This window comes from Somniosus microcephalus, chromosome 1 (assembly GCF_052327205.1).
Source record: "Somniosus microcephalus isolate GS21.2 chromosome 1, FLI_Smic_1.0, whole genome shotgun sequence".
Lineage (NCBI taxonomy): Eukaryota > Metazoa > Chordata > Chondrichthyes > Squaliformes > Somniosidae > Somniosus > Somniosus microcephalus.
Genome location: NC_140987.1, coordinates 114848424 through 114909371, shown reverse-complemented (window position 1 = coordinate 114909371; position 60948 = coordinate 114848424). Strand labels below are relative to the sequence as shown.

At 46.7% G+C, this 60948-nt stretch overlaps 1 protein-coding gene across 1 annotated transcript; it reads left to right on the top strand.

Annotated features, from left to right (window-relative positions):
* The first annotated feature begins 296 nt into the window (after window positions 1-296).
* nxnl2 (nucleoredoxin like 2) lies at window positions 297-28474 on the top strand. The gene is made up of 2 exons (XM_085984756.1): window positions 297-872; window positions 28021-28474. Exons 1-2 carry the CDS (start codon window positions 571-573, stop codon window positions 28190-28192), a joined length of 474 nt encoding a protein of 157 aa, XP_085840882.1. The 5' UTR covers window positions 297-570; the 3' UTR covers window positions 28193-28474.
* The last annotated feature ends 32474 nt before the right edge of the window (window positions 28475-60948 follow it).

Below are 60948 nucleotides of genomic sequence, written 5' to 3'. Positions count from 1 at the left end.
GTTCTAGAATGGGCTACACGCACGCTCAGTAGTTGAGCAGGACACACGCACTCAGTTCTAGAATGGGACACGTGCTCAGTTCTAGAATGGGACACACACACACGCTTAGTTCTAGAATGGGACATGTGCTCAGTTCTAGAATGGGATACACGCACGCTCAGTAGTTGAGCAGGACACACGCGCTCAGTTCTAGAATGGGACACACGTGCTCCGGTGTAGAATGGGGTGCGCGCGCTGACCAACTGACGATTCGGCCGGAAACTTTAACTGAAGAGAAACCGCACTGAAAGACTACGTCACCCGCTCCGCGCGCTGTGAACCTGCCGTCGGCCAATGGGCGAGGCCCGGCCGCTGGGGGTGGGAGCGGCGCCGCTGCTGTTGTCGGACCCGGGGAGCTGCAGACTAGATGCTTGGACTCGGCAGTCGGTGAACTTCAAACCGGCGTGCGGGAGGTGGCGGCGGCTTTCTGCAACGTGTGGTTGCTTCGCCTCCGAGCAGCCAGTGGCTGAAGGGGTGAAGCCAGCCTTGCACCGACTGGAGGGATAGCGGTCACTTCGGCAGTTACTGGAGATGGTGGACGTGTTTGCGGGTCACACGCTGGTGAATAAGGACGGGGAGGAGGTGGACCCGGAAGAGGCTCTCAAGAATAAAGTTGTGGGTATCTATTTTTCGGGGGGCTGGTGTCCTCCCTGTCGCGATTTCACCCCGCTCTTGTGCGAGTTCTACACCGAGCTGATGCATGAGACCGAGCCGGCGGCGCAGTTCGAGATCGTCTTCATATCTTCCGATAAGAGCGAGGATGATATGGCGAACTACATGGGAGCGATGCACGGAGACTGGCTGGCACTACCCTGGCACGATGCATACAAAGCGTAAGTACAGTAACTGTAGATGTTGACTGGTGTCCGAGACATTGACATGACCAGTGTAAAGCGCGGTGATTCTACCACACGTGTTGGGAGAAGGAATGTCAGGGATATTTGGAAGTATTGGGAATAACGTTTCGACACCTCAGCTTGTAGTCACGCATGCAGTTACTGTACCAGTGAAATGATTTTAACATTAGGTCAACAACAACGCCGATTCTGCGTGGAGATAATCTCAGAGAATTTGTTCTTCAGTAGTTTCTGGATGTGAGGTCACATTCTGACAGATTGGGGCAATGGACCTGACGAGAGGATGTAAACATAGAAACATAGATAGGAGCTGGAGTAGGCCATTCGGCCCCTCGAGCCTGCTCCGCCATTCAATGCGATCATGGCTGATCATCCAAATTCAGTACCCTGTCCCTGCCTTCTCCCCATATCCCTTGATCCCTTTAGCCTTCAGAAATATATCTAACTCCTTTTTGAATATATTTAATGAATTGGCCTCAACTGCCTTCTGTGGTAGAGAATTCCACAGGTTCACCACTCTCTGGGTGAAGAAATTCCTCCTCATCTCTGCCCTAAATGGCTCACCCCTTATCCTTAGACTGTGACCCCTGGTTCTGGACTCCCCAGCCATCGGGAACATCCTTCCTGCATTTAGTCTGTCTAGTCCTGTTAGAATTTTATAAGTTTCAATGAGATCCCCTCTCATTCTTCTAAACTCCAGTGAGTATAAGCCCAATCGACCCAATCTCTCCTCATACGTCATTCCTGCCATCCCAGGTATCAGTCTGGTGAATCTTTGCTGCACTCCCTCCATGGCAAGAACATCCTTCCTCAGATAAGGCGACCAAAACTGTACACAATACTCAAGATGTGGTCTCACCAAGGCCCTGTACAACTGCAGCAAGACATCCTTGTTCCTGTACTCGAACCCCCTCGCTACGAAGGGCAGCATACTATTTGCCGCCTTAACCGCCTGTTGCACCTGCATGCTTACCTTCAGCGACTGGTGCACAAGGACACCCAGGTCTCGTTGCACTTCCCCTTCTCCCAATCTATTGCCGTTCAGATAATAATCTGCCTTCCTGTTTTTGCCACCAAAGTGGATAACCTCGCATTTATCCACATTATACTGCATCTGCCATGTTTCTGCCCAATCACCCAACCTGAACAAATCATACTGGAGTTTCTCGGCATCCTCCTCACAGCGCACACGCCCACCCAGCTTTGTGTCATCTGCAAACTTGGAGATATTACATCTAGTTCCCTTGTCTAGATCATTTATATATATTGTGAATAGCTGGGGTCCTAGGACCGATCCCTGCAGTACCCCACTAGTCACTGCCTGCCACTCGGAAAAAGACCCGTTTATTCCAACTCTTTGCTTCCTGTCTGCCAGCCAGTTCTCTATCCAAGTTAGTACCTTGCCCCCAATCCCAGGTGCTTTAACTTTACACGCTAATCTCTTATGCAGGACCTTATCGAAAGCCTTCTGATAGTCCAAATACACCACATCCACTGGTTCTCCCTTATCTATTCTACCAGTTACATCCTCAAAAAATTCCAGTAGATTAGTCAAGCACGATTTACCTTTTGTAAATCCATGTTGACTTTGTCCGATCCTGTCACTGTTTTCCAAGTGCTCTGCTATTACATCTTTTATAATGGACTCTAGCATTTTCCCCACTACCGATGTCAGACTTACCGGTCTATAATTCCCCGTTTTCTCTCTGCCACCTTTTTTGAATAGTGGGGTAACATTAGCTACCCTCAAATCCATGGGAACTGTTCCAGAGTCTATCGAATTTTGGAAGATGACCAGCAATGCATCTACTATTTCTAGGGCCACTTCCTTAAGTACCCTAGGATGTAGATTATCAGGCCCTGGGGATTTATTGGCCTTCAATCCCGTCAATTTCCCTAACACCATTTCCCTACAAATACTGATTTCTTTCAGTTCCTCCCTCTCATTAGACCCTATGTTTCCCGACATCTCTGGGAGGTTATTTGTGTCCTCCTTTGTGAAGACAGAATCAAAGTATGTATTTAATTGGTCTGCCATTTCTTTGTTCCCCATTATAAATTCCCCTGATTCTCACTGCAAGGGACCTACGCTTGACTTCACCAATCTTTTTCTCTTCCCATATCTATAAAAGCTTTTACAGTCAGTTTTTATGTTCCCTGCAAGCTTACTCTCATACTCTATTTTCCCCCTCTTAATTAATCCCTTTGTCCTCCTTTGCTGAATCCTAAACTGCTCCCAATCCTCAAGTTTGCTGCTTTTTCTGGCCAATTTATATGTCCTCTCCTTGGATCTTATGCTATCCCTAATTTCCCTTGTTAGCCACGGTTGAGTCACCTTTGTTTTATTTTTATGCCAAACAGGGATGAACAAATTCTGTAGTTCATCCATGCGATCTTTGAATGTTTGCCATTGCCTATCCACCGTCAACCCTTTGAGTGCCATTCCCCAATCAATCCTACCCAACTCGCGCCTCATTCCATCGTAGTTTCCTTTATTTAAATTCAGGACCCTAGTCTTAGAATTCTTCATTTAAGATGGAGAGTGAAGTAGTTGATTCAATCATATTATGATCGCTCCGACCCAAGGGGCCTCGCACAACAAAATTGCTAATTAATCCTTTCTCATTACATAATACCCAGTCTAAGATGGCCTGATCTCTAGTTGGTTCCTCGATATATTGGTCCAGGAAACCATCCCGTATACACTCCAGGAATTCCTCCTCCACAGTATTGTTACTAATTTGGTTAGCCCAATCTATATGTAGATTAAAGTCACCCATGATAACTGCTGTGCCCTTATTGCACGAGTCTCTAATTTCCCATTTAATGCCATCCCCAACCTCTGCATTACTGTTTGGAGGTCTGTATACCACTCCCACTAACGTTTTCTGCCCCTTGGTATTTCTCAGTTCTACCCATACAGATTCCACATCATCAGAGTTAATATCCTTCCTTTCAATTGTGTTAATCCCCTCTTTAACCAGCAGTGCTACCCCACCTCCTTTTCCTTTTTGCCAATCTTTCCTGAATATTGAATACCCCTGGATGTTGAGTTCCCAGCCTTGGTCACCCTGGAGCCATGTTTCCGTAATCCCAATCATATCATATATCCGTTTACCTCTATTTGCGCAGCTAATTCATCCACCTTTTTATGAATGCTCCTTGCATTAATACACAAGGAGGGAAAAATTCAGTTGTTTGCGCCTCCCGTTAGCGCCTTAAGAGGGCGCTAATGGTGCGCAATGCAACTAGCGCTTGAGCGCGGCGATGTTTGCGCCGCTAGCAAAATTAATTAGACATTTTGCAGCGGCGCTAAACAGTGCCGGCAGATTGTGACGTCAGTCGAGTGCGCAGCGCCCTGGACCGGATATTGAGTGGCGCCGCCTGCCGCTAGCAACGACAGGTTGAGGGGAGCGTTATGCTGTCAGAAAGGGACTGGGGGAACGCTATTTAAAGGCGACCGCTTCCTGCGTTTTTTTGTCGGTGACATTTTTACACCACGCATTCTGTGAGAGAGAGAGAGAGAGAGAGAGAGAGACTTCTGGAGAGATTCAACGCTGTGTGAAGAAGTTTTGAGTACTGAGCAGCACTTTGCAGGTTTATTTTGATTTGCCTTTCCTTGTTTCGCCAGCGCTCTGAGGTAGTGCCTCACTACTCGGCCTTTGCACCTTAAAACAGGTGTGAAGCGCCTGATTTAGTGCTCCAATCAACTCCAGGGGCGATAAAAGCCAAGTTTGCTGTCGGAGCCGATAATTAGCGCCAGGTGCTAAACTTTGCGCACGGCCAATAATGGCGCCCCAAATGGGGCGTTACTGAATTTTTTCCCCCAAGGCCTTCAGGCTTGGTTTTTTTAACACTCTTACGCCTTTTAGAATTATTATTTACTGTGGCCATGTTTGATTTAAACCCTTGATTTCTCTGATTGCCACCTTTTTGTTTTTCTCCTTCCTGTCTTTTGCTTCTATCCTTGTTTCCCTTTCCTCTGTCTCCCTCTCAGGTTCCCAATCCCCTGCCATTTTAGTTTAAACCCTCCCTTTGGGAGATCCCTTTGGACACACCACAGAGTAGCATACTCTCCCTTTAGTTTAAGTGTGACTACTTAATGCAATTGCATAACAAGAACATGACACAAGAAAAGACATTACAGTCCATCAAGGCTCTTACCCTAACTTGGGTTTTATCCAACCTGTGTTATCCCTTGAGGAGCGATTCTGCATACATTCTCCCTGTTGTTTCCACCAAATATCTTTCCAGTCTCTAGACTATGAGAGCTGTTTTATTTTGCTTATGTCTTCTCTCTCGAGTTTAATTTAAATGCCTTGCTTGCAGTTCAGAGACTCCTTGTCACAGTGGAATATCCTAGTCCCTTGTTTAGATACTAAAATGGCTTTTGAACGACCATGCCTGCAATTTTTTTGTTTCAAAGTAGCACCAACTAAGTTGCTCGCTATATTATGTTTTTCAGCTAAAATTGTATGTGAAAATAATGTTAACTTCCCACCATTGCTTCATACGCCAATGTTCTAGGTTTGTCTTTGGTAAGCCTTTTAGCAGTTGAATATTATGGGTTAATATAATATAAAGCTTGGAATGAGGTAAGGCCCCCTCCCTCCATAAACCATGTACAATCTGCTCTATTATGAACTCCACCCAACTCATTTAATCTATTGAGTAAGGTACTACAGAATTACTACTTGTCTCTGAAAGGTAAATAAATTAAAATTCTGGAGTACCCATCTAACTTCGAGTCCTTTTTATTTTCCATTACTGACTGGTTGCCTTCTTTGAAGTCTCTAAAAGATCAGACAGCATCAAGCCCTGCACGGAATTTGGCCATTTCCATTTGTTATCTTTATAATCCTCAGTTATATCCTGAACCAGATATTCATCCAGCTCTTTCATTTAAAGGTGAAATCGGCATTCCTGTCAAGGAAGTAGACTTTGTTGCTGTCTTTCAGAAGAACTGAAGTGGTATATTTACTATTGACCAGTTGGGTGCTTGTTGAATTTAGGTGTGCAGGCGCACTAGTAGTCCGCATAAATTCAGAGCCAGAAAATTATACTCTGCAGCTAGAGTTGATGTGCTGGAAAATCCTCTCTCTCTGCTTTCCTGTTGCATTTGTGGCAACACTTTACTACCCCACAGTCCTTGGCTATGTTACACATGTCATTGACATTTATTCCAGGTTTAAATAAGTAAAAGGCAGTTTTTAAAATCTTTGTCAAGTAACTTTTTTAATTGTTTTGCCAGCCCTGATTTACAATTGGATGTTGTGTTTTACTCTCTCTAATCATTGAGTCAATATTATTGCCAAAATAGTTGTAGGATAGTAATGAAGAATACATTCTAGAGCTGATGGGTTTTCAGTATTCATTCACAAAGTGATAAATTGCTGTACAGAATATTTATTTAACTAGCTTAATACAAAATAAAGTGATAGGACATTTTGGCCTAGAAATTCAGTCTGGACACTTTTGGGGCGCTAAAGTCGGGCGCTCGCTAAAGTTAGCGCCCGCCGGAAAGTGTAGGCCACATCGCCGAAATTCAGTAGAGTTGGCCCTAAGTTTGGCCGAGCGCTGAAACTGGCGTTGAAATGCTGTGTTCCGGCGCTAAGCCGGCGATGCGGCCTAATAACGCCGAAGCCGGGCGCAGCGCAGGTGCGGTCATGTTTTGATTGACAGCAGACACCCTGACGCCGGCCAGCTCTTAAAGGGGGAAGGGTCAACTTTGACTGCTGCCACGCCCTGCATACTGGAGCCCTGCAGCTAGGCCTCAGCACTACTGGTGTGCCAAAATAGCGCCTGGAGCAATGGAGAGGGCCCGTGAGCGAGTGCAGCGCTTCTCAGAGCATGCTCTGAGTGTGCTCATTCATGGTGTGGAGAAGAGAAGAGAGATCCTGTGCCCGGACAGTGGCAGGAAGGCTCCCAGGAGCCAGTACAGGAGAGCCTGGGGCAAAATCGCCCGCAGGGTGTCATCCACCTGTGATGTCCCCAGGAGTGCGGACCAATGCCGCAAGAAGTTCAACGACCTCACTCGGATGGTGAAGGTGAGTACCCTTTCCAGTGTCCCCCTCATCCTTGCATGTGCACCTCACATTATGGGCAAAGGGACCTCAAAGGCCTAATGGGCAGCCCTCCTCCCGCAGCAATGGCACTTGCATGTTCATCAATAGCACTTTCTGCACTTAACACACTGGCCAAGCTATTCGACCATGGGAGGCAGTGCACCCAGCAACAGGGCACCACACTGGCCAAGCTATTCCACCATGGGAGGCAGTGCACAAAGCAACAGGGCACCACACTGGCCAAGCTATTCCACCATGGGAGGCAGTGCACACAGCGACAGGGCACCACACTGTACTTAGAGGCCGTCCTTTCTCTTGCAGGCCAAGCTGGCGAGCAATGTAAGGAGCCAGGCTGTCACTGGTGGAGGCCGTCCCGAGTACCAGGCGCTCACTGATCTGGAGGAGAGCGTGGCACGACTCATGCGTGGCCGGGTGACTGGCCCTGTCGCGATCGGCGAGGCGGACCCTGTACTGGTACCCACTGGTAAGGACATGACTGGTTGCACCTCTCTCGTTGCCCTCGCGCTTCAGATCTACATCCTTTCCCACTGACCGACAAATGCGCATAATGCACCACTCAGGCCTCCCTCGCTGACGGCCTGTCCTCACTCTAAAGCTACTCTTGTGCCTTCCTGCTTTCAGCTGGTGAGGAGGAGGTGGTCCCTGAAGCGCAGAGAGCCAGGCCCTTGGAGGAGGAGGACGTCGAGGACCAGGAGGAAGGCGGCACATCGGGGGAACCCTCCTCCGCGCCAGGGGATGGCAATGGAGGGGAGACGTCTGGCCTGCAGGAGAGCCGGGGGAGGTGTTGGAGGGGAGGGCCGAAGCTGGTCCCAGTAGGGTGGACGCACGCGGGAAGGCTCCGGCAGCACGCCGGCCTTCTGCCCAGAGGGGGGAGGTGTTGGAGGGGAGGGCAGAACCTGGCCCAAGTGGGGTCGACGCACGCGGGAAGGGCCGGCCAGCACGGCGGCCTTCTCCCCGGAGGGAGAGTCCGGACACGGTCCTCGCCCAGGAGGTGCGCGTCCTCGATGAGATGTCGGCGGCGTCTGAGCGGTGCCACCAAGAGTTCATGGGGGTGGTCGAACAGATGCCTCACACCATTGAGTCCCTGGCTCAAGAGTGTGGTGGCTTTCGGGGAATCACAGGCCAGGGGGTTCGAACAACTCACGGCAGCGCACGACAGGGGTGTCCAGCAACTGGCCGCAGCGCACGACAGGGGTGTGCAGCAACTCGCGGCAGCGCAGGACAGGGGTGTGCAGCAACTCGCGGCAGCGCAGGACGCGGGTGTGCAGCAACTCGCGGCAGCGCAGGACGCGGGTGTGCAGCAACTGGCGGCAGCGCAGGACGCGACTCGCGAGATGAGTGGTGCCGTCCAGACACTGGCAGAGCTGATGCGGGCACATACCAGGGCAGTTCGGGCACTCACTTCTGCCACACTCGCTGTGGCACGGAGGCATCCCCATGGCACCCGCCGCCCTGCTGCAGCACAGCGGTCTGGCCTCCCCCAGATTGCTGCGCTTGCTACACTGCCAGCCCGGCCGAGTGCCAGTGTCTCTGGCGAGCAGCGCGCACCTGCCATCAGCCAGCTTGCCCCCAATGGTGCTGCCGACACTGCCACACCCCAGCCAAGGTGCGACGAGCTGCTGCTAAGACTGATGCTGCCCAGCCACAGCTGCAGCAGTCAGCAGGCGGCCCCTCCCGGGCCAGGCATCGTCTAGGCCGACCCCCAAGGGCATCTGCCGACACGCTTTGTGGCCCTCATGAGCCTTCCCCCAACCTCGCCACACCCGCAGGGCCCAGGTTGAGGCGGAGCAGCAGGTCGGCCAGGGGCCGGAGAAGCCTGTCTAAGGACTCGCCCTCTCGGCACACCCAGTAGAGTGTGGTGAGAGCGGTTTGTTTTATATTGGGGGGCTTGTGTTGTGGGGGGCATTATTTTGTTAAGGCCGAGGATCAAGGCATTTTTTGTTTTCATGGGGGTGTCTCTGTTGTGGGGGGGGGGGGGGTTTATTTTTGTAAGGCCGCTGTTGAAGGCCTTTTGGATGGGCAAGTTTTGTTAGTCCTCCCCAGGTTTTGGGAGTGACAGATGTTTTTGACTGTTTTTTGGGGGTCTTGTCTGGTTTTCTGTTTCACGTGGGAAGGGCCCTGAGTTTGTGAAATAAAGCTTTTGATTTATTCAGCATGTCCAGGTGTCATGTTTGAAGTGGTTGTTGCGTTAACCGGCTGAGGGCTTGCGGAGCGGCTGCCTCAGGTGCGTTCATTGCCACAGGCCATTCCCTGACAGGGGGCCTAGAAGTGTCGATCAATAAGCCCCCGGCGGACGGCCCTTGTCGCTCCCTCCTGGGCTGGTCCTCCTCCTCCTCCTCCTCCTCCTCCTCCTGCTCGTCCTCCTGAGGTGGTGGTGCAATGCCAGGTGGCAGTGCCTGAGTCCTGCGGATAGCCAGGTTGTGCAGCATGCAGCACACGACGACGAACTGGGAGACTCTATCCGGCGAATACTGAAGAGATCCTCCGGAACGATCCAGGCAGCGGAACCGTTGCTTGAGGACGCCTATCGTTTGCTCGATGATGTTCCTTGTGGCTTGATGGCTTTCGTTGTATGCCTCCTCCGCTGGGGTCCTGGGCGCGCGGAGTGGGGTCATGAGCCATGTACACAAAGGGTAGCCCTTGTCCCCGATAAGCCATCCCCTTGGTGGAGGCTGTGCCTCGAACATGTCAGCCACAGTAGTCTGGCGCAGGATAAATGCATCGTGGCTGCTTCCTGGGAAGCGGGCATTGACAGCAAGGATGCGCTGCCTGTGGTCACACACCAGCTGTACATTTAGGGAATGGTAGCCCTTCCGGTTGCGGTAATCCTCGGCATTGTGGATAGGTGCCCGCATAGCCACATGCGTGCAGTCAATGGCGCCCTGCACCATGGGGAAGCCCGCGATCCTGCCAAATCCGACTGCACGCTGCTCCTGCCTCTGTCGGGTCATGGGGAAGGAGATGAATTGGTGTCTCCTCGCGTAAAGGGCATCGGTGACCTGCCGGATGCAGCGATGCGCGGCGAACTGGGAGATGTTCGCTATGTCCGCAGCAGCGGCTTGGAAGGAGCCGCTTGCATAAAAGTTCAGAGCCACCGTTACCTTCACTTCCACCGAGAGAGACGTCCTGCACATCAGCTGTGGACGCAGATCTGTGTGAAGCAGCTGGCAGATCTCTGCAACCACCTCCCTTCTGAAGCGCAGCCTCTTCACACAATGCGCCGCAGTCATGGTGAGATAGGACACCTGCTGCCGGTATTGCCTGAGTGGGTAAGGCCTACGTTGCCGACGCCTGATGGCCCCTCTGCGTCTAGGCATGGCTGGCCCTCTCTCACAGCGTCTGCGAGCCCTTCGCACATAATGCTGCAACTGAGGGTTGGCCCCCCATACAGCCCCCATAATAAAGTTGAGAACAGATAAATCACAATGAATCAAATGTCAAAGCACTGGCCAGAAGCCAAAAATACCTCTCCTATGTTGTCCCAAATCAGTAAGCTCTGTCCCTTGGTCTCTGTCCAGAAATCCAAAGCAGTAAAGTCATTGCAGCAAAATGGCTGGGCTTTATAGGTCAGTGTAAGTGCCCTTTAATTTGCGCTCCCCGAGGCCCACAGGGCCTCTTTTGCGTTCCACCTCACAGTTCTTAGCAGCGCCACGCCCACATTGGGCGGGCGCCACTGAATTTCCGGTTTGGGGCGCACAAACAGCGTTGCGCGACGATATGACGTCATAAGCTGCGCGCGCACCTGAGCGGGCGCAAACACTTTGTGCCGGCGCTAAATGTCAACTGAATTTGGGCGTCGGCACAGATCGGACTGCGTTCAGGCGCTAAGTGTCTAGCGCCGGAAATATAGCCCTTTTATGGCGTTAGCGGCTGGCGCAACCCACTGAATTTCTAGGCCTTTGTATATGCTGAGTTTCTGATCTCAGCTATGCTGTTGAACAGCTTGGGTGCTTTTCTACAAGAAGAGAGAGAATCTAGTGCCAAAAGTTCAGTATAAAGACAGATGTGAACCTGGATACTGAAATTCAGTTTGTTCTCTGCCACACTTGCACACCCAGCAAAGTAATTCTAAGTTTATATTTTATACTCCTTATACAATTGAAGTTAAAGTTCAGGACAGTTCTGTATATGTTTGTGTGTGTCCATCCATCCATAAGGACATCATCATATTCTGTTTTTCACCTATCCTCTTGCTTTCTCTTGAATCACAGAGCTGTGTGGTGTCAGTTGAGTAGTTCTGATACGTGAGAGGGAATTGAACAGATCTGACTATTTTAGGGGAGGGGAAGGATATTATTACAAATTGGTGATGAGTTCAGACTTAATAAACTACAGGAGTAAAGATCTCTCAATTTATACCTGTCCTCTGAACCCTGAGATGACACAAGCTTGGAAGCAGTCCTTTGTTAATATTCTGTGTTGTGGGTTTCAGAGAGTAAGTAGTTTTATCTTCTTGCTGATCCCTTATTTGTTTGTTGCTGGTGGCAGGTATCAGGGTGAACTTTCTCCATAGATAAAGGATTGACAATGGTGGTGTGATTTAGTGTAATCCACAGTGGCTATTTTAAGCAAATAACTTAAAGAGAACGGTGAATAAGATCCTTTTCAATAATGATTTCAACTGATTGTGTATGCTTTTAACATCAAACTTGCTGAATAGAATGCACATAATTAGAACATGGGCATAATTTATTCCATTCCTTCTTGGAATCATAGATTTTACAGCACAGGCTCATTGTGCCTGTGTCAGCTCTTTGAAAGAACTATCCACTTAGTCCCATTTCCCTGTCTCTTTTACATTTTTCTTTATAGATTATGGACTCTACTTCCACTACTGTTTCTTGAAAGTGTCCTAACAACCCTGTGTGTAGAAACAAAACCTCCCAATCTCTCCCTTCATATTTTTGTTGATGTTAAATTGATAATAAAAGCCTTGCTGATGATCTCTAGTTACTGACTATCTTAGGCTTTTGTATCCTTGCAATGGCTTTGACCTGCTTTCTAAAGTAAAAGAAAGGCTTGCATTTATATAGCACCTTTCACGACCACAGGTCATCTCAAAGCACTTTACAGCCAATGAAGTACTTTTGAAGGGTAATGTAGGGAAACCCATCAGCCAATTTGCACACAGCAAGTTCCCACAAGCAGCAATGAAATAAATGACCAGATCATCTGTTTCAGGAGTTGGTTGAGAGATATGTATTGGCCAAAACACCGGGAGAACTCCCCTGCTCTTTGAAATAGTGCCATGGGATCTTTTATGTCCATCCAAGAGGGTAGATGGGGCCTCGATTTAACGTCTCATCCGAAAGGTGGTACCTCGGACAGTGCAGCAACCCCTCAACACTGCACTGAAGTGTCAGCCTGGATTATGTGCTCAAGCCTCTGGAATGGGACTTGAACCCACAACCTTCTAACTCAAAGGTGACAGTGCTACCACTGAGCCATGGCTGACACCAAGTAGGGCACCCAAAACTGGGCACAACATTCTAACTATGGTCTAACCAATGATTTGTATAGGTTTAGAATTACCTCTTTGTTTTTGGTCTCTATACTATTTATAAAACTGAGGATCCCATATGCTTTTATTTTAGCAACTTTATCAACTTGCCCCATTTTATGTATCTGGATCTTTAAGTGTCATTGCTCTTTTCCTCTTAAAGTTGTACCATTTAGTGGGAATCGATTACATAGATGGAACCTACTCCTGCGTATATCATTGGTTCCAACATGAACCACAACCTCTGGCTGCTCGCCTTTCCGTTTCCAGAACTTTTTGTATTTGTTCCGTGATGTCCCAAACCCTGGCACCTGGGAATAATGTACCATTTGAATCTCTGGATTGTGGCTACAGAAGAAACTACCTACACCCCCGCCCCCCGCCCCCAAACCCTTGACTATAGAATCTCCTTGCATCACCACAAGCTTATTCTTACTCCCTGTACTGATCCCCCACGGGTAGCTATTTGCTCCTCAGTTCCTGTCGTCATTCATGATTGCTCTCCTCTGTGTCGCCCCTTTTGTCTACATCACTGGTACCTAAACTGGTATATCGATTAGAAAAATCCAGCCCAACAGATGATCCGCTTTCTAACCTGACCTGTTGCTTCCTCCCTGTCTGCCGATAGTCACCCAGTCTCCTTTACCAGCGTCTCTACTCTTAGCAACCTGTGAGGTGACCTCCCTCTGGAACATCTGCTCCAGAAAACTTTCTCCCTCCCGAATGTTGCAGAGTTTGTCCTGTTAACTCTCAAACTGTGTAACTTTCTGCTCAAGGAGGGAAACCTTTGTACACTTCAGACATACATATTCACCCTGCATAGTACCTGAGTCCAGGCAGCTCTCAGCATACATGCTGCACACATCACTCTAGGCTCTGATCCTACCATTCCTATTTTTATATTTGACCCAATAGGTCATAGTCATAATGGCACAGAAGGAGGCCATTCGGCCCATCGAGTCTGTGCCGGCTCTCTGCAGAGCAATCGAGTCAGTCCCATTCCCACGCTCTATTCCCGTAGCCCTGCAAGTTTATTTCCCTCAAGTGCCTAGCCAGCCTTCCCTTGAAAACATTGAGTGTGTCCGCTTCCACCACTTCCGTCGGCAGCAAGTTCCAGCTCCTCACCACTCGCTGCATAAAAGAAGTTTTTCCTCACATCCCCACTGTATCTCTTGCCCAAAACCTTAAATCTGTGTCCCCCTAGTCCTTGTACCATCAACTAGTGGGAGCAGCCTTTCCCCATCCAGCCTATCCAAACCTGTCATAATCTAGTACACCTCTATCAAACCACCCCTCAACCTCCTTTGCTCTAATGAAAACAAATCCAGCTTCTCCAACCTGTCCTTGTAGCTAAGACCCCCCATCCCTGGAACTATTCTGGTAAATCTCCTCTGCAACCTCTCAAGGGCCTTCACATCCTTCCTAAAGTGTGGTGACCAGAACTGGATGCAATACTCCAGTTGTGGCCTAACCAGCGCTTTATAAAGATTCAGCATAACCTCTCTACTTTTGTACTCAATACCTCTATTTATGAAACCCAAGATCATATATGATAGCAAAATACTGCAGATGTTGGAAATCCGAAATAACAACAGAAAATGCTGGAAAAACTCATATATGCTTTGCTAACCACTCTCTCAATATGTCCTGCCACCTTCAGGGACCTATGCACATTAACTCCCAGGTCCCTCTGTCCCTGCACACTCTTGAAACTCTGCCATTAAGTGTATATCGCCTCTCCCTGTTCCTTCTGCCAAAATGCATCACCTCACACTTCTCTGTATTAAATTCCATCTGCCACTTGTCTGCCCATTCTGCTAACCTTTCTATGTCCTGTTGCAGTCGCTTGGTATCATCCTCACTGTTTGCCACACCCCCATTTTGTCATCGGCAAATTTAGAAATTCTACTTTTGTATTCCAATATCCAGGTCATTTATATATATCAAAAAATTCTTTTAAGTTATTGTCTATTGAATTATTTCTATTTACTCACTCCAATTTATTTTTACTTGATACGTTTTGAAAGTCTCTTTCAGTCCTACCCCTGAATCTGTTGTGTAGTAAGTGGTGGTGATGCTGCATGCAAATTCACAGTTTATGATTCGCTGAATCTTGCTATATCCTAATTAATAAATCTGAGTGTCAGGGAAAAATCCTAGCATTCATCCACATCCACTCACTATCATCAGAGGCAGAGTGACTGAGCACTTGGAAAAGTGTGAGCTGATCAAGGAATCAGTATGAATTTATGAAGGGTAAGTCATATCTGACGAATGTAGTTGAATTTTTTGAGGACGTTACCAGCATGGTGCATAAGGAAGTTGATGTTTATATGAACCTCCAGAAGGCATTTGTTACGGTTTCGTGCAAGAGATTATCAGCGTGATTAAAAGCTCAAGGAAATCCAGGCAACTTTGCGACATGGGTTGGTAATTAGATGGTAGGTAGGAGACCGAGAGTAGGGATAAAGTTCTCTGATTGGTGGGATGTAAAGTTGTGTAAAAAAAAGACTTGCATTTATGTAGCGCCTTCACAACCTCAGGACATACCAAAGCGATTTACAGCCAATTAAGCACCTTTGAATTGTAGTCACTGTTGTAATGTAGGAACAGTGAATACACAGTGTCGATGGTAGCAGGAAGTTAAAACAGGGACATAGACAGATTGAGTGAGTGGCCAAAACTATGGCATATGTAAGAACATAAGAAATAGGAGCAGGAGTAGGCCATTCAATGAGATCATGGCTGATCTTCTGCCTCAATTCCATTCACCGGCCTTATCGCCATATCCCTTGATGCTCTTACTAGTCAGAAATCTATTGACTTCTGATTTGAATATACCCAATGACTGAGCCGCCACAGCCCTCTGGGGTAGAGAATTCCAAAGATTCACCACCCTCTGTGTGAAGAAATTTCTTCTCATCTCAGTCCTGAAATGGCCTACCCTTTATTTTAAGGTTGTGGCCCCTGGTTCTAGACTCCCCAGGCAAGGTAAACATTCTCCCAGCATCCACCCTATCAAGCCTTGTAATAATTTTGTATGCTTCAATGAGATCCCCTCTCATTCTTCTGAATTCAAGGGAATACGGGCCTATTTTACTCAATCTCTTCTCATACGACAGTCCCGCCATCCCAGGAATCAATCTCGTGAACCTTCATTGCACTCCCTCTATGGCAAGTATATCCTTCCTTAGGTAAGGAGACCAAAATTGTACACAGTACTCCAGGTGTTGTCTCACCAAGGCCCTATATAATTGGAGTAAGACTTCTTTACTCCTGTACTCAAATCCTCTTGTAATGAAGCCCAGCATACCATTTGCCTTCCTAATGGCTTGCTGCACCTGCACATTCACTTTCAGTGACTCATGTACGAGGACACCCAGGTCCCTTTCAGCATCTGCATTCCCCAATCTTTCACCATTTAGGAAATACTCTGCCTTTCTGTTTTTTCTACCAAAGTGGATAACTTCACATTTATCCACGTTATAATCCATCTGCCATGTTCTCGCCCACTCACTGAGTCTGTTGAGATCCCCTTGAAGCCTCTTCACATCCTCTTCGCAACTGACACTGCCACCTAGCTTTGTGTCATCAGCAAATTTGGGAATGTTACATTTAATCCCCTCATCCAAATCCCCATGTGAGGTCAACAATTTTGGATCTGAGAAAGACAAATCAGAATTTTTTTAATGGTGAGAGACACAAAGCTGTGGAGAAGCAAAGGGATTTGAGTGTCCATGTGCACAAATAACTAAAAGCAAGTGCGCAGGTACAAAAACCAATGAAAAGGTACAATTTGCACAGGCACAAGAAGTAATCATAAAGTCTAATAGAAAGTTGGCTTTTATTTCAAGGGGGTTGTATTTCAAAAGTCAGGAAGTGTTGCTTCAGTTCTACAGAGTGTTTGTCAGGCCCCATCTAGAGTACTGCATTCAGTTTTTGGCATCACACCTCAGGAAAAATATATTGACCTTGAAGGGTGTACAGGGCTAATTCACCAAAATGATATCAAGGCTTAAAGGTTGCATAAACTTGGTTTGTATTCCCTTGCATTTAGAAGGTTGCGAACATAAGAACATAAGAAATAGGAGCAGGAGTAGGCCAATCAGCCCCTCGGCCCCTCGAGCCTGCTCCACCATTCAATAAAATCATGGCTGATCTGATCCTAACCTCAAATCTTCTATCACTCTCCATCCCACCCGAACCCATGTGATCTCCCGGGAGAGGCGAAAAACCAGATTAAAAAACCCAATGGCCAATTTGGGAGAAAAAATCTGGGAAATTCCTCTCCGACCCATCTAGGCGATCGAAACTCTTCCAGGAGATCACTCTGTCCCTATATTTTCTACAGTACTTACCTTCTGTAAAGGCGATCTCCACCCTAGCCAGGAGCAGGAATAAAACCATCTCTTGAAATCTAACACAGAATTAGAACACAAGAAGTAGGAGCAGAACCAGGCTACACGGCCCCTGGGCCCGCTCCACTACCCACAGGGCCATGACCATTCCGAACCTAGACTCATGTCCAATTTCCTGCCCGCTCCCCGTAACCCTTAATTCCCTTTACTTCTAGGAAACTATCTATTTCTGTTTTAAATTTATTTAATGATGTAGCTTCCACAGCTTTCTGGGGCAGCAAATTCCACAAACCTACCACCCTCTGAGTGAAGAGGTTTCTCCTCATCTCAGTTTTGAAAGAGCAGCCCCTTATTTTAAGATTATGCCCCCTAGTTCTAGTTTCATCCATCATTGGGAACATCCTCACCGCATCCACCCGATCAAGCCCCTTCACAATCTTACATGTTTCAATAAGATCGCCTCTCATTCTTCTGAACTCCAATGAGTAGAGTCCCAATCTACTCAACCTCTCCTCATATGTCCATCCCCTCATCCCCGGGATTAACCGAGTGAACCTTCTTTGTACTGACTCGAGAGCAAGTATGTCTTTTCTTAAGTATGGACACCAAAACTGTATGCAGTATTCCAGGTGCGGTCTCACCAATACCTTGTATAACTGCAGCAATACCTCCCTGTTTTTATATTCTATCCCCCTAGCAATAAAAGCCAACATTCCATTGGCCTTCTTGATCACTTGCTGCACCTGCATACTAACTTTTTGAGTTTCGTGCACCAGGACCCCCAGATCCCTTTGTACTTCAGTACTTTCCAGTTTCTTGCCATTAAGATAATAACTTGCTCTGTGATTTTTCCTCCCAAAGTGCATAACCTCACACTTTCCAGTATTGTATTCCATCTGCCAAATCTCTGCCCACTTACTTAGCCTGTCTATGTCCCCTTGCAGGTTTTTTATGTCCTCCTCACTCACTACTTTCCCTCCCATCTTTGTATCATCTGCAAACTTTGATATGTTACACTCGGTCCCCTCCGCCAAATCGTTAATATAGATTGTAAAGAGTTGGGGACCCAGCACTGACCCCTGCGGAACACCACTAGTTACTGATTGCCAGTCTGAGAATGAACCATTTATCCCAACTCTGCTTTCTGCTCGAGAGCCAATCTTCCACCCACGCCAGAATATTACCCCCAATCCCGTGATTTTTTTTATCTTGAGCAATAATCTTTTGTGTGGCACCTTGTCAAATGCCTTTTGGAAGTCTAAATACACTACGTCCACTGGTTCCCCTTTATCCACCCTGTATGTTACTTCCTCAAAGAACTCAAGCAAATTTGTCAAACATGACTTCCCCTTCATGAAACCATGCTGAGTTTGTCCTATTAAATTATGTTTATCCAAAAGTCCTGTTATTGTCTCCTTAATAATGGACTCTAACATTTTACCAACCACAGATGTTAGGCTAACAGGTCTATAGTTTCCAGCCTTCTGCCTACTACCCTTTTTAAATAAGGGTGTTACATTAGCAGTTTTCCAATCTGCCGGGACTTTTGCTGAGTCCAGGGAGTTTTGGAAAATTATTACCAATGCATCCATAATCCCTACCGCCACTTCCCTCAAGACCCTAGGATGTAAGCCATCAGGTCCAGGGGATTTATCCGGCTTGAGTCCCATTATTTTACCAAGTACCACTTCCTTAGTGATTTTAATCGTATTTAGCTCCTCTCCCCCTAGAGCCCCCTGTTTGTCCAGTGTTGGGATATTCTTAGTGTCCTCTACCGTAAAGACTGATACAAAATATTTGTTCAGCATTTTTGCCATCTCCATGTTTCCCACCATTAATTTCCCGGTCTCATCCTCTAAGGGACCAACATTTACTTTAGCCACCCTTTTTCTTTTTACATAACTATAGAAACTTTTGCTATCTGTTTTTATATTTTTTGCTAATTTACTTTCATAATCTATCTTCCCTTTCTTAATCAATCTTTTAGTTATTTTTTGCTGTCTTTTAAAGACTTCCCAATCTTCTATCCTCCCACTAGATTTGGCTACCTTATATGCCCTTGTTTTTAGTCGGATACTATCCTTAATTACTTTACTTAGCCACAGATGGCTATCTTTTCTTTTACCTTTTTTCCTCAGTGGAATATTTTTTTTTTGGAAGTTGTAAAATAACTCCTTAAATGTACACCACTGATCATGTACCGTCTTACCCTTTAATCTATTTTCCCAGTCCACTCTAATCAATTCCGCTCTCATACCTTCATAGTCTCCTTTATTCAATCTCAGCACGCTTGTTTGAGATCCAACCTTCTCACCCTTTACTTGAATATGGAATTCAACCATGTTATGGTCACTCATTCCAAGGGGATCCTTTACTAGGACATTTTTAATTAATCCTGTCTCATTACACAGGACCAAATCTAAGGTTGCTTGCCCCCTGGTCGGTTCAGTTACATACTGCTCAAGAAACCCATCCCTAATACACTCAATGAACTCATCCTCAAGGCTGCTCTGCCCAATTTGATCTGTCCAGTTAATATGATAGTTAAAATCCCCCATAATTATAGCTGTTCCCTTATTACAAGCCTCAACTATTTCCTGAATAATACTCCGTCCAACAGCGTTGCAACTGTTCGGAGGCCTATAGACTACGCCCACTAGTGTTTTTTTCCCCTTATTATTCCTTATCTCTACCCAAACTGTTTCACTATCCTGCTCCTTTGACCCAATATCATTTCTCTATTATAGTGATTCCTTCCTTTATTAACATAGCCACCCCACCTCCCCTCCCTTCCTGCCTGTCCTTCCTGATTGTTAAATAACCTGGTATGTTTAATTCCCAGTCATGGTCACCCTGCAGCCATGTTTCTGTAATGGCCACAAGATCATACCCATATGTAGTTATTTGTGCCGTTAACTCATTCATTTTGTTACGAATGCTACGTGCATTCAGATGAAGAACTTTCAAATATGTTTTGTGACACTTAGTTCCTGTTTTTTCCCCTTTTACCACTTTACCTTTTACTCCATACCTTCTGTTCCTTCCTGACACGTTCTGTTTTTTAATTTCCCCACTGCTACCTAAGTCTATGACCTTCTCTGTTGTCATTTCTGTTATTTGCTCTCTAGAAACCCCCCCCCCCCCCCCCACTAATTAGTTTAAAGCCCTCTCTACAGCCCTAGTTATATGATTCACCAGGACTCTAGTCCCAGCACTGGCCAAGTGGAGTCCGTCCCAACGGAACAGCTCCCTACTCTCCCAGTTCTGGTGCCAGTGTCCCAAGAAGCAAAACCCATTTCTCCCACACCAGTCTTTGAGCCACGCATTTAACTCTTTAATTTTATTTATCCTAGCCAAATTCGCTCGTGGCTCAGGTAATAATCCAGAGATTATTACCCTTGAGGTTCTGTTTTTTTATTTGACCCCTAGCTGCTCATACTCCTTTAACAGAACCTTCTTCCTTGTCCTATCTACGTCGTTTGTACCAACATGGACCACGACTACTAGATCCTCCCCCTCCCACTCCAAGTTTCTTTCCAGCCCAGAAGAGATGTCCTTAACCCTGGCACCGGGCAGGCAACACAGCCTTCGGGACTCCCGCTCTTGACTGCAGAGAACCCTATCTATCCCCCTAATGATACTATCCCCTACCACTACAACATTTCTTTTTACTCCCTCCACTTGAATGGCCCCCTGTACCACGGTGCTGTGGCCAGGTTGCTCATCCTCCCTGCAGTCCCCGCTCCCGCCCTCACAGGGAGTAAGAACCTCGATCCTGCTTGACAAGAGCAAGGGCTGCGGCTCCTTCAACACTACATCCTGGATCCCTGTACCTTCCTCACTCGTAGTCACACCGTCCTGACCCTGACCACGGACTACATCTGCAGTAATTAATTTCATAGGTGGGACCACCTCCTGAAACAGAGTCCAGGAACTTCTCCCCCTCCCTGATGTGTCGCAGTGTCTGAAGCTTGGTCTCAAGCTCTTTAACATGGAGCTTGAGTTCCTCTAGCAGCAAACACTTATCGCAAATGTAATCACCGTGAGCCTCAATGGGGTCCACCAGCTCCCACATTTCGCAACAGTGACACATCACCTGTTCATCCATATCTGTGTAATTAATTCAATTTCTTATTATTAGTTATGAAGACCCTCTGCCCTGATATAGATGATAATATTACACCACTATTTAATAGGACTTACCAACTTAAAGGTATAGAAGAGAAGGAAGAGAACCTACCAACCAGCTGATCACCAACCTCCCTCATGGAAGCTGTCTGGGGGACCTGTCCGGTTGAATTGTCTCGCTGCTCCGCGTCTGCAGTGTTGGATTAGCCTGAGAGAGGGACGCAAAACAGAGCAAAAAGCACCCCCTCACCTCCCACTTGCCCGAACTCTGCCACTTACCAAAGTCTGCTTACACTCAATGCGACCGCACTCAGCGCTACCGCACTAAGCCCGCCCCTTTTTATACCCGGATTCTACTTCCGGTTTAAACTCCCCAACAGCTTAATTTACTCAAAATTTAAAAAAATAAATAAATAAATAAATAAATAAATAAACTTACTTCAAATAATTCACTTTTTTACTCACTAAAATTCAGTAAATGCACTTAAAATACTTTTTCTGCCACTTACCAAAGTCTGCTTAAACTCAATGGAGTAACCTAATTGAGGTGTTTAAAATGATAAAAAGATTTGTTAGGGTAGATACTGAGAAACAAATTCTTCTGGTGAGGGAATCCAGAATAAGGCGGTATACTCTTAAAATTAAGTCAAAAGGCTGTGGCTGCTGGATCAAGACTAAGATTGATAGTTTTTTGTTAGCTGAGTATTACCAGGGATATGGAGCAAAGGTGGGTAAGTGGAGTTAAAGTGCAGATCACCAATGATCCAATTGAATGGTGGAACAGGCTCGAGGGGTTGAATGACCTACTCCTGTTCCTAAATTCCTAGTGTATATGTCCTCTCTTTATTCTTCCTTCCAAAATGTGTTACCTCCCATTCCTAACACTGAATTTCACTTCACATCTATGTACTCAATCAACTAAACTTTCTGTCTTCCTGAAGTTACTTCACGGTTAACCACAGTACCTATTTTTGTGTCATCTACAGTTTTGATACTGTGATGCCAATACCTGCGATCACATCAATATTGAGAAGAGCAATGCTCCTAATACTGACCTCGGGGGCACCACTGTTTACATACCTCCAGTCAGAAAAGCATCTGTTAACCACTACTTCATTTACTTTTGGCCAGTTTCCCATCCGTGCTGTCAGATTTTCTGTTATACTTTGTGCTTTAATTTTATCAGCACGTGTGGCACTTTATCAAATGCCTTTTGAAAATCCATATGCACAACATATATCGCATTTTCATTATAAATACATTTATCTTCTTGAAGAGCTCTATTAAATTTGCCAAACACAACTTGCATTTTATAAATCCATGCGGTTTCCTTTGTAGGTTATGTTCTCTGTACCCACAGATAGCTGTCTAACTGGTAAATATTTATCTTGTGCTGCAAATGGCAGTACATCAGTTAGAGGGCTGTCATACAGGGGCCAGTATAATGTGATCTTGGTTCCAACTATTCCTGTGGTATTGTTGCCCTGTTCATTTTGGATTATTGATTAGTGATATTTCTACAAATGTTAAGCATGTATCTAAACCATATGTATTGTACTGCCGATGGTTACCTTTACAGCAAATTTATAATTAAAGCCTTGCTGATGCAGTATTGGTCTCGAATCATGCAAGCTTTTTAATTGTCCATGTTAATCATTACATTACTGATGTGGTATCCCCTGGATATCTCAGCAAAAAAAGGATTTGTAAAAATAACGTGAAAGAAAATAATTAAGGAGACATTTTTCAAGTACAGCTGTTCTGAAAATTGAATGTTTTTAAGGTTGTCTGATCACTTTATTTGACCAACTATCAAAAATGGGGTGAACATTTGTATACTACCCTGATTCTATTGTCATGTTTTCTAATATAACATTGATTGAGTGGGGAATGGCGCTCAAAGGGTTGACGGTGGATAGGCAATGGCAAACATTCAAAGACCGAATGGATGAGCTACAGAATTTGTTCATCCCAGTTTGGCGTAAAAATAAAACAAAAAAGGTGACTCAACCGTGGCTAACAAGGGAAATTAGGGATAGCATAAGATCCAAGGAGAGGACATATAAATTGGCTAGAAAAAGCAATAATCCTGAGGATTGGGAGCAGTTTAGGAGTCAACAAAGGAGGACAAAGGGATTAATTAAGAAAGGGAAAATAGAATATGAGAGTAAGCTTGCAGGGAACATAAAAACTGACTGTAAAAGCTTTTATAGATATGTGAAGAGAAAAAGATTAGTGAAGTCAAGCGTAGGTCCCTTACAGTCAGAATCAGGGGAATTTATAATGGGAAACAAGGAAATGGCAGACCAACTAAATGCATACTTTGGTTCTGTCTTCACAAAGGAGGACACAAATAACCTCCCAGAGATGCCGGGGAACATAGGGTCTGATGAAAGCGAAGAACTGAAAGAAATCAGTATTTGTAGGAAAATGGTGTTAGGATAATTGATGGGACTGAAGGCCGATAAATCCCCAGGGCCTGATAGTCTACATCCCAGGGTATTTAAGGAAGTGGCCCTAGAGATAGTAGATGCATTACTGATCATCTTCCAGAACTCGATAGACTCTGGAACGGTACCCATGGATTGGAGGGTAGCTAATGTTACCCCACTATTCAAAAAAGGTGGTAGAGAAAAAGCGGAGAATTACAGACCGGTAAGCCTGACATCGGTAGTGGGGAAAATGCTGGAGTCTATTATAAAAGATGTAATAGCAGAGCACTTGGAAAGCAGTGACAGGATCGGACAAAGTCAACATGGATTTACAAAAGGTAAATCATGCTTGACTAATCTACTGGAATTTTTTGAGGATGTAACTGGTAAAATAGATAAGGGAGAACCAGTGCATGTGGTGTATTTGGACTTTCAGAAGGCTTTCGATAAGGTCCCACACAAGAGATTAGCGTGCAAAATTAAGGCACATGGGATTGGGGGCAAGGTATTGACTTGGATAGAGAACTGGTTGGCGGACAGAAAGCAAAGAGCTGGAATAAACGGGTCGTTTTCCGAGTGGCAGGCAGTGACTAGTGGGGTACCGCAAGGATCGGCCCTAGGACCCCAGCTGTTCACAATATATATTAATGATCTGGACGAGGGAATTGGATGTAATATCTCCAAATTTGCAGACGACACAAAGCTGGGCGGGAGGGTAAGCTGCAAGGAGGATGTCGGGAAACTCCAGTACGATTTGGACAGGTTGGGCGATTGGGCAGAAACATGGCAAATGCACTATAATGTGGATAAATGTGAGGTTATCCACTTTGGTGGCAAAAACAGGAAGGCAGATTATTATTTGAATGGCAATAGATTGGGAGAAGGGGAAGTGCAAAGAGACCTGGGTGTCCTTGTGCACCAGTCGCTGAAGGTAAGCATGCAGGTGCAGCAGGCGGTTAAGAAGGCAAATGGTATGTTGGCCTTCGTAGCAAGAGGGTTCGAGTACAGGAACAAGGATGTCTTGCTACAGTTGTACAGGGCCTTGGTGAGACCGCACCTTGAGTATTGTGTGCAGTTTTGGTCACCATACCTGAGGAAGGACGTTCTTGCCATGGAGGGAGTGCAGCGAAGATTCACCAGGCTGATACCTGGGATGGCAGGAATGACGTATGAGGAGAGATTGTGTCAATTGGGCTTATACTCACTGGAGTTTATAAGATTGAGAGGGGATCTCATCGAAACCTATAAAATTCTGTCAGGTCTGGACAGACTAGATGCAGGAAGGATGTTTCTGATGGCCGGGGAGTCCAGAACCAGGGGTCATAGTCTAAGGATAAGGGGTAAGCCATTTAGGACTGAAATGAGGAGGAATTTCTTCACCCAGAGAGTGGTGAACCTGTGGAATTCTCTGCCACAGAGGGCGGTGGAGGCCAGTTCATTAAATATATTCAAGAAAGAGTTGGATATGTTTCTTGAGGCGGAAGGGATCAAGGGATATGGGGAAAAGGCAGGGACAGGGTACTGAATTTGGATGATCAGCCATGATCACATTGAATGGCGGAGCAGGCTCGAAGGGCCGAATGGCCTACTCCTGCTCCTATCTTCTATGTTTCTATGATAGGTGTAGAATATTGTAGGGGGCCAGACTTGTACTCGAATCCTTTCCCATTTGGTGGCCTGACCATAATGGGAATCCAGTCTCATTGTTGGGAGCTTGATCAGCAGTGGTGAATTACTGTCCACTGACTATTATAGTTAACTGCAAATATTATTTTAAGACTACTCTCAGCTGGTTTAAATCTTCAGTCTCTGTAATTCATACCCACTCAATCTATTTAAAGGTGTTCTTAAATAAAGATGAAGGTTGGGGGATTGCAATCTTAGCCTTCTTAGCTTTAATGCTCAGTGTTCCAGCTTTGTGTATTCAATAGCTGCCATGCATAATAATGAAAGTTGCATAGACAATCAAAAACAGAAAGTGCTGGAAATACACAGCAGGTCAGTCAAAATTTGTGATTTGTCCAATTACTGGCCTTCATTAAGTATGTAGGGAGAATGGTAGAGATTGCTCGTAACTTTTATGTTGTTTTTTGTGCTCAAGGTGAAGGAATATTGGTGCTAAGGAGAGGAATACTTCTATTTTGGCACTGTATCTGCACCAAGGGCTTCCAGTTCTACATTCGAAACATTAACCTGCCTTTTATCCTTTTCAGTTACCCACTGACCTGCAGTGTATTTCCAACATTTTCTGGTTTTTTTTCCAGTGTTTGCAGTTTTTCTGTGTGGCTCAATAGCACACCATGTTATTAATTTACCTCTTGAGGCACAGGGAGGGGGAAAGGATGTTGAGAGTTGGTGTCATCAGTGAGTGATGGATAATAGCATAGTATTTTCTGGGTTGTCATAAGTGTATATTGATGGATAAAGATGCTGATGGATTAGCCTTGATTTTACTTTTAAATCAACCCTGACTGTCTATCCCTTTGAGCTTAACATATGCTTTTAATCCTCTTCCAAAAGTGTACTTTAAAATGATTATTGTTTCATACAATATCAACTGCTTCCCTCTCCAAGTACTGTGAAAATTGACAATTATGGGTATCTAACCAAAAATTACAGGCATTTTGTTGCCCATGCTTTAACTGTTCTGCAATTACCTTGCGACTGCGACAAAATATCTCTTGTTCCATATTTTTGCTAGCCTTAATGCAAAATTTGAAAAGTTTAGGTGGTTCTGCATCTGTTGCTGCCTTTGCAATAGTTATAAAATTGCATTATCAGGCCAGATGGAGAGGCATGCCCCGGTAGTTAGACTTGTTCGTGCACATTTAGGTTTTAACATTTTTTGCCCACAAAGTTGCTGGAAGTGCGAGCTGATAACGGCGCAGCGAGGGAAACAGAGCATCTCCTTAACCAACGAGATTTAAAGATTGAGAAATAAACATAAGGACTAAGATGGAGGGTGAATTTGTGGGTGAATTCAATGCCAAATCAGGTACAGAAAGAGAAATAAAGACACAAAAAAAAAGATTGGATGAAAGAGACAGAAAGGAAAAGTAAGAATTTTTAAAATTACATTTTTAAAATTACATTTTTAAAATCTCAAAACAATTCACAACCTGAAGGAATGAGATAAAACACTTACAATTGTTTACTTTCTGAGGTTGATTGATGGTCATTAACAATTATGTTGTTAAAAGAGTACTTGTGCTGTTGATTACTAGACTTAACTTTCTGTGACAGTTTAATGGGCAGTTAATATGCAAATGCAGCAGCTTCATGAAAATCACGGGGTATCTCTTCTTCGCTACAAGTTGCTGGCCGCTTTGTGTAGTAATAACAGCATCATTGTTCAGACGCTGTTATTTTTTCAGCAAAATCTGTTTTATTATGTAAACAAAAATTGGTACAGTGAATGGAGAAATGGTCTGGAGCAAGAAGCCTTGAAAAAATTTGGGTGGGAGCAGGGAGGGGGTTGCGGCTTGTGAAGAAGGTTGGGGGAGAAGCAGCAGGGAAGTTCAGGATCCAAGTTGCATAAAGCACCAGCAAGACACCTGAAGGCCACACAAGCAAATACCTGTTGAAGGGGACTGAGTTTGTCCGTCCGTGCGTTGTGTTGGTAAATACTGCAAATGAAGGCGACTGGCTCCAGAAATGGAGCAGAAGTCAAGCCCCAGAGAGAGGCAGGCTTGTGCAGGAGAAAGTTTGTGTATTGAGCTGTAATGTTTCACAGGGATTTTTTAATGATTTTTGATATGTTACAAATTTACTTGTTGGGAGGATATAGTTCGCTGAGTCAGAAGGCAGCACAGCTATCAAAATTACATTGAAAAGATTATTTGAGCAACTTGGAGCTGTGGAGCTTCTGGTTCTAGATTGGTAGCAGGAGGGTGGGAGAGAGGAAAAAGTGATTTGGTTGATTTTTGTATGGTTTATGGGATTAGATTAGACAGGGCTTGATGGCCGGCGTGGACACGATGGGCCGAAGGGCCTCTATCCGTGCTGTATGACTCTATGACTTGTCTGTGATTGCTGGTGGTGGCTTTTCTACCTATTGGATTTCTAACCAAATCAGCGTGCTTAACTGAACAGGTAATGGTCATTTAGAGTAGTTAGAGATTTTTCATGCTGGAATCGCATGTATGATATTCTGAGTGTGATGCGTGCTATGCACAAGACTTCAATTCTGTCGAAGATAAATTATTAATTTAAATCAAACTACTTTTTAATTTGCTTCAAATGCAGAGTTTTTTTATGTACATATATTAGCATTCAGTCTTAAAACACTCCAAAGGTTTCTGCTTCTGTATCCCTCTCTGCAATATTTTGTACCACCTGAATGTGTTTCTGTGGAAGGATAACTAATTTTATGCAGGATAACCCATATAATATTTGGCCTAGAATCTCCTGCTTGCATTAAGACTAGGTAATTAAATTTTTTTAGGCTTCCTTTGATCACCTTAATACCTGAACAACCTTTGCAAAGGAAAGCACTAATCAGAATTTATGTGGAGTTTGCAGAAATAGGGCAGGAGTTGTAGATGACAGAAAGCACAATGGTGAAGATGCAGCAGTGTGTGTAATTTTCCTGCTTTACTAACAATTTTTTTTCTGTGTCAGAGAGTTAAAGAAGAAATACTGCATTACAGCAATACCAAAACTGGTGATTGTAAAACAGAATGGGGATGTCATCACTGACAAAGGCCGTAAACAGATAAGAGATCACGGCATGGCATGCTTCAGGAACTGGATCGAGGTGGCAGAAGTTTTCCAGAATTTTTCAGTTGATTGAGAACTACCATGAAATATACTGTAGAATCTGGAAATGAATGTGCAGGGAAAGCCTGTGACATTTGAATGTAACTCTTATAGTTGAAGCATAGGTCTGCAACAAAAAAGAAGCTCTAGTTTTACATGCACGTTCTTATTTTAAACAAAGCTCTGTAACCAAACGTAGCAAGCTGTGCATTTATAAACAAACAAATTTCTTCGCGTATTTTGAAATGTTTCTTCTAAAATTTGTACTTTACAAATACTATAAAAATCATTTTTATTAAAGACATTTTAATCCTAATGTTTTTGATTTTGTTTTTTTTTCAATCTGCCAGATTGGATAGTGAGATAGTAAATACTATCACTTTTTCTGCATGAAGTAGGCCTGCTTTTAATGTGATGTCATTATATTTTTCTAAACTTGAGGAAGACCCTGTGGTGCAATCCATACATTTTACTGAACTAATACAAAAGCAAAATTGCGTGGGTTTCCTCCGGGTGCTCCGGTTTCCTCCCACAGTCCAAAGATGTGCGGGTTAGGTTGATTGGCTATGACAAATTGACCCTTAGTGTTAGGGGGATTAAATACGTGGGGTTACGGGGATAGGGTGGGATATGTGTCGGTGCAGGCTCGATGGGCCGAAATGGCCTCTATCTGCATTGTGGGGTTTCTGTGATTCTGTGAAAATACTGTGGATGCTGGAAACCTGAAATAAAAATAGAAAATGCTGAAAATACTCAGCAGATCGGGTACCATCTGTGGCGAGAGAAACCAAGGTAACGTTTCAGGTCGATGACCATTCAAAAGAACTGGAAAAAGTTAAAGAAGTAACGAGTTTCAACCTGGTATACTGTATTCACTGCTCACGATGCGCTCTTCTCTACATTGGGGAGATCAAACGCAGGGAATGGGGGGAGGGGAGGAAAGAACCAAAGGGAAGGCCTCTGATAGGGTGGAAAGCAGGAGTGATTAAATGACAAAAGGGATGATGGTGCAAGGCAAAAGCAGGTGGTAATGGGACAATACAAGAAACAAAAGATGGGTCTAGAGGAGCTGAAAATGACAAAATCAAAATCATGACCAGCAACTGCTGTCTGGGGGGAAAAAAATGGGAGCAGTGGTTATGATTTGAAATTGTTGAACTCCGTGTTGAGCCCGGAAGGTTGTAAAGTGTCTAATCGAACGATGAGGTGCTGTTGCTCAAGCATCTGTTGAGCTTAATTAGTGTAGAAGGCTGAAGATAGAGGTCAGAGTGGGGTCAGGTCAGGATTAAAATGACAAGCTTGCGGACTGAAAGGATGTGTTCCGCAAAGTGATCACCCAATCTGCGTTTGGTCTCCAGTGTAGAGAAGATCGCATCGTGAACAGTGAATACAGTATACCAGGTTGAAAGAAATACAAGTAAATCACTGTTTCACCTAGAAGGAGTGTTTGGGGCCCAGGATAGTGGGAAGGGAGGAGGTAAAAGGGCAGGTGTTCTTTCTCCTGCACTTGCACAGGAAGGTGCCATGGGATGGAGAGGGGGTGTTGGGAGTGATTAAAGAGTGGATCAGGGTGTCGTGGAGGGAATAGTGCCTTTGGAATGCTGAAAGTGGAGTGGAGGGGAAGATGTGTTTGATGGTGGCATCATGCTGGAGGTGGTGGAAATGGCGGAGGATGATTTGTTGAATGTGGAGTACAAAAGTAAGGAAGTCTTACTACAATTGTACAGGGATTTGGTGAGACCACACCTGGAGTACTGTGCACAGTTTTGGTCTCCTTATCTGCAGAAGGACATGCTTGTCTTAGAGATGGTGCAACAAAGGTTCAATAGATTGATCCCTGGGATGAGAGGGTTGTCGTATGAGGAGAGATTGAGTAGATTGGGCCTATACTCTGGAGTTTAGAAGAATGAGAGGTGATCTCATTGAAACATATGAGATTCTGAGGGGGGATTGACAGGGTAGATGCCGAGAGGTTGTTTCCCCTGGCTGGAGTGTCTAGAACTAGGGGCATAGTCTCAGGATAAGGGGTTGGCCATTTAAGACCGAGATGAGGAAGAATTTCTTCACTCAGAGGGTTGTGAATCTTGGAATTCTCTACCCCAGAGGGCTGTGAATGCTGAGTTGTTGCGTATATTCAAGGCTGAGATAGATAGATTTTTAGACTCTAGGGGAATCGAGGGATATGGGAATCCAACGGGAAAGTGGAGTTGAGGTCGAAGATCAGCCATGATCTTATTGAATGGTGGAGCAGGCTCGAGGGGCCGTATGGCCTACTCCTGCTCCTAATTCTTATGTTCTTTGCTGGGCCAATACAAATTTATTCTCGAGCTAAACGGAGAGTACTCTACAGAATTTAAAATTTAGTTTTGCTGTAATTGCACAATTAATCCCACTGGAACTGGTTTGGCAAAAACAACAAAAATGCTTCTGCGCTTGGTCTCGGGATAAAATAAATAAGCTGTTTGTTAATGAAGCTGTTTGCAGATTCTTTCAAATATGATCAATCCCATTTACAATAAAATTCCGGTTATAGGTTTTGCCGGTCTACAAGTCACTCATACACCAATGCACGAGTTGCTACTTTGCTATATCGGAGGTATGAAAAAAATCATGAAGTTGTGGCTTATTCACCAAATTTAACAGTAAAAAGTCGATAAGGCTGTTAAAAAGCACACAGGATCCCTTGGCTTTATAAACAGTGACATAGAGTACAAAAGCCAGGAAGTTTCGCTAAACCTTTATAAAACACTAGTTAGGCCTTGGCTGGAGTATTCTGGCCATTTCTGGGCTCCGCACTTTAGGAAGGATGTCGAGGCCTGGGAGAGGGGTGCAGAGGAGATTTACTAGAATGGTACCAGGGATGAGGGACTTCAGTTATGTGGAGAGACTGGAGATGTTGGGATTGTTCTCGTTGGAGCAGAGAAGGTTAAGGGGAGATTTAATAGAGGTGTTCTAAATCATGAAGGGTTTGATAGTGTAATGAAATCTGTCTTGATCCTGTATTCGTTTTGCACTCGTGTATATTACCCTCCCCCACTGTGTATAGTTTCACTTCCTCTTTCCCGACTAACCCGGGAGGTTCCAGGTCTTGGCTCTTGGCTCCGCCCCTGACTTCTCTTACATAAAGATCCCAGGATCTGTATGACTCATTCCTGTGAACCAGTCGGCGTGTTGAGATGTTAGCTCTGATCTTAGTGATTAAAAGCCAACTTGTTTAAGTCTATAACTTCTAGTTTTGTGGTTATTGAAGGCCCATCAATTTTAATCACTAAAGAATACTAGGATGGATCGACTCCTAAAACCAGAGCGTCTGGACTTGGATCCACATTCTGCTGAAGCATCAAATCAATTTGGACACTGGCTCAAATGCTTCGAACTCTTCGCGGGGGCCTCATCCGCTAGCGAGGTAGACAAACTGAGTCTACTGACTACTCGCGTAAGTCATCGGATTTATTCGTTCATCCGGGACGCCACCTCTTACACGGAGGCCATCACTATCCTGAAGGCCCAATACCAGAGGCCGGTAAACGAAGTGTACGCCAGACATCTGCTGGCTACACGCAGGCAGCGACCAGAGGAATCTGGACGATTTCTTACAGGGCCTAAAGGACCTGGTCCGGGACTAACTGCAAGGCCGTGACGGCCAACGAGTACTCTGACGAATTGGTCCGCGATTCCTTCATCACGGGCCTCAAATCGAATTATATCCGGCAGAGACTACTGGAGAAGGAGGTCCTGGATTTAAAAAAGGCAGTGGCCACTGCGCGATCGCTGGACGTGGCCCAGAAAAACTCTGACTCTTATTCTTCCGGCCATGCGGCCCTCACCGCCTTGTGCGCGCCGAGGGGGCCGCCATCTTGGAATCAGCCATCTTCCCCATCCAGGTCTCAGACCAGCTCTATGCCGCTGGAGTCCCCACACAGAAGTTCACCCAGGAGTCCTACTACAGCGGCAATGTCTCGAGGCCCGAAATGCTACTTCTGCGGCCAGGCCAAGCACCCCAGACAACGATGCCCAGCGAAGGACGCTACATGCTTCAAATGTAAGAAAAAGGGGCATTTTAGCAAAGTCTGCAGGGGGAATCCGATTTCCAACTCCGTCACCGCCTCGTGCGTGCCGCCATCTTGGGATCCGCCATCTTTTCCCGACTCAACGGCCGCCCAGGGCCCAACAGTGGCTTCGATCACGGTGGATCAATCCAGGCCACACCCGTTGACAAAATCCATGATGGACATACAGGTAAACGGGAATTTAACGAAATGTTTAATTGACTGTGGGAGTACCGAGAGTTTTATCCACCCTAGCCTGGTATGGCGGCACTCATTAACGGTAACCCCTACATGGAGCAGAATTGCTATGGCTGCTAAGCCCCACACTTTGGACATTTTGGGCTACTGTGTGGTAACACTGACTGTAAAAGGCACGGACTACAAGGATTTTAAACTCCTCGTGATGCCAGAACTCTGTGTTAATGTAATCTTGGGCCTGGACTTCCAGTGCCACCACGAAAGTGTCACGCTAGCATATGGCGGGTCCCAGCCGCCACTCACAGTCTGTGGCATTTCAACCTTAAAAATCAGCCCGCCCTCTTTATTCGCTAATCTCGCTCCGAACTGTAGGCCCATAGCGACCAAAAGTAGACGGTACAGTCTGGAAGACAGACACTTTATCAAGGCGGAAGTGGACAGACTCCTGCGGGAAGGCATTATTGAATGCAGTACCAGCCCGTGGCGTGCCCAAGTAGTCATAGTTAAAAATAGCGAAAAGAAATGGATGGTAATTGACTACAGCCAGACTGTTAATATTTATACCCAGCTGGACACCTACCCTTTACCTCGCATATCAGAAATGGTCAACCAGATTGCGCAATACCGAGTCTTCTCGACTATCGACCTCAAATCCGCGTATCACCAGCTCCCCATTAGAACGGAGGACCGCCCATACACCGCCTTCGAGGCGAACGGGCGCCTCTACCATTTTCTCAGAGTGCCCTTCGGAGTAACAAATGGGGTCTCGGTCTTCCAACGTGAGATGGACCGCATGGTTGACGAGAATAAACTACAAGCTACCTACCCCTATCTGGACAATGTCACTATCTGCGGGCACGACCAGCAAGACCACGATCTAAATCTTGCGAGATTTTAAAAAACTGCCCTAAAGCTGAATCTAACCTACAACGAAGACAAATGTGTCTTCAACACAACCCGTCTCTGTATCCTCGGCTGTGTGGTGGAAGATGGGGTAATTGGACCGGACCCTGACCGATTACGCCCCCTAAAGGAACTGCCCCTGCCACACAATCCCAAAGCTTTAAAAAGGTGCCTGGGATTTTTTTCGTATTATGCCCAATGGGTGCCCAATTACTCTGATAAGGCCCAACCCCTCATTAAATCGACGTCCTTCCCACTATCAGCTGAAGCTCGGGAGGCTTTCACCAGTATTAAACAGGACAGTGAAAGGGCTGCAGTGTGTGCAGTGGACGAATGCATTCCCTTTCAAGTCGAAAGCGATGCGTCAGACTTTGCCTTAGCTGCGACCCTCAATCAGGCTGGGAGACCTGTGGCCTTCTTCTCCCGAACCCTTCAGGGACCTGAAATCAGGCACTCTTCTGTCGAGAAGGAGGCACAGGCTATAGTGGAGGCAGTGCGGCACTGGAGACACTACCTAGCCGGCAAAAGTTTCACCCTGCTCACCGACCAGCGGTCGGTGGCTTTCATGTTTAATAACAAACAAAGGGGGAAAATCAAGAATGACAAAATACTCAGGAGGAGGATCGAACTATCCACGTTCGACTATGATATTATGTACAGGCCGGGAGCCCTTAATGAACCCCCAGATGCCCTATCGCGGGGAATGTGTGCCAGCATTCATACGGACAAATTACAGGGTCTCCACAACGACCTCTGTCACCCAGGGGTCACCCGACTATACCATTTTATAAAGTCCCGCAATCTGCCCCACTCCATCGAGGAGGTCAGGGCAATGACTAGAGCCTGCCGCATCTGTGCGGAATGCAAGCCTCGTTTCTACAGGCCTGACCGTGCACACCTTATCAAAGCCACACGGCCATTCAAGCGCCTAAGTCTGGACTTCAAGGGACCCCTGCCCTCTGCCGACCGTAACGCATACTTCCTCAATATCATTGATGAATATTCCCGCTTCCCCTTCGCCATTCCCTGCCCAGACATGACCAGTGCCACGGTCATCAAGTGTCTCTGTAATCTATTCTGCATGTTTGGCATGCCGAACTACATACACAGCGATAGGGGGACGTCATTCATGAGTGACGAGCTGCGCCAGTTCTTGCTCTCGAAGGGGATAGCCACCAGCAGAACCACTAGCTACAACCCCCGGGGTAATGGGCAAGTGGAAAGGGAGATTGCTACTGTTTGGAAGGCTGTCACGTTAGCCTTAAAGTCAAAAGGCCTTCCGACCTCCCGCTGGCAGGAAGTCCTCCCAGACGTGCTCCACTCCATAAGGTCTCTGTTATGTACTGCCACTAACGCTACCCCTCACGAAAAGATGTTTGTTTTCCCCCGGGAATCCACCTCGGGCATATCTCTACCCGCGTGGCTGACGTCTCCGGGGACAGTACTATTGCAGAAGCACGTGAGAGGCCATAAAACGGACCCCCTTGTGGAAAAGGTACAGCTCCTCCATGCAAACCCTCAGTACGCCTATATCGAATACTCTGACGGGCGAGAGGACACTGTTTCCATAAAAGACCTCGCTCCCTCGGGGAGTGGAGAGAACGATGGGAGACTACCCGATGAAGACCTACACTAGAGACAGGACGCCCAGAGGTATCAATACCCAACTTTAACCTGGAGGACACTGCAGATAACCTGGAAGACACTACGGAGGCCCGGACAGCGGAGGAACCAGAATCCACTCCCCTAGAGGCACCCCAACCGGCTTTGCGCCGATCACTGAGAACTGCAAAACCTCCTGACACTCACTTATACCAACTTTTAAGAAACATCACCCCGATGGACTAAATCTATAGAAGGGGTGAATGTAATGAAATCTGTTTGTCTTGATCCTGTATTCGTTTTGCACGCATGTATATTACCCTCCCCCACTGTGTATAGTTTCACTTCCTCTTTCCCGACTAACCTGGGAGGTTCCAGGTCTTGGCTCTTGGCTTCGCCCCTGACTTCTCTTACATAAAGATCCCAGGATCTGTATGACTCATTCCTGTGAACCAGTCAGCGTGTTGAGATGTTAGCTCTGATCTTGGTGATTAAAAGCCAACTTGTTTAAGTCTATAACTTCTAGTTTTGTGGTTATTGAAGGCCCATCATAGAGTAAATAAGGAGAAACTGTTTCCACTGGCAGAAGGAACAATGACCAGAGGACACCGATTTAAGGTAATTGACAAAAGAGCCAGAGGCGAGATGAGAGTTGTTTTTTACACAGCGAGTTGTTGTGATCTGGAATGCGCTGCCTGAAAGGGTGGTGGAAGCAGATTCAATAACAACTTTGAAAAGGGAATTGGACAAATATTTGAAGGGCAAAATTTTTTGTAGAGCTATGGGAAAGAGCAAGGGAATGGGACTAATTGGATAGCTCTTTCAAAGAGCTGGCACAGGCACGATGGGCTGAATGACCTCCTTCTGTGCTGTATCATTCTATGATTATAGTGAAAGAACTACATTTTCTTTTTTTGAATGCTGCTATTTGGCTAAATCATCTGTCATCCCCTAGTGGAGAAGAGGTCGAATTTACTATATAACTAATGTATCCCTTTGCCCTTCTCCACTTTTTAATAAAATTGTGTACCCTTCGCTCTTATATTACAACAGTGACTACACTTCAAAAAGTACATCATTGTCTGTAAAGCGCTTTGGGACGTCCGGTGGCCGTGAAAGTTGCTATATAAATGCAAGTCTTTCTTTCTCCCATCCTTGCCTGAAGGCATTACCTCCTTGTTGGGGTATGACTTCATGAGCACCAGTCACCCTCTAGTGCCTTCTGCATTATTCATGTGAGCTTGACACTGAATGTTGGCAGGCTATTTAACTGTAGAGAGCATTACAGTCAATTCTATCCTAATTCAACATATTTGCATATGCACTTTCACTAAGAGTTTATTGGATAACAAAGTTGTTGCATGATCATAAAATAGATGCAAATTAGGTAGGCTATTTAGTTCATCTTGGCTCATTCATCCAAACAAAGGACCTGCATTACCCCATCATGTCATCTCTGACTCTTGAATGATTCAAAGGTTTTTGTCTCCATTACACTACCCAGGGGACCATTCCAAGTGTTGATCATTCTGTGCATAATGAAATTCTTCGACATGTCGTAAATTTTCCTTTCACTAAGTTAAACTTATGCACCCATGTTCTAATATCCTGGCAGACCTTGGAGTAGTGCTCCGGATTAACCTTACCTATGTCATTTAATACTTTGTATACTTCTATAAGGCCTGCCTTTCAGTTACTTCTTTCCAAGGCTAAAGAGCCTCAGTTCCTCCAGTATTTCTACACCCATCTTCATGGTTGGATTTTGATGAGTCTGCAGCCTCTGGATTCAGCAGATGTTTCAATTGCTGAAGGGATTGTCCCGAATTATTTGAGATTTTTCAAAAATAAAAAGAGCACTTTCTTTCACTTCTCATAACTATTGGCTCCTCATAAAGAAAAGGAGCTACTGTTAAAAATATTTTTTTATTTGTCCTTGGAATGTCAATGATGCTGGCAAGGCTATATTTATTGCTAATTCCTAGTTACCCTGAGAAGGTCGTGATAAGTGTCCTCCATGAATTGCTACAGTTCCTGTAGCGATGATACTCCCACAATGGCGTTGGGTAGGGAACTCCAGGATATTGACGAAGTGACAACAAAGGAACATCAGGTATATCTCCAAGTCAGATTATGTGTGACTTGGAGGGGAACTTGTAGGTGATGGTGTTCCCATGACATTCCTACTTTTGTTCCCAGTGGTAGAGGTTGTAGGGCTGAGCAGTACTATCAAAGTAAATGTAGTGAGTTGCTGCAGTGCATCCTGTAGATAGTATTTACTGCAGCCACAGTGTGCCATTGGGGGAGGGGGTGCCGATCAAGTGGACTGTACTGTCCTGGATGGTGTCGAGTTTCTTGAGAATTGTTATGGCTGCACCCATCCAGCCAAGTGGTGATCACTACATCACACCCCTGACTTTAGCTTTGTCAATGGTGGGAAGGTTTTGAGAAGTCAGGAGATGAGCCATTTATTGCAGTGTACACAGCTTCTGCCCTGCTGTTGTAACCAGTGTTAATATAACTTGTCCAATTATGTTTCTGGTCAGGGGTGTCTTTGACTCAAACATCTTTAGCTGCTTCATTAATAACCTTCCTTCTGTCATAAGGTCAGGAGTGGGGCTGTATGCACACAATTCTATTGTGTTCAACTTCATTCACAACTTTTGATAATGAAGCATCCTATGCCAGTCTACAGCAGGACCTGAACAACATCCAGTCTTTGGCTCACGAGTGGCAGGCAACAACCATCTTCGACCTACCCCAGCCTTCAACGGCACCATCCCCCACCATCAACAATCTTGTTAAAAAGAACAAAAATTAATAAATAATACACGTATATAAGTATATGTGTAGCATTAAACCCCTGGTCCAAAGTCCTCATAATACTCTTGGAAAAAAAAATCACATTTATCAATGGCCGCTATCTGCTTTTAAACTACAAAAATGCCCTTGGACCAGTGACGATTTCAGTTAATTGGAGCCACCTCATCAACTAATACATACACAGATGTCAGAATGGAAACTGCATAAAAGATTATCATATGAAAATATATTGCAATATTAAAAAATAACTGGTAATTGCATTTCTAATTAAAACATTCAACTGGCAACCGGCAACAATTTAAAAAAAAGACTGTCATTGATAAACATGCCAGGTGCTAACTTTAGCTGATAATCAGATCTGCAGCTCCCTTCAGCTTATCACCTTTATTTTTAAGAGACTTAATTGACCTTTTCCATAAAGAACATCCTCTGTAAATCTTATGGCAGTACAGAGTTGCTACTGCATAACTTGATCATGTTGGCAGACAGGAAGCAAAGAGTTGGAATAAACGGGTCTTTTTCCGAGTGGCGGGCAGTGACTAGTGGGGTACCGCAGGGATCGGTCCTAGGACCCCAGCTATTCACGATATATATTAATGATCTAGACGCGGAACTAGATGTAATATCTCCAAGTTTGCAGACGACACAAAGCTGGGTGGGCGTGTGTGCTGTGAGGAGGATGCTGAGAAACTCCAGTATGATTTGGACAGGTTGGGTAATATGTGGATAAATGCGAGGTTATCCACTTTGGTGGCAAAAGCAGGAAGGCAGATTATTATCTGAATGGCAGTAGATTGGGAGAAGGGGAAGTGCAACGAGACCTGGGTGTCCTTGTGCACCAGTCGCTGAAGGTAAGCATGCAGGTGCAGCAGGCGGTTAAGAAGGCAAATGGTATGTTGGCCTTCGTAGCGAGAGAGTTTGAGTACAGGAACAAGGATGTCTTGCTGCAGTTGTACAGGGCCTTGGTGAGACCACATCTTGAATATTGTGTACAGTTTTGGTTGCCTTATCTGAGGAAGGATGTTCTTGTCATGGAGAGAGTGCAGCGAAGATTCACCAGACTGATACCTGGGATGGCAGGAATGATGTATGAGGAGAGATTGGGTCGATTGGGCTTATACTCGCTGGAGTTTAGATGAATGAGAGGGGATCTCATTGAAACTTATACAATTCTAACAAGACTAGACAGACTTGATGCAGGAAGGATGTTCCCGATGGTGGGGGAGTCCAGAACCAGGGGTCACAGTCTAAGGATAAGGGGTAAGCCATTTAGGACAGAGATGAGGAGGAATTTCTTCACCCAAAGAGTGGTGAACCTGTGGAATTCTCTACCACAGAAGGCAGTTGAGGCCAATTCAGTAAATATATTCAAGAAGGAGTTAGCTATATTTCTTAAGGCTAAAGGGATCAAGGGATATGGGGAGAAGGCAGGGACAGGGTACTGAATTTGGATGATCAGCCATGATCTCATTGAATGGCGGAGCAGGCTCGAGGGGCCGAATGGCCTACTCCTGTTCCTATCTTCTATGTTTCTATGTAAATCCTCAGAGATATAGTAACCATAGACATTGAAAATTGATTCCTTCACTTACATTTTCAAAAATGTTCTTCTTGTCTTCTATAAGTTATATTGAGAGCACCATGCAAGCAGATCATGACACTGGTCTGTAAATATAATCAAATAATGCAATTCCTAATAAGTAACATAAGCATGTGTAAATGCAGAATGCATTTAAAACTAGAAAATCAGTGAAGTTTATATGGATTAGGAGGGGAAAGATTGTCCAGGGTTTCCATTTTCGAGTTTTATGTAGTAACACTGCTGGAAGTTCAGGTGTCCAGCTGAGTTGCTGGGTGAGGCAAGATTGGGCTTTGCTATGCAGGGCATTGGTTGAATAGCCTGCCATCACTCATTGTGTGCTTGCACAAAGAATGAGAATTTAGATCAAAAGTATGCCTATGCACCAGTAAAACTGACCACGAAGCTGTCAGATTGTCATAAAAACCCAACTGTTTCATTAAGGTCCTTCAGGGAAGGAAGCCTGTCATCCCTACCCAGTTTGGCATATACAGTAAATAACTCAAGCCTCACACCAACATGGTTAACTCTTAACTGCTGTCTGAAGTGGCATAGCAAAGCCACTCAGTTGTATCAAACTGCTACAAAGAATTGCAGTCGTTGAAGGAGAATGGCCTATCTCTAAATTGCCAGACTGCTTGTCCGACATCCAGTACTGGATGAAAACAGAAAATGCTGGAGATACTCAGCAGGTCAGGCAGCATCTGTGAAGAGAGAAACAGAGTTAACGTTTCAGGTCGATGACTTTTTGTCAGAACTGGAAAAAAGCAGGAAATGGAACAGATTTTTAAGCAGGTGAAAAGGCTGGGGAAGTGGGGAAGGGGATGAAAGAACAAAAGAGAAGGTCCATGATAAGATGGAAGGCAGAAGAGGTTAGGTAATGGGACAGGTTAAGAAACAAAGGATGGCTCTAGATGAAGTGTAAATTGCACTGGCAGAATGAAAGACAGCTGCCATGTGGGGAGAGCAAAAAAAGACAAAGTGTGTGGATAAAAAAAATATATATATATATATGATAGGGACTGAGGTTATGATCTGAAATTGTTGAACTCTATGTTGAGTCCGGAAGGCTGTAAAATGCCTAATCGAAAGATAAGGTGCTGTTCCTCATGCTGAGTTTCTGCAGCATTTTCTGTTTTTATTTCAGATTTCCAGCATCTGCAGTATTTTCTTTTTGTATCCAGTACTGGATGGTTCATTTGGTATATGTAGCAGGGAAAACTAAATACAGATTGTTTTGTTTTATGTGTGCATCTGATCATTTTAAATAAGTGAAATAATTAAAGATGTGAAGAGATCGCAAAGTCTCTGTTTGAAGAATGGACTCAGTCGAGAATATTTTGTGGACTTTATGGGATTTTTCTGAGGGTATTTTCCCTGTGATGGGATCGCCCTGTGCAAATACATGAAAAACTGGTTTGTTAAAGCATGGCAGTTGGCTGTGACAAAAGAACTGTCAGTCATCCAGAATGTATGGGTTCGCTCGACAGTCCTGGAAAAAGGAAGGGTGGGGGGGGCATTGACGAGGGGGCTGAGGACCCTGAGGCACCCGTTAACTTGAACCTATTAGAAAGCCACTCTAATATGCAAAAGTACTTCTCACCTCCATCTCAGAAGAGAAGCAGAACAATGAACCCACTAGCCTAGCCAGCTGAAGAGGAGCCAGTTTTTCCCAACACAAAGACCGAAGATATGTCCCAGACTTAGGGCCATTAGTCCAATCACGGAATACTCATGGGTCTGATGATGGCCCATCACTGACTAAGCACCGGAGTGCTTAGAAACAAAAGGATTTTAAAGATTGGCAGGAAAGATAGGGGTAGCAAGACTCTTATAAAGATAGATCCTTTTCCACCATTCTCTCTCTCGCTCTCGCTCCACCAAGATCGACCTAACGAGAAGAAGTACCAGAGGAAGAAGCCGCTGCGACTGAGAACCGCATACCCCTCACAGGGAATGGCCTCCGAGCAGTGACTTCCCACAGCTGAGCGGAGCGATCGAGACCGACTGTGTGTGGTGGTAAGCATCGTCTCGAGTGTCCCGAGCCGGTAACCAGATATCCCAGGCGAGCTGGGTGAGGTGTAAGGGGCTCAGGGTTTTTCTCAGACGTGAAGTTTTTGGGCTATTCTGGGGTGGACGCTTCGTTTGGTTCAGCCAGGCGAAGGGGCTTATGCGACTGGGTAATCCATTGGTAGGGGTGGAATTAGAATCCACCATAGCGACAAGGGAATTACTGCTTGTTATAGTCCCCAGTTGTGTACTGTATGTATATTGTTTGTAACCTGGATCTTATTCGCCACAGAGACAGTGATTTCGTTTAGTAGTTAGACCAAATAAATATAAGTATGATTTTTCACCGAAGCATTCCTGTCCGTAACTTATTCCATTTACACTCTGAATAATAATTCCCTGGTATAGAACTTTCGTAAGGCGGGGGCGATTCGAACCGTCCGTCTAGCAATTGGGCTAGGATCAAAAAACGTTTACATCTCTTGGTGACCGGCGGCAGAACCTTGGTTAAAGGAGTGTAAATCAGCCATGGACAGCGCTTCTGGCGAAAGATCCCAAATGGAGGAAAGGATTTCTTCATATGTGTTTAAGAAGGTTAATGTCACTAAGAAGTGGGTGCTAGGCCTGTTGCATGCTGAGCATCCGGTGGATGCAGCGGCAGAATGGACGGAGGGCAAGGAGCATAGGCGCAGCATTGAAAAGGCGATATGGCTCGTCTGTCTACAAAGACAAGTCCAACTGCTAGATAAGCAGGTTGCTAAGTTAGAGGCAGAGCTCAGGGAGTCTGAGGCACAGTCATATGCAAGGGCTGTAGTAGGGAGCAGATTATGCACGGAGCTAAGGGATGAGAAGCAGGGAAGAATAAGCCAGGAGGAAATCTTCCATAACCATAAGGAGGTCCTGCAATGCCAGGTAACTGAGGCAAAGGGGAACGAGAGGGTGGTTAGGGAGGTGAACGCTTGCTTGTCGAGTGAGGTAAAGGTGCTGGGAGAGCAGTTGAAGGATATTCAGGTGGTTTACAGAGTCGCCAGCACTGGAGGGTTTGATAATGTAATCCTGGTCCTTGCCAGGAGCAGATCCGGAATTTGATCGATGCTCTATCTAAGGCCAAAGGGATGGTCTGCTTGGTAGCTCCGGGAATGGCCCGGGTAGATGAGGAAGAGCAGGAGGGAGATAAGGAGGACTGTGAGGCAGAGGAGGACGCTCGACCACGCCCAAAGTGCCGGGACCAGGACCCATGTGCCCTGTCCGGCAGCAGAAATACGGTGCGCCCGTAGACGGTCAAGCGCAAGGACCACTGCAGAGTGACTTTGTGGTCCCGTATACGACCCCCCAGCTGCAGGCAATGGTCTCTAACCTGACCAAACTGACCAACAAAGGGGATCCATCTGTCCATTTTACAGATGTGGAGCAGGTGGGGGGGATCAATAATTGTAACGAAGCTGAGACAGCCAAATTACTTTTATTTTTCCTGGATAGTAGGTTGTACCAGTCGCTCTCAGCGGGTAACAAGAGGGGATAAAGGATGACATCCTAGAGGCTATGGGCCTCAATGATGGAAGTCCCTTCTCCTGAGTGGAAAGGACACTGCAGTCAGCTGGGGAGGCACCACAGGCTTTCGCAACAGGCTTTGGCCCGTCTACCGGAGTGCCTGTGCGGGGGTGCCCGACCGGGTGCAGCTGCAGGGGGAGCCTGGGGCTCATTGGCTGAGGACCCTGGTGGCGAACAGTCTGCCCAGGATCAATGCCAAGGCAGAGGGGTGGTTCGATTCCAGGGTTCCCCAGACCACAGAAGAGAGTGTGATCCGGCAGTTAGCTCTCCCTTTTAAGAATGGTAGGGGTGAGGATGACAAACCAAAGGGCAGAGTACACGAGTTAAAGCCTAGTGGAGGCAACGTTAGAAAAGAGTGGCGCCAGGAAGGGGGTAGCTCAGAGAAGAAGCAAGGTTGTTATGGGTGCGGGAGTAAAGGGCACTGGAGGAAAGACTGCCCAGTCTCTGACAAAAGGAGCGGGAAAGGGGATCTTCCATCGCCAGTGCAGAAAGCCGCAACTGTGGCAGGAAGCAGCACTGATCCCTTCGCGGTATTAGTGGTTGCTCTCCGCACAGTCTTTCCGGCAGGGCAGGGTAGGGTGGACGCGGCAGCGGGCAGCATACTCCCATCTGCCCCGAACAATCCCGACCCATGACTAGGGGCTTCTCAGCCCGTTTACCTGTGCCCACTAAGTTATGATGCTTGGAAGAGACCGTGCATGAAGATGGGGGTGGAGAAGGTGCAAGGGACCTATCTGCTGGACACTGGAGCTTCAAGCACCATTGCCTATGTGGATAACCCGACCACATCATCTCTATCGAGCGGGGTCCCACATAACTTAGTAGGGTTCACCGGGAACGAACAGGCTGGATCTTTCTCCATCCCACCAGCCATCGATCTGGGTACACTCCATACAGAGTGGAAATGTGTCCTGATGCGGTGGGAGCGGGAGGGAATAGGCATTTTGGGGGCAGACTTCATACTGGCCCACAAGATATTGGTGGATTTCCAGAATCACTGTCTTTGGGGGGCAGTATGCATGGGAAAGGAGAAGGAGGTGGGAAGCAAGGCAAGGGAACCGTGTGTACGATGAAGCCCAAGGGTAGTTATGACCTTGAACTTTTGGTCACTTCTACCCCGGCGGAGTACATAGCGGATGTGCGAGCCAACCTCGCGGCATTCGCTGCACACAAGCGCGACTGTGGGAGGGTAATTGGGGTGGAGGTCAGAGTAGAAGGAGACCCCATGGCCTGACCACAGAAACAGTACAACTTCCCCAGAGAGGCAGAGGCGGATTTGGAGACGGCATTGGGATCACTGGTTGAGCAGGGTGTGTTGAGACCCAGAGCGACCCATGTGAACTCCCCGATTTGGCCGGTTAGGAAACCGGACGATTCGTGGAGAGCCACTGTGGACTATTGGGTTCTTAACAAGAACATCCCAGCCTGTGCCCCCACCGTCGCAGCCGTAGCCGACCTGATCGGGAGTATCCCAGCATCCGCGAAAACATTCACGGTGCTGAACATTTCGAACAGATTCTGGTCTATCCCTCTCAAAAGGGAGGACCAGTATAAGTTCGCATTCACTTTCAAGGGTCAGCAGTACACATGGACCTGCTTTTCCCAAGGGTTTCATAACAGTCCTTCTATTTTCCACCAATGTATGGCCAACTGTTTAAAAGGATTAAGCAGACCGCAGCGGCTTGTGCAGCATGTGGACAGCCTGCTTTTGTTCTCCAACGAGGGGGAGGAGCATGGCTCCCTGCTGGCTGAGCTGCTGAGTCTGTTAAAGGAAGCTGGGTTCAAGGTTAATCCCAAGAAAGCACAGATCGGCCAGCAGGAAGTAAAATTCCTCGGGCTGACCATGCGTGCTGGGGAGAGGGCCATTGATGAGGCGAGGAGGAAGGTGGTACAGGAGCTACCTGTCCCGACCACGGTAACGGGGGTAAGATCCTTCCTGGGACTCACAGGGTACTACAGGGATTTCAGAGAGGACTATGCCGCTACAGCAGCTCCTCTATTCCGGCTCTTCCACAAGGGAGTGGGCTGGGAATGGGATGAGGACTGCATGGCAGCTTTTAGTCATCTGAAGAGAGATCTGTAGACCGCACCGGCTTTAAGAGCGATTGATGGGGGAAAGGAGTTCTTTTTGGAGGTAGCTGCCACAGGGGACAGTTTGAGTGCAGTGCTGCTCCAGGAGCGGCATGGCAAGCTGCGGCCTGTGGTATACTCATCAAGAATCCTCACAGATGCAGAGAGGGGGTACTCCAATTGTGAGAGGCACCTGCTTACCACACATTGGGCCATGAGGAGATCACAAATCTTCACGGGGGCGTCCCCAATAACTCTTAACCCATCATACGCCCTCTCCGATGCTTTGGGATGGGAGGATAAAGGACAGTACGGTGAGCAGTGCACACATTGCTCGCTGGACTTTATTGCTCTCTCAGACGAATTTGAGTGTGAAAGGCCTCTGTGAGCCCAAGCTCGCCGCAAATTTGATCTACCCACGGGTGGCCCACTAATGTTCTGTTGAAGGGGTGTGGGACGTAGACATAGGGTTTCGGGCTGGGATCCATCCCACGGGCCGCGAAATGTATGTAGACGGGTCCAGTACAGTGGTGGCCGGGGAGCGACTCACTGGATGCGGGATTTTTGACCCAAAGGCAGGCATTGCCAAGGCCATTAAACTCCCGAACACCATGAGCACCCAGCACGCTGAACTGTCGGCAGTGGTGTATGTGATTACCCACCCCGAAGAGCTCCCTACACTCTACACGATTTGCTCGGACAGCATGTTCACTTGCGATTCGTGTACAGAATATTTAGCCATTTGGTCTCGTCGCGGGTTCACATCTGTAGACGGGAAACCCCTAGCAACCAAGCCATTGTTGCAACAGATCATAACATCGATAGGAACCCAGGGGGATTTCTATATCCACAAAGTCAAGGCCCATTCTAAGACAGAACCCCGTGCGGAGGGCAATCAGCAGGCCGATGTGCTGGCCAAAGAGGGTGCTCGAACGGGCACGTTTTGGGATCCATATGGGTTGAATCTGGTAGCAGCGATCAGAGACAGAGGTGGGACCCAAGGGATTGCAGGGGTAGCATTGGCCCCGGACTTAAAGATGGTCCAGGCATGGGATCCCACCCTAAAGACTGTTCTGGAGACGCTGGCTAAGGGAGATAAGGTAGAGGGCCCATACGGAGTGGCAGGTATTACGGTAAAGGAAGGGATGGTTTTCAGAGGGGAACAGTGGGTAGTTCCGCAGCAGCACCGGAGAGAATTCCTTCAGTTGGCTCAGGAGGGTCCAGGAGCGGGGCACCCCGGGCAGGAGACCACCTGGCAACGGGTGGAACAGGCAGGGTGTTGGCCGCAACTGAGGGAGGACGTCCGCAACTTCTGCGCTGATTGCTTGGTGTGTGCTGCAAACAACCCTGACCCCCAGAAAAGGAAGGTATCCATGGGACACACTAGGAGAGTGGAGGGACCATGGCAGTCCATACAGGTCGATTATATCGGACCGCTGCCCACCGCACAGGGGGGCTGCAAGTACTGCCTGGTCCTGGTGGATGTGTTCTCTAAATGGGTAGAAGCCTTCTCATGCCGAACAGCCACAGCTTTGGGGACCGCAAGGATTCTAGTGAGAGAAGTGTTCTCTAGGTGGGGGCTACCACAGTATGTGAAGTCCAATCAGGGGAGTCACTTCACAGGGCAGTCATGCAGGCAACTCTGAAGATGCTAGGTGTAGAGGGTAAATGGCATGTCGCACACAACCCGCAGTCATCGGGGATTGTGGAGCGGATGAATAGGACCATCAAGGAAAGGTTACGGAAGGAGACGGGAGACTCGCCAAGAAAATGGGCGGAGGTCTTGCCATTGGTTCTGATGGGGGTCCGAGCCAGTCCGTCTAGAAGCACAAGGTATTCCCCGCATGAACTCGTGACTGGCAGGGTCATGAGAACGCCCAGCCATGTACTGGCCCCGGTTCTCACAGAAGGTCAGTTGAGAGAGGTGAACCGGGACAGGTTTGTTAAGAATTTGCTTTAGCATCTCAGACAGATCCATTGGCAGGCTGCCAGTAACATGGGGAAGCAACATCGTAGAAATCGTTAATTGCTTGAGCCTCAGAGGCACCACGAGTGGAAGGTCGGAGATCAAGTAATGGTTAGAAATTTCGCCAGGGTAGGGACTTTTGAACCGCTATACATAGGACCGTACAGTATCGTGGATAGGGCGAGTCCGATGGTATATGCGATCAAAATGCCCCGGCGCACTAAGTGGTTCCATATCAATCAGTGCAAGCTTTTCAACCTTGGGGAAAGAGCTGATAAGAGGAGGAAACAGCAGGGAGTGGTGAGCTGCGCTACGGGTGTGGGTCTCCAGCCCCTAATCTGGGACTGTGAGGAGCCCACAGAGGGACCAGTCGCTCCGCCTGTGGGGGCAGGAGTGAGAAGAAGTGCCAGGATCCCACGGCTGAGGGTGCCGTGGACGGCTCCTTACACACCGGTGAACGAAGGAAGCCGGAGTCGTAAGAGGCCCAGGGTCGAGGAGACGTAGTGTGGCCACCCGGAGATGGGTAGCACTGTACATAACTTCTTTCTCTCCTGTCTGTTGCCTTAGCTTGTCTGTATAGTTTGGATTTACATGTATGCTGTGGATACCAAATGTAATCGTGTGTAGCTGCGTCTGGAAAGGTGAAGCATCACCCAGGACAACGTTGCATTCTGTGTGTTTTCAGGGAACGCCTAAAAACAAGATGAAGTCAGCCATGGTAGTCCTGATCGTCATGATTGAAGCCAGCACGAGTCACAGGGGCGACACCGAGGAATCAGTTATCTTCGGCTGCACCGGCGGAGACGGACCGACCGTGACCACTGGAGGTGGCTCGAAGGATGGGGCGAGCATCTATCTCCACAAGGAAGATGGACTGGATGGCTGGGGTCGAATTCCACCCGGTATTCCAGCCATGACAAGTTTACCTATGGTAAAGCGTCCATCCCATTCCCGAGAATAGGGGTTACCACCTCCCGGATTAGGGTAACAGAGGGTAAATGGGTGTGCCTTAGCTGTAGGGGACACATTCCACTGGGAAGGTGGTGGTGGCTCAGGAAACTGAGTGCGGATACAAGGGACCAGACAGCTGACTGGGAAAGACTAAGTAATGACACGTACCGGATGATCACGGGTACTCAGGGAGGAGTGAATGTGTGTTGGGATAAGTGGTGGGAATCCGAGGAAGGGATTTATGTGTGTATGTGGGGGTCGGAAAAGATCTGCCCAGCGGGTGTGTCGATCGCATTTAGCAGGCGATGGCAGGACGCCGGGGGTGGGATCGGAGTGTGGACTCCTGTGTGATCTCAAAACCCCCGAACACCATCAACGCCACAGAGCTCATCTCATACACCAGGATGCCTCCGCCCAGAGCCCTGACGGTACAGACGACTGTAGATGGGTGTCCTACCACCACCAGGGGTCTAGGGAATGGGTTGGTGTTAATCCCTACTGACAAAGTGTTGTTTCAGAACGTGCACTACGCCGTGGCATCTGTGATCCTGAACCTGACTGAAGTCCATCTGCCTGTGTGGTGTCCAAGGAAGATGGAGAAGATTTATGAAGCTCTGTTAAAAACGATGTTTCAGGAATTTTATGAACTGGACCATGGAAATGTAGAGAAAGAACAGCTTTATAATCTGAATGTTGGGGATAGTGTGGGGTCCGGGAGGCGGAGAAGAGGGACCTGGAACGATGTAGCCACAGAGTTCAGTACAGGAATGGGTATTGTCAATAGTATGGATGATGCACAACTCCAGATGCAGATCACTGGGTTAAAGAACCAACTGCGTAAGATTCTAGGGGAAGAGAATACAGTGGTGGGTTCAGAGCTTCATGAGGACCAGGCAATGACCGTTCATTTAAAGGAGGTCATTGCAGAGCTGGAGAGGCACGCAAAAACTGTTAATATAGAAACATAGAAGATAGGAGCAGGAGTAGGCCATTCGGCCCCTCGAGCCTGCTCCGCCATTCAACGAGATCATGGCTGATCATCCAAATTCAGTACCCTGTCCCTACCTTCTCGCCATATCCCTTGATCCCTTTAGCCTTAAGAAATATATCCAACTCCTTCTTGAATATATTTAATGAACTGGCCTCCACTGCCCTCTGTGGTAGAGAATTCCACAGATTCACCACTCTCTGGGTGAAGAAATTCCTCCTCATCTCAGTCCTAAATGGCTTACCCCTTATCCTTATGCTGTGACCCCTGGTTCTGGACTCCCCGGCCATTGGGAACATCCTTCCTGCATCTAATCTGTCTAGTCCTGACAGAATTTTATAAGTTTCGATGAGATCCCCTCTCATTCTTCTAAACTCCAGCGAGTACAAGCCCAATCGACCCAATCTCTCCTCGTACGTCATTCCTGCCATCCCAGGTATCAGCCTGGTGAATCTTCGCTGCACCCCCTCCATGGCAAGAACATCCTTCCTCAGATCGTGCGACCAACACTGCACACAATACTCAAGGTGTGGTCTCACCAAGGCCTTGTACAACTGCAGCAAGACATCCTTGTTCCTGTACTCGAACCCTCTTGCTACGAAGGCCAACATACCATTTGCCTTCTTAACCGCCTGCTGCACCTGCATACTTACCTTCAGCGACTGGTGCACAATAACACCCAGATCTCTTAGCACTTCCCCTTCTCCCAATCTATTGCCATTCAGATAATAATCTGCCTTCCTGTTTTTACCACCAAAGTGGATAACCTCGCATTTATCCACATTATATTGCATCTGCCATGCTTCCGCCCAATCACCCAACCTGTCCAGATCATACTGGATTTTCAGGGCATCCTCCTCACAGCACTCTCCCACCCAGCTTTGTGTCGTCTGCAAATTTGGAGATATTACATCCAATTCCCTCGTCTAGATCATTAATATATATTGTGAATAGCTGGGGTCCTAGGACCGATCCCTGCGGTACCCCGCTAGTCACTGCCTGCCACTCAGAGAATGACCCGTTAATTCCGACTCTTTGCTTTCTGTCTGCCAACCAGTTCTCTATCCAAGTCAATACCTTGCCTCCAATCCCATGTGCCTTAACTTCGCACACTAGTCTCTTATGCGGGACCTTATCGAAAGCTTTCTGAAAGTCCAAATACACCACATCCACTGGTTCTCCCTTATCTATTTTACCAGTTACATCCTCAAAAAATTCCAGTAGATTAGTCAAGCACGATTTACCTTTCGTAAATCCATATTGACTTTGTCCGATCCTGTCACTGTTCTCCAAGTGTTCTGCTATTACATCCTTTATAATGGACTCTAGCATTTTCCCCACTACCGATGTCAGGCTCACCGGTCTATAATTCCCTGTTTTTTCTCTACCACCTTTTTTGAATAGTGGGGTAACATTAGTTACCCTCCAATCCATGGGTACTGTTCCAGAGTCTAGCGAATTCTGGAAGATGACCACTAATGCATCTAATATCTCTAGGGCCACTTCCTTAAGTACCCTCAGATGTAGATTATCAGGCCCTGGGGATTTATCGGCCTTTACTCCCGTCAATTTTCCCAACACCATTTCCCTACAAATACTGATTTCTTTCAGTTCCTCCCTCTCATTATACCCTATGTTCCCCGACATCTCTGGGAGGTTATTTGTGTCCTCCTTTGTGAAGACAGAACCAAAATATGTATTTAATTGGTCCGCCATTTCTTTGTTCCCCATTATAAATTCCCCTGATTCTGACTGCAAGGGACCTACGCTTGACTTCACCAATCTTTTTCTCTTCACATATCTATAAAAGCTTTTACAGTCAGTTTTTATGTTCCCTGGAAGCTTACTCTCATACTCTATTTTCCACCTCTTACTCAAACCCTTTGTCCTCCTTTGCTGAATCTTAAACTACTCCCAATCCTCAGGTTTGTTGCTTTTTTTGGCAAATTTTTATGTCCTCTCTTTGGATCTTATGTTATCCCTAATTTCCCTCGTTAGCCACGGTTGAGACACCTTTTTTGTTTTATTTTTATGCCAAACTGGGATGAACAAATTCTGTAGTTCATCCATGCGATCTTTGAATGTTTGCCATTGCCTATGCACCATCAACCCTTTGAGTGACATTCCCCAATCAATCCTACCCAACTCGCGCCTCATACCATCGTAGTTTCCTTTATTTAAATTCAGGACCTTAGTCTCTGAGTCAACTATTTCACTCTCCATCTTAATGAAGAATTCTATCATATTATGATCGCTCCGACCCAAGGGGCCTCGCACAGCAAGATTGCTAATTAATCCTTTCTCATTACATAATACCCAGTCTAAAATGGCCTGATCCCTAGTTGGCTCCTCGACATATTGGTCCAGGAAACCATCCCGTATACACTCCAGGAATTCCTCCTCTACAGTATTGTTACTAATTTGGTTAGCCCAATCTATATATAGATTAAAGTCACCCATGATAACTGCTGTGCCCTTATTGCACGTGTCTCTAATTTCCCGTTTAATGCCATCCCCAACCTCCGCATTACTGTTTGGGGGTCTATACACCACTCTCACTAACATTATCTGCCCCTTGGTATTTCTCATTTCTACCCATACAGATTCCACATCATCAGAGCTAATATTCTTCCTTACAAATGTGTTAATCCCCTCTTTAACCAGCAATGCTACCCCACCTCCTTTTCCTTTTTGCCTATCTTTCCTGAATATTGAATACCCCTGGATGTTGAGTTCCCAGCCCTGGTCACCCTGGAGCCATGATTCCGTAATCCCAATCATATCATATTTATTTACCTCTATTTCCGCAGCTAATTCATCCACCTTATTTCGAATGCTCCTCGCATTAAGACACAAAGCCTTCATGCTTGTTTTTTTAACGCTCTTAGACCTTTTAGAATTATTTACTGTGGCCATGTTTGGTTTAAACACTTGATTTCTCTGTCTGCCCACTTTGTTTTTCTCCTTCTTATCTTTTGCTTCTATCCTTGTTTCCCTTTCCTCTGTCTCCCTGCTCAGGTTCCCAAACCCCTGCCATTTTAGTTTATTCCTCCCCAACAGCACTAGCAAACACTCCCCCATGGACATCGGTCCCGGTCCTGCCCAGGTGCAGACCGTCCGGTTTGTACTGGTCACCCCTCCCCCAGAACCGGTTCCAATGTCCCAGGAATTTGAATCCCTCCCCCTTACACCATTCCTCTAGCCACGTATTAATGATTTGATACGGGAGGACAGGAACGCCTCGGAGCAGGTTGCACGGAATGAGGTGTGTGCGTTGCATGGAGCATAGTTGCTGGGCGAGGGCCGCAGTAACCTGGAGGACCTGAGGCAAGGTCGCGTCCCTTCATGGTTAAGCAACAAGCATCTCACCGCACTGCACCCGTATAGCAATTTGTTGAGCCCGTGCCAGCTTCGTTTAGCCTCTGAAGCCTACCCTGTCCCTGTAGATTGCGGGCGGTCCAACCATACAGTGATGGGAATTGTAGTGAGGATGCCAGTAATGGGCGGGTCATCCCGGTCGGCACCGGTATACAGGGTTGAGAATATCGGGGTAATTCGTGGAGGAGTACATGTTCGTTTTAGAAACATAGAAACATAGAAGATAGGAGCAGGAGTAGGCCATTCGGCCCTTCGAGCCTGCTCCGCCATTCAATGAGATCATGGCTGATCATCCAAATTCAGTACCCTGTCCCTGCCTTCTCCCCATATCCCTTGATCCCTTTAGCCTCAAGAAATATATCCAACTCTTTCTTGAATATATTTAATGAACTGGCCTCCACCGCCCTCTGTGGCAGAGAATTCCACAGGTTCACCACTCTCTGGGTGAAGAAATTCCTCCTCATTTCAGTCCTAAATGGCTTACCCCTTATCCTTAGACTATGACCCCTGGTTCTGGACTCCCCGGCCATCAGAAACATCCTTCCTGCATCTAGTCTGTCCAGACCTGACAGAATTTTATCGGTTTCGATGAGATCCCCTCTCAATCTTCTAAACTCCAGTGAGTATAAGCCCAATCGACAAATTCTCTCCTCATACATCATTCCTGCCATCCCAGGTATCAGCCTGGTGAATCTTCGCTGCACTCCCTCCATGGCAAGAACGTCCTTCCTCAGATAAGGCGACCAAAACTGCACACAATACTCAAGATGTGGTCTCACCAAGGCCCTGTACAACTGCAGCAAGACATCCTTGTTCCTGTACTCGAACCCTCTTGCTACGAAGGCCAACATACCATTTGCCTTCTTAACCGCCTGCTGCACCTGCATGCTTACCTTCAGCGACTGGTGCACAATAACACCCAGGTCTCTTTGCACTTCCCCTTCTCCCAATCTATTGCCATTCAAATAATAATCTGCCTTCCTGTTTTTGCCACCAAAGTGGATAACCTCACATTTATCCACATTATAGTGCATTTGCCATGTTTCTGCCCAATCACCCAACCTGTCCAAATCGTACTGGAGTTTCACGACATCCTCCTCACAGCTTACCCTCCCACCCAGCTTTGTGTCGTCTGCAAATTTGGAGATATTACATCCAATTCCCTCGTCCAGATCATTAATATATATTGTGAACAGCTCGGGTCCTAGGACCGATCCTTGCGGTACCCCACTAGTCACTGCCTGCCACTCGGAAAATAACCCGTTTATTCCAACACTTTGCTTTCTGTCTGCCAACCACTTCTCTATCCAAGTCAATACCTTGCACCCAATCCCATGTGCCTTAATTTTGCATGCTAATCCCTTATGTGGGACCTTATCGAAAGCCTTCTGAAAGTCCAAATACACCACATCCACTGGTTCTCCCTTATCTATTTTACCAGTTAACTCCTCAAAAAATTCCAGTAGATTAGTCAAGCATGATTTACCTTTTGTAAATGTAAGATGTCACACAACACCAGGTTATAGTCCAACAGCTTTATTTGAAATCACAAGCTGCTCCTTCGTCAGGTGAAGTAGAGAAATGCATAAAGACACAGCTTATATAGTCAGAGAATCATGTCAGATGTTTACAGGTAATGTTTCCAACTGCCATTTATCACACCTCGGCAGCGAGATAATCACAGCAATCAAAGGTGTGAATAGTGTCCAAACAGGTCAGTCAGGAAAACATTACATCAAAGAACAATGAGGTGGGGTCACAAGGGGTCAAATATTGCAGATGCTGGGGTCTATATGAAAAACAAAAAAACAGACAAAAAACATTTTTTTTTGCTGGAAATCACAGCAGGTCCGGCCGCAACGGTGCAGAGAGAACAAGCCAATGTCGACTCGAGTCTGGATGACCCTGCGTCAGGTGGGGTTACATGTAGCGTGACATGAACCCAAGATCTCGGTTGAGGCTGTCCTCGTGGGTGCGGAACTTGGCTATCAGTTTCTGCTCGACGATTTTGCGTTGTCGTGTGTCTCGAAGGCCGCCTTGGAGAATGCTTACCCGAAGATCGGAGGCTGAATGTCCTTGACTGCTGAAGTGTTCCTCGACTGGGAGGGAACACTCCTGCCTGGTGATTGTTGCGCGGTGTCCGTTCATCCGTTGTCGCAGTGTCTGCATGGTCTCGCCGATGTACCATGCTCCGGGGCATCCTTTCCTGCAACGTATGAGGTAGACAACGTTGGCCGAGTCACATGAGTATGTACCATGTACCTGGTGGGTGGTGTCCTCACGTGTGATGATGGTATCTGTGTTGATGATCTGGCATGTCTTGCAGAGGTTGCTGTGGCAGGGTTGTGTGGTGTCGTGGTCGCTGTTCTCCTGAAAGCTGGCTAATTTGCTGCGAACTATGGTCTGTTTGAGGTTAGGCGTCTGTTTGAAAGCGAGTAGTGGAGGCGTGGGGATGGCCTTAGCGAGGTGTTCATCATCATCAATGACATGTTGAAGGCTGCGAAGAACATGGCATAGTTTCTCCGCTCCGGGGAAGTACTGGATGATGAAGGGTACTCTGTTGGTTGTGTCCCATGTTTGTCTTCTGAGGAGGTCTATGCGATTTTTCGCTGTGGCCCGTCGGAACTGTCGATCGACGAGTCGAGCGTCATATCCCGTTCTTACAAGGGCGTCTTTCAGTGTCTGTAGGTGTCCATCGCGTTCCTCCTCGTCTGATCAGATCCTGTGTATTCGCACGGCTTGTCCATAGGGGATGGCTTCTTTCACAGAAATCACAGAAACCACACAGTGCAGATAGAGGCCATTTCGGCCCATCGAGCCTGCACCGACACATATCCCACCCGATCCCCGTAACCCCTACACCAACACATATCCCACCAACCCCACGTATTTAATCCCCCTAACACTAAGGGTCAATTTATCATAGCCAATCAACCTAACCCACACATCTTTGGACTGTGGGAGGAAACCGGAGCACCCGGAGTAAACCCACGCAAACACGGGGAGAATGTGCAAACTCCACACAGACAGTCGCCCGAGGCTGGATTTGAACCCGGGTCCCTGGCGCTGTGAGGCAACAGTGCTAACCACTATGCCACCGTGCTGCCTTGAAAATACTGAGTGGTCAACTTGGAGTAGAATGAGATGAAAGATTTGCATTTATATAGCGCCTTTCATCACCTCAGGATGTCCCAAAGCGCCTTACAGCCAATTTTTGTCACTGTTGTAGTGTAGGACATGCAGCTGCCAATTTGTGCACAGCGTGATCCCACAAACAGCACTGTGATCATCTGAAATAACAACAGAAAATGCTGGAAACACTCAGCAGGCCAGGCAGCATCCGTGGAGAGAGAAACAGAGTTAACGCTTCAGGTCTGGGGCCCTTCGTTAGAACTGGAAAAAGTTAGGGATGTAACAGGTTTTAAGCAGGTGCAGAGGCTGGGAAAGTTTGGGGGAGGGGAGGTTGAAGAGACAAACGGAAATCCCGTCGGAGAGAAGAGCAGAACTTCTTCAAGGTGGGCATTCCTGGAAGAGAGGTGGCAGTGAGCCAAACACTAATTCAATAGCAAAATACTGCGGATGCTGGAAATTTTTGATGATGTTGGTTGAGGGACAAATAACGTCCAGGACACTGGGGAGAACTCCCCTGCTCTTCTTCGAATAGTCATAGAGTCATAGAGTTTTACAGCACAGAAAGAGGCCCTTCGGCCCATCGTGTCTGCGCCGCCCATCCATCCCTGTCCAGTCTAATCCCATTTTCCAGCATTTGGTCCATAGCCTTGTATGCAATGGCATTTCAAGTGCTCATCCAAATGCTTCTTGAATGTTGTGAGGGTTCCTGCCTCTACCACCCTTTCAGGCATTGAGTTCCACATTCCAACCACCCTCTGGGTGAAAAAGTTCCTCCTCAAATCCCCTCTAAATCTCCTGCCCCTTACCCTGAATCTATGCCCCCTTGTTATTGACCCCCCTACTAAGGGGAAAAGTTCCTCTTTGTCTACCCTATCTATGCCCCTCATCATTTTGTACACCTCAATCAGGTCCCCCCTCAGCCTTCTTTGCTCCAAGGAAAACAACCCCAGCCTGTCCAGCCTCTCTTCATAGCTGAGGCGCTCCATCCCAGGTAACATCCTGGTGAATCTTCTCTGCACCCTCTCCAAAGCAATCACATCCTTCCTATAGTGAGGCGACCAGAACTGCACACAGTACTCCAGCTGTGGCCTCACCAGCGTTTTGTACAGTTCCATCATAACCTCCCTGCTCTTATATTCTATGCCTCGGCTAATGAAGGCAAGTATCCCATATGCCTTTTTAACCACCTTATCTACCTGTTCCGCTGCCTTCAGGGATCTATGTACATGTACACCAAGGTCCCTCTGACCCTCTGTACTTCCTAGGGTCCTACCACTCATTGTGTATTCCCTTGCCTTATTTGTCCGTCCAAAATGCATCACCTCGCACTTTTCAGGGTTAAATTCCATTTGCCACTTTTCCGCCCATCTGACCAACCCGTTTATATCGTCCTGTAGCCTGAGGCTTTCCTCCTCACAATTTACCACCCCACCAATTTTCGTGTCATCTGCGAACTTACTGATCATACCTTTTACATTCTCATCCAAATCATTTATGTAGATCACAAACAACAAGGGACCCAGCACCGATCCCTGAGGTACCCCACTGGACACAGGCTTCCAGTCACAAAAGCAACCTTCGACCATCACCCTCTGCCTCCTGCCACTCAGCCAGTTTAGGATCCAATGCGCCAAGGCACCCTGGATCCCATGGGCTCTTACCTTCTTGACCAGTCTCCTATGCGGGACTTTGTCAAAAGCTTTACTGAAGTCCATGTAAACCACATCCACAGCATTTCCCTCATCCACCCCCCTAGTCACCCCCTCGAAAAATTCAATCAGATTTGTCAGACATGATTTACCCTTGACAAAGCCATGCTGACTATCCCCGATTAATCCTTGCCTCTCCAAGTGGAGACTAATTTTGTCCCTCAGAATTTTTTCCAATAATTTCCCTACCACAGATGTTAGGCTCACTGGCCTGTAATTCCCTGGTTTATCCCTGCTACCCTTCTTGAATAATGGTACTACGTTAGCTGTTCTCCAGTCCTCTGGTACATCCCCTGTGGCCAGAGAGGTTCTGAAAATTTGTGTCAGAGCCCCTGCAATCTCCTCCTTTGCCTCCCACAGCAGCCTGGGATACATCTCGTCTGGGCCTGGGGATTTATCCACTTTTTGGCCTGCTAAAACCGCTAGCACCTCCTCCCTCTCGATGCTAATATGTTCAAATATGTCACAGCCCCCTTGCCCGATTTCTATGTCTGCATCGTCTTTCTCCATAGTGAACACAGATGCAAAAAATTCATTTAAAACCCCGCCTACATCATCTGGCTCTACACACAGATTGCCACTTTGGTCCCTAATGGGCCCTACCCTTTCCCTGGTTATCCTCTTGCCCTTAATATACTTATAAAACATCTTAGGATTTTCCTTTATTTTGCTCGCCAGTGTTATTTCATGGCCCCTCCTCGCCCTCCTAATTTCTTTTTTAAGTATGCCCCTGCATTTTTTATACTCCTCTAGGGCTTCTTCCGTCTTTAGTCTTTTGTAACTGCCAAAAGCCCCCCTTTTATTTCTAATGCATTTTTGTATATCCCTTGTCATCCAAGGTTCCCTTTGCTTGTTGGTCCCACCCTTGACCTTTACAGGAACATGTTGGCGTTGTACTCTCTCTATTTCCCTTCTGAAAGTCTCCCACTGTTTTGATGCGGATTTTCCTATAAGTAGCTGCTCCCAGTCCAATTTGGCCAGATCCTGCCTTATCATATTAAAATCGGCCTTCCCCCAATTTAGAACCCTTATTTCCGGGCCGTCTTTGTCTTTTTCCATGACCACCTTTAACGTGGTTGGGGTGGAAGCTGGAGAAGTGAAGCATCGTGAGGTTGTCCGTGGGCTTGCGGTAGAGTGAAGTGCTGAGGTGTCCGTCTTTGATGGAGATTCGTGTGTCCAGGAATGAAACCGATTCTGAGGAGTAGTCCATGGTGAGTTTGATGGTGGGATGGAACTTGTTGATGTTGTCGTGTTGATGTTGACATGCCAGATCATCAACACAGATACCATCATCACACGTGAGGACACCACCCACCAGGTACATGGTACATACTCATGTGACTCGGCCAACGTTGTCTACCTCATACGTTGCAGGAAAGGATGCCCCGGAGCATGGTACATCGGCGAGACCATGCAGACACTGCGACAACGGATGAACGGACACCGCGCAACAATCACCAGGCAGGAGTGTTCCCTCCCAGTCGGGGAACACTTCAGCAGTCAAGGACATTCAGCCTCCGATCTTCGGGTAAGCATTCTCCAAGGCGGCCTTCGAGACACACGACAACGCAAAATCGTCGAGCAGAAACTGATAGCCAAGTTCCGCACCCATGAGGACGGCCTCAGCCGAGATCTTGGGTTCATGTCACGCTACATGTAACCCCACCTGATGCAGGGTCATCCAGACTCGAGTCGACATTGGCTTGTTCTCTCTACACAGATGAACCTGCTGTGATTTCCAGCAAAAAAAAAATGTTTTTTGTCTATTTTTTTGTTTTTCATACAGACCCCAGCATCTGCAATATTTGACCCCTTGTGACCCCACCTCATTGTTCTTTGATGTAATGTTTTCCTGACTGACCTGTTTGGACACCATTCACACCTTTGATTGCTGTGATTATCTCTCTGCCGAGGTGTGATAAATGGCAGTTGGAAACATTACCTGTAAACATCTGACATGATTCTCTGACTATATAAGCTGTGTCTTTATGCATTTCTCTACTTCACCTGATGAAGGAGCAGCGCTCCGAAAGCTTGTGATTTCAAACAAAGCTGTTGGACTATAACCTGGTGTTGTGTGACTTCTTACATTTGTCCACCCCAGTCCAACTCCGGCATCTCCACACCATACCTTTTGTAAATCCATGTTGACTTTGTCCGATCCTGTCACTGTTTTCCAAGTGCTCTGCGATTACACCTTTTATAATGGACTCTAGCATTTTCCCCACTACCGATGTCAGGCTTACCGGTCTATAATTCACCGCTTTTTCTCTACCACCTTTTTTGAATAGTGGGGTAACATTAGCTACCCTCCAATCCATGGGTACCGTTCCAGAGTCTATTGAGTTCTGGAAGATGACCAGCATTGCATCTACTATCTCGAGGGCCACTTCCTTAAGTACCCTGGGATGTAGACCATCAGGCCCTGGGGATTTATCGGCCTTCAGTCCCATCAATTTTCCTAACACCATTTCCCTACAAATACTGATTTCTTTCAGTTCCTCCCTTTCATCAGACCCTATGTTCCCCAGCATCTCTGGGAGGTTATTTGTGTCCTCCTTTGTGAAGACAGAACCAAAGTATGTATTTAGTTGGTCTGCCATTTCCTTGTTTCCCTTTATAAATTCCCCTGATTCTGACTGCAAGGGACCTATGCTTGACTTCACCAATCTTTTTCTCTTCACATGTATGTCATAAAGTGGAAGCATGCTATGACAGGCACTGACCTCTCCGGATACCAGAGCTGGGGTGTACATGTAATACTGTGTCCCCAGCACTTGAATGCTTTTGCGCGACCAGAATGTGGGTTTGCTTCTGCAGGCACGGAACCTATCAATTGCAGCATGGAAGTGATGGCACCAGATCACGTACTTCCACAGGTAGCATACGTAGGGAGTGGGACATACTGTGTCACCACAAGTGCGCTCTGCTACCGGTACAGCCAGGACATGTGAGGGTGCCAGTCAGTTCCTTCAGTAACCCCTAGATGGCACCTTCACTGGTTGGTTTCCCTTTGTTAATTGTTACTAGTTTCTCCTGTGTTTATTATTTAACTGCCTTTTATTTGGTTTATTGGTTTCACCTGTTTTTGCTTGTATTTAAGTTCTGTGGTTTCTTCCCTCTGTGCTCAGTCCTGACAAAGGAGTCAGTCTTGACTAGGTGCTCAGTTTTGACAAACCGGTTGCCAGTGGTAGCTTGTCTTGAGCTCAGTCTTGACAAGCCAGTTGCCCTGTGGTAGCTTGCCTTGACAAGCCGGTTGCCTAGGGGTAGTTTGTCTTGGGCTAAGTCTTGACAAGCTGTTTGCCTTAGTGGTTGCTTGTCTTGAGCTCCTATGTTTTGTAACTGTTTACCTGTGTGGTTCTCGTAAAGTACTGTTATTTAAGACTGCATATCTGCTTCTCGCCTCGTCTGTCTGCACTTGGGTCCAGAACCAGCCTCGCCCGGACAGCACGGCCCCGTGTCTACACTGCCCCGTGACAGCAACCCTGACAGTTGGACTGAGCCAGTATGGACCCAGCAGTGATGGAGGAATTTTGTTCTATTCTCGCCCGTTAAGGTGTTTTCCTCGCCCTTCCTGCGTCCCTTCGGAATATAATCCATTGAGCGCGCTAACTCTGGAAAACGATGGCTCCGTCGCTTACAAAGATTTTGGTCATATGATCGCCATGACATGTACCTGCCGCTAGTGGATGAGGAGGATGATTTTGTCTTGAGATTTCTGAACATCTGCAGTTCGTGATCAGTCGGAATGGGAAATATCATTGCTTGAAAAGCCAAGAAAATTCGCTATGTGTACTAATACAGACTTTTTCATTTTTGATTTCTAGTTCTAAATGCCCAGGAGGGCGTGTGGCTGGCTACTGTTGTACACGTGTGACTGTGAC

Excerpts from the sequence above, each read along its gene's own strand:
- nxnl2 (XM_085984756.1), top strand. The coding sequence starts at position 571 with ATGGTGGACGTGTTTGCGGGTCACACGCTGGTGAATAAGGACGGGGAG. Across the intron at positions 873-28,020 it reads TGGCACGATGCATACAAAGC|AGAGTTAAAGAAGAAATACT; the intron begins GTAAGTACAGTA and ends TTTCTGTGTCAG.